The sequence below is a fragment of the Erythrolamprus reginae genome, chromosome 4 (genome assembly GCF_031021105.1).
Source record: "Erythrolamprus reginae isolate rEryReg1 chromosome 4, rEryReg1.hap1, whole genome shotgun sequence".
In the NCBI taxonomy this organism is placed as follows: Eukaryota; Metazoa; Chordata; class Lepidosauria; order Squamata; family Dipsadidae; genus Erythrolamprus; species Erythrolamprus reginae.
Genome location: NC_091953.1, coordinates 41937014 through 42009102, shown reverse-complemented (window position 1 = coordinate 42009102; position 72089 = coordinate 41937014). Strand labels below are relative to the sequence as shown.

General features: G+C 41.2%; 2 protein-coding genes across 4 annotated transcripts in view; one reads left to right on the top strand and one right to left on the bottom strand.

The window, feature by feature from the left end:
- BTLA (B and T lymphocyte associated) overlaps positions 1–22450 on the top strand; it is a 24299-nt gene extending 1849 nt beyond the window's left edge. Inside the window, exons 1-5 of one of the 2 annotated variants that reach the window (XM_070751734.1) lie at positions 5183–5475; positions 12956–13279; positions 17720–17887; positions 18247–18293; positions 21145–21818. In XM_070751734.1, coding sequence (XP_070607835.1) covers positions 13033–13279; positions 17720–17887; positions 18247–18293; positions 21145–21414 — 732 coding nt within the window. In that variant the 5' untranslated portion in view covers positions 5183–5475; positions 12956–13032 and the 3' untranslated portion in view covers positions 21415–21818. Of the gene's footprint in view, positions 1–5182; positions 5476–12955; positions 13280–17719; positions 17888–18246; positions 18294–21144 lie in introns of those variants that run through there. The other variant, XM_070751733.1, reaches the window with a different exon arrangement.
- Positions 22451–33648: 11198 nt separating this feature from the next.
- Positions 33649–58697, bottom strand: LOC139166509 (OX-2 membrane glycoprotein-like). 2 transcript variants are annotated; one of them, XM_070750156.1, is made up of 6 exons: positions 58616–58697; positions 57429–57510; positions 54367–54690; positions 52848–53111; positions 50392–50505; positions 33649–35883 (listed from the first exon to the last, which is right to left on the bottom strand). In XM_070750156.1, the coding sequence occupies exons 1-6, from the start codon at positions 58616–58618 to the stop codon at positions 35876–35878; spliced, it is 795 nt and encodes a 264-aa protein (XP_070606257.1). In that variant the 5' UTR covers positions 58619–58697; the 3' UTR covers positions 33649–35875. The 2 variants fall into 2 exon arrangements, with proteins under 2 accessions (XP_070606257.1, XP_070606256.1); XM_070750155.1 differs by lacking the exon at positions 58616–58697 and adding an exon at positions 58356–58597.
- Positions 58698–72089: the final 13392 nt, after the last annotated feature.

Genomic DNA, 72089 nt, shown 5'->3' with positions numbered 1-72089 from the left:
TCTCTCTCCTTCTATCTCTCTTGCTTTCTTTCTCTCTCTTGTTCTTTCTCTTGCTATCTCTCTCTCTCCCCTCCCTTTCTCTCTCTCTTTCTCACTTACTTTCTCTCTCCCTCTCTCTTTCCATCTTGCTCTGTCTATTGCTCTCTCTCTCTCAGCGAGGGGGCTGCAAGAGTGCTTTCTCTGAGCGCTTCGGGAACCCCTACCCAGCCTCTACTGCAGCCCCCTTGCTGAAAGCTCGGGATGAAAGCGCTCCCAGCGAAGGGGCTGTGAGAGGGGCAGGCATTCCCAAAGAGCACGGAGAAAACCCTCTCGCAGCCCCCTGGCTGGGAGCACAGATGAGGAGGAGGAGAAGCCACATCTGCCACCGCCATGGGAGAAGTTGAACCCCAATGCGGGAGGCGGAGAAAGCCGGAGAGGGGGTGGATCAGGTGGGCGGGGGCAGCGGCGAAAGGCCAGGGGCGGGAGGGGGCCGGAGGCACCGTGGGGAGGCGGGGGTGGCCGCGGCTCCCTTTCCTTCCACCCATGTCTACTGCCGGCACCTTCCCGCCCCCAACTCCAATGCCCGGCTCCTTGCACGCCCTTGGAAAAGGGTGCGTGGGGGGTTATTTTGGGGCACGCGCAAGTGCACGCAACTTACAGGAAACAGTGGTTGCTAGGCTAACACCTTAACCACTATACCAGTGGTTCCCAAAGTGGATGGTACCACCACCTGGGGGGCAGTGGGATACCTTAGGGGGCGCTAAGAGGCAAAGGAGTGGCAGGAGGCACTAAGAGTGGCCATGGTGTGACTTCTTACTTATTGAAGTTTAACAGCTCTATGTGTCTGTCGGCTTCTCTTTAGAGAAAAAAGGTTAGCAAAATACAGAAACTCTTCTTTCGAGGGTGAGCAATTAACAATTTCTCACAGCAATAAAAGTTTCTGTATTTTACAAGTTTTTTTCCCAGCCGACAAATACATGGAGCTGTCAGACGCCCATCTCACAGTGGGACACATTTTGGGAGTGACAGGTTGTAAGGAAGGAAGGAAGAGAGATGAAAAGAAGGAAGGTAGACAGACAAAAGAGAGAGGGAAGAAGAAAAAAGGAAAAAAGAAAAAAGAAAGAGGGAGAGAGGGAGGAAGACAGAAAGAAAGATGGTAGGGAGGTAGGAAGGAAGGAAGACAGAAGGAAGGAAGGGGAACAGAAAAAAAAGGAGGGAGGGAAGGGGAGGGAGGGAAGGAGAAAAAAAAGAAAGAAAAAGAAAGAAAGAAAGAGGGAGGGAGGGAGTAATAAGGTAGAAAGGAAGACGGAAAGAAAGAAAAAGATAGTAGGTAGGAAGAAAGTCAGACAGAAAGAAAAAAAAGAAAGAAGTGTTAAAGAAGAAAGGAAAAAAGAATAAAAGAAAGACTTATGAGCACAATTGAGCATTTTGGTTACTAAGTTAAGTGACTTTCATCACATTTTACAAGTTGGCCACGCCTCCTGGTCACCTGACCACCATGCTATGCCCACCTGAGGGGGTGGGGTCTGTGAGGGTAAGTTTGTAACACCAAGAAGAGGGTGGACTGAAATGGTTTGGGAACCACTGCACTATACCAAAGTGGGTCTTTTAAATGGTTGTTTTATTGGCATAGCAGCCTGCTTAGGTACTGGATATTTTAATATCAGCTTCTCTTGCTTTCCACATGGGTTTACACCCACCAGTCTGTCTTCATCTTTCCCATATGTACACACTGCTATCAGCCAGGCAATGTGGACCTCTAGATCTGGTTCTTGGGAAAAGATTAATTAATTTTAAAGGTTAATCTAGCATTGCTGGAGCTTGTGAGAACCTGGTCTCAAGCCAGCAGCAGAAATGAATTCTGATGGGGAAAGCAGACAAATATATTTACATTGTAGGAAATTGTGCTCAAAAATTTTTGAGAATCCCTGGCTTAGCCTACATATGAACAGAGGAATTGCTTCCCCTTAAAATATGGTTCTTCATGGGCTTCCACTTCTCCTTTAACTTCTGTTTTTCTTGTCCACATGAAAAGAACAAAGGTAAGTTGTTTCAAATGAGTTGACATGCTACATATGAGGAACTGAAATGGTAAAAGGGGAAGTTATAGTATAGATTTCTAAGTCCTGGAAAGGGAATATGATTTTACCCCTCGGTTCTTTCCAACTCATATTTGTCCCTTTCTAATATCCTTATTTGCAATACAAATTTAGACTCTTGTTCTTCCCCCTCCCCCAATTTACCCCCCCCCTTGGTGCAGGGTTTGTGCACCAATAAATTACATCTTCTTATTTTGATTATCTCTCATTCCACCACTGCCCTTACTCCAAAGTATTAAAATTAGAGTTATTGATATTATTATTATTATTATTATTATTATTAATAATAATAATAATAATAATATTAATATTATTATTATTTACTAGATTTGTATGCCGCCCCTCTTCAAAGACTCGGAGCAGCTCACAACAAGAAACAGTACAAATCTAATACATTAAAACAATTTATTTATTTTTATTTTATTTATTTATTAGATTTGTATTCCGCCCCTCTCCGCAGACCCTTAATACCTTTAAAAACCCTTAATATCAAAAACAATCATACATCTCATACAGATGATACATAAAATGGAAACGGCCCAAGGAATCAATTTCCCCATGCCTGATGACAGAGGTGGGTTTTGAGGAGTTTGTGAAAGGCAAGGAGGGTGGGGGCAGTCCTGATCTCCGGGGGGAGTTGATTCCAGAGGGTCGGGGCTGCCACAAAAAAGGCTCTTCCCCAGGTCCCACCAGATGACATTGTTTCGTCGACGGGACTCAGAGAGGGCCAACTCTGTGGGACCTAACCGGTCGCTGGGATTAGTGCGGCAGAAGGCAGTCCTGGAGATATTCTGGTCCAATGCCATGAAGAGCTTTATAGGTAATAACCAACACTTTGAATTGTGACCAGAAACTGATCAGCAACCAATGCAGACTGCGGAGTGTTGGTGTAACACGGGCATACCTGGCGAAGCCCATGATTGCTCTCGCAGCTGCATTCTGCACGATCTGAAGTTTCTGAACACTATTCAAAGGTAGCCCCATGTAGATAGCATTACAGTAGTCGAACCTCGAGGTGATGAGGGCATGAGTGACTGTGAACAGTGAGGCCTGGTCCAGGTACGGCCGCAACTGGTACACCAGGCGAACCTGGGCAAATGCCCCTCCTCGCCACAGCTGAAAGATGGTTCTCTAATGTAAGCTGTGGATCGAGGAGGATGCCCAAGTTGCGGACCCTCTCTTAGGGGGTCAGTAATTCCCCTCTCCCCGGGTAATGGACAGACAGATGGGATTGTCCTTGGAAGGCAAAACCCATAGCCACTCCGTCTTATCAGGGTTGAGTTTGAGTCTGTTGACACCCATCCAGACCCTAACAGCCTCAAGGCACCAGCACATCACTTCCACTGCTTCATTTACTGGACTTGGGGTGGAGATGTACAGCTGGGTATCATCAGTCTTCGGAGAGGGGCGGCATACAAATCCAAGTAATAAATAAATAAATAAATAAATCAGCATATTGATGATACCTCACCCCATGCCCCTGGATGATCTCACCCAGCGGTTTCATGTAGATATTGAATAGCAGGGGGGAGAGGACCAACCCCTGAGGCACCCCACAATGGAGAAACCTAGGGGTTGACCTCTGACCCCCCACTAACACCGACTGCGACTGTCTGGAGAGATAGGAGGAGAACCACTGAAGGACAGTGCCTCCCACTCCCAACCCCTCCAGCTGGCGCAGAAGGATACCATGGTCGATGGTATCAACGCCGCTGAGAGGTCAAGAAGTACCAGGACAGAGGATAAACCCCTGTCCCGGGCCCACCAGAGATCATCCATGGTTGACAGTTCTGTGAAAGTATGCACCCGTACTATAATCATACAAACCAGAGGTGGGTTCCAACTTACCTTGCTGCTGGTTTGTTCCCTCCCACACCGCATGAGCATGCGCTTCATGTGCGCACACATGTGCAGTAATGAAAAATATGGGAGGGAGAAAGCTGGGGGGGGGTGGTGACCGCAAGCACAGTGCCAGAACTCAGCTTCTGCACATGCTCAGAAGGAAAAAAAAATCAAACAAATTCAAAACTTTTTTTAAAAAAATGGCAGTGCTCACCGACTGGCACCAACCGATCTAGTTCTGTGACACCATCATAACATCACCAGTGGGTTGCTACTGGTTCAGGTGACCTAGGAGGAACCAGGAGGAGCACACCCCTCATACAAATGTAATACACCAGTAATTAGGTCCAAACAGAATTTGCCCTAGAATGGGCATAAAAAAGAACAAGAATCCAAATTGATAGTTTCCTAAACTATTTATATATTTATCAAAAAGTTTGTAAGCTTCTTTTGAAATGTCAAAAGAGAATTATTAGGCTTTTCCCTTGTAAATTTCAATTTACACATTTACACTTTTACACATCCAAAGAAATAACTCCCAAATCAAGAAATAACTCCCAAATCTGAATACATAAATTGCTTCTACTTTAAACCTACACTGTTTTTAGCCCAAATAAACCACCAAAAGTCCTATTTCACCAATTGTAACTTCTTTTTCTACATCTCCCAAAAGTTATATAAAAGTCAGGGGTCCCCAACTTCTGGACTGCGGCCTGTTACTGGTCCTTGAGCTGTTTGCAACCAGGCCATGAAAACAGCAAGCGAGTGCACATTCATCCTCACTTGTGTGAGCACTAGGCAAGCACTAGGCATGCTCCATTTGTGTCAGCACTGGCGGGTGTATGTACAGAGCCTTCTCTGTGGCAGCCCCAACCCTCTGAAACCAGCTCCCCCCAGAGATTAGAACTGCCCCCACCCTCCTCGCCTTTCGTAAACTCCTTAAAACCCACCTCTGCCGTCAGGCATGGGGGAATTGAAACATCTCCCCCAGGCCTATACAGTTTATGTATGGTATGTTTATGTGTATGTTTGCTTTTAATAATGGGGTTTTAGTGTTTCTCTTAAATTATTATATTTGTTATATATTGTTTATTATTGTTGTGAGCCACCCCGAGTCTACAGAGAGGGGCGGCATACAAATCTAATAAATAAAAATAAACATAAACATAAATAAATGTTGCTCATGCAAATAGAGCTGTATGTGCTTGCTGGCCACTCTCATGGAACCATCCTGTCCCCCTCTCCAATTCACAAAACTAGGAATGTTGGGGAACTCTGCTATAAGGCACTGATGTGTTTCACTTCTCAAACTTCAGACACCTGGTTTTAGTTCAGCCTTCAAGTGTTTGCAATGACTTTTTAATCATTTCTGCTCTTTTCAGTAACAGCTACACGATCAGCTTTTGGGCTTTATTTAGCAAAGCGGCTTTCAAAGTCAAACAGGAGGATAAAGAAAAGGAATTATTTTACTTGCCTCTCATGTTGAAAAATAGAACTTAAATTAGTTGTTCGGGTTTTTTAACAAGCAAACTTTTCCATTGTTATTTTAGAGGTGGTAAGTAATAATAACTGAGATTCTTAAGCTGGAATAGGCCTGGGCTTTTGCTGGAGAGACGGAGTAACGACACGGACACAAGAGCTGGATTTAAATTGGGTCATTTTTATTAACATAAAATTTGCATAATTTATTCAAATACTTTGCATAAATTAGCATAATCAACTATGACCCGGAACTGGACCTGCAGGGTCAAACAACTACTTCCGGGGCGGAAATGACGTTGTGCCATCAAAACATTCCTGGGCAACTCATGGGCGTATCTCGATGCAAGTCCAGGTGAGGGCCAGGCCGTCACCTGCGACCCTGCCATGCTGTGCATGAGGGGGGTCCCACCGGCTAACCGGAATCCGGGAATTAAAGGTGCAGGACCCAAAGACAGGTTCCCCCCAGCTGCTCAGGCAGAAACTCCCTCCATGAGCTTGCAGAGAACCTGTCAATCATCCCCAAAGATGCCCAAGGGAGAACGCGCGGTTGCTAAACCACCCCAGTTTTCCGCCCCTAACCTGCCTACCCAAATGACCAAAGGTAAGCCAATTAACCTAATAAAAGCAAGCACCCCCTAACCGCACATCCATCACCCCAGTGTGGAATGGGCGAAAAAACAGCTCTGCTAAGAGGCAGAACTGCAAAAAATTCCCATTCGGCCCCCTAAGGGCGACCCCTAAGCACCATAGTTCCCTCTAAGCTGAGCAGTGAGCAGTGGCTCACTTAAAAACCATCATCAACTCAGAGTTTTTCAAACCTGCCCAGAAGCCGAGAGGGAAAGAGTGAGAGGGAATGAGTGCCACCCAGTCCTGAAGGGACTGCCGCTCAGACACTATACTTTTCCGCCCACCCCCCAAAAAAATTAGAGGGAACACTGCTAAGCACACTGCGAAATAGTGGAGGGCGGGCGGGTGTCTGCAAGCTAACAGCAATCCGGGCGAAAAGGAAGAGCCCCGGGCCTGCTCGCCCTTATATAGGGCAAGCAGGCCCCGCCCGGACCAATCAGGGCCTGGCCAATCAGGCCCTGATCTCCCGAGCGAAGTCTCGCATCGCGAGACTTCGCCCGGGATCCAAAATGGCGGCCGCCATGAGGGACCGTGTCTCCCGGTCCCTCCAGCAAAGCCTGCCTGCCGGGTAAGTCCGGCGCTGCCCTTGCTGGAGAGACGGAGTAACGACACGGACACAAGAGCTGGATTTAAATTGGGTCATTTTTATTAACATAAAATTTGCATAATTTATTCAAATACTTTGCATAAATTAGCATAATCAACTATGACCCGGAACTGGACCTGCAGGGTCAAACAACTACTTCCGGGGCGGAAATGACGTTGTGCCATCAAAACATTCCTGGGCAACTCATGGGCGTATCTCGATGCAAGTCCAGGTGAGGGCCAGGCCGTCACCTGCGACCCTGCCATGCTGTGCATGAGGGGGGTCCCACCGGCTAACCGGAATCCGGGAATTAAAGGTGCAGGACCCAAAGACAGGTTCCCCCCAGCTGCTCAGGCAGAAACTCCCTCCATGAGCTTGCAGAGAACCTGTCAATCATCCCCAAAGATGCCCAAGGGAGAACGCGCGGTTGCTAAACCACCCCAGTTTTCCGCCCCTAACCTGCCACAGGAGTGGGGGTCAGATCTCTATCTTGGCCCCCCGACTCCCCCCTCTAGCTGCGCCAGCTCACGCAGAGACCGCTGCAGGTCCTGTAAGAAAATGGCGTTCCCCTGCTCAGACAGGTGAACGCCATCATCACGGTAAAGCCATGGCCGGTCTATTGATATAAGGGGATGGGGTACTACCACTCCACCCAATTCCCTAACCGTTTTACCCATAGCCCTATTCACCCGTCGCCTAGCCCGGTGAATGGCCCTAAGGGAAGAGGCGTCCCTCCACACAAGCCTAGGTAATATTTCTGACCACACCACTTGCGTGGTGGGCCATACCTCACGAAGCCTTCGCAGGTCTTCGCGTGCCTGGATGATCAGCGCCAGGCCTCCCAGTATGCACAGGTCATTGCCACCTAAGTGCAATACCAGCCACCTGGGTGCGGCCACAGGACGCTGCCCACCCAGACCCCTTTGGGGACGACTCCAGGAGCCGCCCCCCATATTGCCGGGCGCAGCCACAGAATGCTGACCGCCCAGCAACGCCGGTAGGAGACCCTCCCACCGCATACCTCTCCGGCCCATCCAGGCAACCTTGACCCACTGCCCCAGGGACAGCTGGGTCCCGATGGCGCTCCTGGCTGTCGCGCGGCCGGCCCAGAAAATCATGCTGTGGCCACACAGCAGCGCCATCGGTTTCGTGTTAGCCTGGGGACCTGCAAGAGGACACACACACACAGAGAGGTTACCTAGCCTAAGCCCTGCCTAGGATCCTCAGCGGGCCTAACATAACCCAAATATGCCGCTGACCGCCAGCGGCCGATCTCCCGAATCCGATGGGCCGGGAAACCAGAGAGTGCCGCGCTAGTGGCGGCTCCGATACGGAATGAATGCGTTCCGTAACCGGAGGGATCCATGCCCACCTGGGCCATCGCCCTGGATACTAACGCCCAAAATTGGAAACGGGTCAAAGGGGTGCCGTCCCAATGCCTAAACAGGTACCCCTGACCTGACCCCCGCAAACCACAATACAGCTGTAGGGCGGCCACCGGACACACTGACTGGTCGGTGGCCGCACTAAGTTGGATGGTAACCCCTCTGCGCAGCTGATCCGTCTTAGACCGCCTTACTACAAGGGACACCCCCCCTTGTCTAAAGGCCAGATCAGCATACTGGAAGGCTCGGAGCGAAGTGTCAGCCTGAGAAGAAGCCATGGCCTCGCTGACCCGTAGGGCCCCAAAAAACATGACACAAGCCGCTGCCCTAAAAAGACGGGCCTCGTACAATGAGGAACACAGACTGTCAAAAACCACGTTGATTAAAGACAGCTGCTCCACCGTCAGAGCCTGACGAGTGTCACCAGGGGCCCCCGCTTGCTCCCTAAGCCAGCCCTCCAGCATCTTCCGGATGCGAAAGTCACCCGAAAGATCTGCAAACCCCCCCGCCTTGGACAGAAAGGCGAGGCCGGCTAACCGGGACCGGATTGTCCTAACTGACAGGCCACGCTGCCTAAGTTGGACGCAAAACTCGGCCAAATGCTCTACAGGGACAGGCCAACTAAGCTGGTAACCCCTGCCCTGCCTAAACTCCCCAAACTCCTTACCTGCACGCTGGTATGCCCTGAGGGTGCCGGGCGCTACAGACAAGGAGATTGCCCGGGATGCCTCGCCTCTCCACCACTCTGGATCCCTCCCAGACTCCAGAGGTGGCTGGGGAACGCTTCTGGCAATTCTCGGGCCCACGGGGCCAGGGTCCGAAACCTGGACAACTGACCACGGGACAAGGCATCAGCAACCCCGTTATCTAACCCGGGGACATGCTTAGCCAAAAACAATGCGTTTAGAGACAAGGACCTGTGCACAAAATGGCGGACAAGCCGCATGACCCTGTCGCTCTTCGAGGACAGGGCATTCACCACATGGACAACCGCTAGGTTGTCACACCAAAAGTGCACGGTCTTGTCCCTAAACTGCTCCCCCCAAAGCTCTAAGGCCACTATTAAGGGGAAGAGCTCCAAGAACGTCAGGTCCTTAACCAACGAAGAGGCACTCCATTCCGGAGGCCATGCCGACCAGCACCACTGGTCACCTAACACTACCCCGAAACCACAAGTCCCCGCAGCATCAGAGCAGAGCTGCAACTCAGCTTCCAAAAGAAGCTCGTGCCGCCAGAAAGACAGACCATTGAACCTGACCAAGAAATCCCGCCACACACCGAGGTCAGCCCTGACCCCAGCGCAGAGGCGGGTACGCTGATGGGGCAAACGGAGCCCCTTCATCGCGTCATACAACCTCCTGGAAAAAGCCCTACCAGGAACCACTACCCGACAGGCAAAATTAAGAATGCCTGCCAATTCCTGAAGCTGCCGTAGGGTCACCTTCCGGCAGCCCAGCACCTCATCAAGCTTACGCTTGATCTTAACCAACTTCTCTAGGGGCAATCTGGAAGATTGCTCCTCTGAGTCCAATTCAATACCCAGAAAGGTAATCCTGGTGGCGGGGCCTTCGGTCTTCTCAGAGGCTAAAGGCACCCCTAATTGAGCACAAAGGGCTTCGAAGTCCCGCATCAGAGCGAAACATTGCTCCGAATGCGCAGGCCCCGCCAACAGGAAATCATCAAGGTAGTGAACGACAGTACCCAGACCACTTTGTCTCCTGAGCGCCCACTCCAAGAAGGTGCTAAAACTCTCAAAAAGAGAGCACGAGACAGAGCAACCCATGGGCAAAGCTCTGTCCACGTAATAACCCCCCTCGAAATGGAAGCCCAACAGCTCAAAGTCGTCTGGGTGTATGGGGAGGAGCCGGAATGCCGACTTAATGTCGCATTTACCCATAAGGGCTCCCACCCCACACTTCCTAACCATAGTCACGGCTGCGTCGAAGGACGCATACCGGACTGAACACAGCTCGTCAGGAATGAAATCATTCACTGACTCCCCTTTTGGAAAAGACAAATGGTGAATCAACCTAAATTCACCACTCGCCTTTTTGGGGACCACACCTAAGGGAGACACTCGAAGATTCGGGAAGGGCGGTTCCGGGAAAGGCCCGAGCACTCTGCCCTCAGCCACCTCCTTCCGAATCTTCTCCCTAACAATGTCTTCATGACCAACAACCGACCTAAGGTTGTCAGACATGAAGGCCCTCCTAACCCCCAGGTAAGGGATCCTGAATCCCTCCGAAAAACCTAGCAAGAGAGCGGCCGCTCTCGAGCGAGGGTGGTAGTCACCCAACCAACCCTCAAGCACCCTTAAATTAATTGGGCTGGGCCCCTTTTCCCCCAGCAGCTGGGGGAGGCTTTGGGGGACCCGAGCCTTTCTTTTCAATCCCCTTCTTGGGGCGGGGGCACACGGCTGTGGAATGGTTCCCCCCACAACTCCCGCAGGCGTGCCGAAACCTGCAAATGGGACGGAAACACGCCCCCTTTGCAGCGAATTCGTGACAAACCAAAGAGGCCCCTTTTCCAACGGCACCCGCCACGGCCTTGGCCGGCGCGGGCGTCGCGGGCTCCTCTTCCATAAAGTGACCACTATCGGTCCTATCACAGCCCTCCTTCCCTGACATATGCGTGGCCTGGAACCACAGGTCCGGAACCACCATATCCCAAGGCAAGTAGGGGTCATGGGCAATACGCATCCTGAACCCCTTGTCGTAATGCCGCCATATGGTGCCCCCATATTCAAAATGGGCCCTCGCTATAAGGTCGATGTACTTCAGCAAGGCAGCGGCCCTACCCGGCTGCCTCTGAATTACCACCGACGCAAAGGTCAGAAAGGCGTACAGCCACGAGCTGAAGCACTTTGTGACCTTTGTTTTCTTGACCTTCTCCCCAGGGACCACCTCCTTGTCCTGTTTAGGGACCTCCCTGTTTAAAATGGAGAACAGATCAACATACTCCCCCCGCCAGATTGCCTCCTTAACTGACGGGTGAAGATGGTACCCTAAAGGCGTCGCGGGCAACCCACAAGGGATGGCCCCAGGCTTGATGCTGGCGAACGGGTCCCACACCGTGGTGGCCCCCGATCCCAGCACCCCAAGCCCCGGTGGATACATAAAAGGAACCGGTGGCATAATAGCCGTTGGAGGGGGGATCCAACCCCCCACCCCCGCCCCGGTTGGGACCGGTACCCCAGGCGCCCCCACCGGCGGAGCCGGCGGGGCCCAGACCTGTCCACAAGTGCCTGCAGCAGTCCCCATGAAGCTGTTGCCACCCCCCAATGTGGGCGAGATGAACCCGGGACCCTGCACGGGAAGGAGCGGAGATGTGCCTACGTGTGGTGCAACCTCACCTGCCCCGTAAGGGGTAGAAGCCATCCACGGTGGGCCCATCCTTGTTGGGCCCTGGAATGATGACCACTGCCCCGACTGGGCCATCTGCCCGGTGTGGGCCGTCTGCCCGGTGTGGGCCATCTGCCCGGTGTGGGCCATCTGCGCGGTGGGGGCCACTTGCCCTTCCGGGGTTGACTCCTCTTCGGGGTCAGCACCCCACGCTGCAGTGGCGGTCGAGGGAAGCCCCTCAGGGCCTGCACCCGACCGCCACCTCTCCAATTCGTCGAGCCGCTCCAAGACCCTAGACCAGGAGAGAGAAGGAGACATCTCGGGTTGAGGGACCGTGGGTATAAACCCCCCCCCCCCCGCTGGGACCCCCCCCAGGGGGCCCTCTGCCGCAGCCCGAGCCCGGGCAGACGGCCTGGCAGCCCTCCTAGGCCGCACCACTGGATGGGTAGGGAGGGCCTGCGCTTGCCTCCTCTTAGGGGCCATCACCTGAACTGGAGTCTATTTTTAAACCAAGAAAAGGAAAGAGGGCGTGACCACACCCCCCAAAGCACCCTGCACCCCCTTAAGCAAGGCCTGCCTCAGGCAGCAGGCCTCAGCAGTGCAGGCCTCCCAGGAGGCAGATCCACCCCCCTCCCAATGGGCAGCAAGGCCCACCACCCAGGCCTTTATACCCAGGCCAAGGCCCCAGCGAACAACCGCGGGCCCACGAGGCCACCAGAGGCGGCACCCCCCACAACACTCAAATAAACAATGAGGCTCCAAACCGGAGCGGAGCCCAGCCGATGCTGGCTCCGCTGTGAGGCTAACAGGCTTTCCGCAGGACTGCAGGCCACAAAATGGCGCCTCGCACGAGGTCGCCAACAAAATGGCCGCCGCAAGCAGACGAACGAACGTCTGCAAGCTAACAGCAATCCGGGCGAAAAGGAAGAGCCCCGGGCCTGCTCGCCCTTATATAGGGCAAGCAGGCCCCGCCCGGACCAATCAGGGCCTGGCCAATCAGGCCCTGATCTCCCGAGCGAAGTCTCGCATCGCGAGACTTCGCCCGGGATCCAAAATGGCGGCCGCCATGAGGACCGTGTCTCCCGGTCCCTCCAGCAAAGCCTGCCTGCCGGGTAAGTCCGGCGCTGCCCTTCTTAATGTCTGTGAGAGCTGGGGACTTTATATTTATTTGTTGCTATTGGGTTCCTATATAATATAAGGGAACAGAAGCTTCATTAGATGTTCTAATGATGGAGAATTTGATTTATCTGTCAAGCACTGTTCTGTCAAGGACTGTTCCTACCTAGCTTTCTGTTTCTGACCACCCAGCAATGGTAGCACTTTCTATTGTGAATGAACAAGTGATCCCAAAAGCCAATACAAACCCTATTACAACTTTGCATAATTCTTAATATTTTCACTGGTCACTGAAGTCAGAAGTTTATTATCATCATGTTCAAAAGCCTATTTGTTCCTGACATTTAAAAAAGACTTACCCAAAAAAAATAACTTGTGGAAAAAAAAAAATCCCCCCACAAAAAGTGATAAAAGATGTCTGTTAGATATTGCATACATTGCTACTACTGAGATACATACGTTATTGAAAATATAATTTGCATCTTCTTTCTCTCTCAGATTCTGAGGATGATAACTGCACCATTATTACTATTGAAAGAGGTACAAAATACTATAGCAATCTTGGTGACTCAGCTATGCTAGAATGCCCGGTGACCTACTGCATCCAGAAACCTGAAATGAATTGGTATAAGTTGAACAAGAACAAAGATAAGTTCCATTTGTTGAAACCTGAAAAAGAACACTCCATTTCATGGATTGATGAAAAGACATTTGTTTTAAATTTTAAATCCGTTCATAAAAATAACAGCGGGCAATATCGTTGTGAAGCCAAAGTGAGAAAAAATAAACTTGCGAGTCATGTTGTAGAATTAATTGTTCAAGGTAAGTTTTCAGGCAATATTTATCCAGTTTATCATTTAAAACTCTCCCTCTCCAATCTTGATACAACATAGTTCAAAATAATGCCTTAGGACAAATTATGAAGCTGGGAAGAGCCGGGCACTAAAATATTAATAATTCATTCAATCTGCTGATATTACCAACTAATGACTCTTTTTTGTGGTCATTTTGCTCAAAAAATCAACCTCATCATCAACAATATGATTATCTATGCTATATTAAAAACAAACCTTATATTAAACATTTTTTTAAAAATCTACATTTTCATTTTGAATAAGTGATGAATGTAGTTAACAGACCAGATAAGGGTAATAAATTTAAGCTTAAAATAAAACCAATGACTGCCCCCACCCTCCTTGCCTTTTGTAAGCTCCTTAAAACCCACCTCTGTCCTCAGGCATGGGGGAATTGAGATATTCCCTTCCCACTAGGCTTACAAAATTTATGCATGGTATGTTTGTATGTATGATTGGTTTCTTAAATTGGGGTTTTTAAACTACTTTTAATATTAGATTTGTTTATATTGTTTTTTACTGTTGTTAGCCGCCTCGAGTCTACGTAGAGGGGCGGCATACAAATCTAATTAATAAATAAATAAAATAAACAAATCTACTCTTGGAACAAGATGTTCAGGGAATACAAATTTATTCTGTTGAGGGCGAGATCATGTTCTGATTCACTATTTAGGTATAGGCTTGAACGTGAATATCCAGCTTTTTAGATTGCCAAATCTGAATTCACACAATTGAAAAGTAGTAGAGTACTATGTCTGTTCCCTAATATGTTAGTTCTGACCAGTGAAGGGCTGCAAAAACTTTTATGACCACATTGTAGGTGTGGCTTATTTTGTGGGTGTGGCTTGCCAGACATATGACCAGGTGGGAGTGGCTTGACGATCATGAGGCCGGGGGATGGCTTAAAGCTCATGTGACTGGTTTAAAGGTGGCCAACATGACATCACTCACCTCAAAGGTTTGGGTTAGGGTGCCCCGCCTCTCCTTGCCTCAAAAAGATATAATTTCCATATCTATGTTTAAATAGTATATTTAATATATAATGTTCTACTGAACATTCAAAATATACTATTTAATTCCATGTGTACATACATATTACACACAGGCACACAAAAATATATATTATCTACTATATAAACTGTATGTGTATGTACACATACACACACACATGCACAGCTCTTGTAAAATTATACACATTCAACCTCATCACCTCTACTGGTTCTGCATACGTGACCCAAATTTTTACCGGTTCTGTGTACCTGACCGTACCCTTGGAGCCCATCACTGGTTCTGACTAATAAATCTTCCAATTACATAATTTTGAACCCTAATGTGAACTACCTTTGAAAGTTATCCAGAGACTTCAGTCTGCTTTCAAGCAGTTTGGAGGAATAACTATATCTTATAAAATGTTGCTCAGTTTAGGAGCAGATTACTTGAAAAAGTTCATTTTTTTCATAGCATCCTTCATGAGTTTTGTTAAATTATCTGGATGATTAAACTTTTCCAATGTCAGGCCTTAGCATTTGTCACTAACATGAGAAAGGATTTTTCTAGTAATTGCTCTCTTGTTTTGGAACTGCTTTGCAACGCAGAACAAATTTGTTGTTGTAATAGCAGTCAAAATTATATTTACTGAGTTTAATTTAAGGGCTAATTTGCTGTTTTCCATCTTTCAACAATGACACCCTCTCTCTCTCTCCCTCCCTTTCTCTCCCTGTCCCCCCCCACATGTGTGTGTGTGTGTAGCTATTGTTCCTTCGAGCCAGTATTGACTTCTCTTGGCTGCCTGGATAAGTCTCTGCTGTTTTCTTTGCAACAGTTTGGAAAGAGTTTGCCATTTCCTTCTTCAGGATTGACAGAGAGTGACCACCCCAAGGTCACCAAATAGTCTTTGTGTCTATAGGGCCAGATCACGGAACCACTCATGGAACCACAGTTTCCAGCTTAGTCTTTTAACCACTACATCAAACTAGTTCTCCTATCCCCAAATGTTTGTGTTATTTAGTAAGAAACAACAATGTTTCAGTTCCTTATGTTCAATTTTCAAATTGCTTCCCTGATTGAATTCAGTATTTTAGTTTTTCCCTTCAAGACTAAAGGCTTGGGCATTAAAGTATGGTATATGGCAGGGAACGTTTAACCTTTTTGGCACTGATGGCTAAAACTGGAGAGCACGCATGCACCCGCTGGAGCACCAGAACCCAGAAGAGAGCAGCTGGCCAGTGTTCATGTGTGCTGCAGCCAGCTACTCTTCACGTTCCCTTGCATGCATGTGCAGTAAGCAACCTTTAGGGGTCCTGCATGCGCATGCACGCCAGACAGCTGGCCTTTGTGTGAAAACCAACTGCCCAGCGTGTATGCTTGTGCTGGAACCAGAAAGAGAACAGCTGGCTAACACACATGTACATGATGGAATCTGGAAGAGCAGCTGGCGATAGCATGCATTCCCACAAAGGGGGATTTGCATGCCACCTCTGGCCATCACTGGTATATAGCATCATAAATCATGGCGGTGCAGTAATACTGCAGGCGGTACTTGCAGTACTGAAGTGTAGTATTGCAGGCTACTTCTGCTGTCTGCTGGCTGCTTGCAATTTGGAAGTTCTAATCTCACCAGGTTTAAGGTTGACACAGCCTTCCATCCTTCCAAAGTGGGTAGAATGAGGACCCAAGTTGTTGGGGCAATATGCAATATGCCGACTCTGTAAACTGCTTAGAGCAGACCTGGGCAAAGTGCAGCCCCAAGGGCCGGATGCGGCCCACCTACTGTCTGTGACTGGCCCATGTAGGTAGAAAGGAAGGAAGGAAGGAAGGAAGGAAGGAAGGAAGGAAGGAAGGAAGGAAGGAAGGAAGGAGAAATGGAGGGAATAATGAAGGAAGTGGTGGGCAATTAATTTATAATTATAATATATAATATAATATAATATAATATAATAAACATAATATAACATAATTAACATAATATAATACAATATAATACAATACAATATAATATAATATAATAAACATAATATAACAATTAACATAATATAATACAATACAATATAATATAATATAATTAATATAATATAATATAATTTATAATTATAATTTATAATTATAATATAATTAACTCAGTTCTACCCAATGATATACAGTATTGGGTAGAATTGAGTTAATTATATTAATCCGGCCCTCTAAAACCATCCCAATTTCTCATGCGGCCCCATGGCAAAATTAATTGCCCAACCCTGACTTAGAGAGAGCTGTAAAGCTCTGTAAAGTCGTATAGGTCTAAGTGTTATTGCTATATCAGTGATAATTCCCCATGTTCATAGACTATAATAAGTCTTAAAAAGTTACAGTAATAAGCATAATGGCTGTATTCACATAGTATTGAACATCAGAGCAATGAAGGGCCACTCGTCTTACCTCCTACCGGTATGCCCTCCAAAGCCATCATGTTTGCACGCACACCCATCGGGCACCCACCCACCTGTCGGTGTGAGATTTGGCTTCTGCGCATGCACAGCATGAGTGAGGACCTGCTTGTAAGCATGATTTCAGCAATTTTGCTGGTATTTTTGCTCCTGCACATGTGCAGAAGCAAAAAATAGGCAAAAATCACCGAAATCTCACTTGCACAAGCATCCTCAGGCGAGATTTCACTTGCTGCACATGCACAGAAGCCAAATCCCATGCAGGGGTGCAGGGGGTGCATCAGAAACGCGCAGTTGAGTACAATCCTGGAATTTTCTGCCAGGATGGAGCACCTGACTGCACCCGCTGCTACCCACCACTGCATCAGAGCCAAACAAACAGATTGCAAATTGGCCCAAGATGTAAATCTGGTGGTTTATAGTCTGGTGTTCCAAAGGTGCTTTTTCAAAAAGCAACTAGACTTTGTTTTTCCTTGAAAATGTTTTGCTTCTTATCCAGTTCTGAAGAATTGAAAAAGCTTATTGGGTGAGAAGGAAAACATCTTCAAAGAAAAACAAAGTCCCCAATTGTCTTTTGAAAAAGCACCTTTGGTACACTAGAATACAAACCAATCAGATTTACATCTTATGGCAATTTGCAGTGTGTTTGTTTGGTAACAGTAATTGTGAAAACTGAACTGGGTCAGGGAAATTGAGAGTTATTAACAACTTTGGAGACTTCTTCTCACACAGGAAATAATGCTGGTAAATAGGAATGCTTATAAAACCTCATCCCCAACACTAAGACCTTTGCTGACACATTTTCTTTCAACCTGCAATTTATTCCTTCACATAACTTTTCTTACTTTTTAGATTGATTGATACTATTATGTCTACAGTGCATCCTGGAACTCCTTTGAATTAAGCAGCAACAAAGCGCCTTTATTAAAAACCATGCTGCAATTGCTTTAAGTGTTAATGAAATTTTAAATGCACTGTCTGTATAGATCACAGTAACTCATCAATGTTTATAAGTGCTACAAATACTACAGAAGATCAGAAACCTCCTGAAAAGAACAAGATGTTGATTATGATTTATTCCATATCATCCCTTGGTACTCTGTTCCTCATTGCTGGCTGCTTTGGATGGATGTATTTTACAAGGAAGCATCAAGGTATGTTATATAAGTAATTTCATTGTTTCAATCTTCAATTGGTTCTATAATCAGAAATTTTCCAGTCTCTGCCTTTTGCTTTCAAGTAATCTTTTAAATTATTTTATATACTTTTGGAAGTGTTAATTAGGCTACCAAGTTTGATGCTTATGGAACGCTTAACTAAAGGTTGTTTATTTCAATTATTAATGAAGAGAATGAAGAGAGAAGGACATTTTTGAATATTTGAAATAAATAACCCTTATTTCGGGAATAGTTTTGATTTACTTTAAAAGACACTGAGATATTTTCTTTATGAGAACATTTATTTATGAACAATGTATGATTATTTTAACAACATCTTGTCTTTTTCTTCTCAGTAAAAAACTCCCAGAAAGTTAAAAAAACCCAAAGTGGAAATAACAGGGTATGTTTGTTATGAACATGTCTTTATTTTTTTTATTATTCTCATCTTTCTTTATATGTGCTATTGCAGATGTAGCTAAATAACATTTTTTAAATAACAGAGATATCAGCAGGAAAACCAGCCTTTTGTTCATTAGTCTTAGGATGCTGATGAATCGGAGGAAAAGAAAAATGAATCACCTACATTGAAATATTTCATGAAATATGACACTTTCCTGTCTCACCTCCAAATATTTAATACACAGGATCATGTTTTTCCTCTTCTCTTATCGTCCTTTCAATGTAGGCCAGGTTGGGAAATAGACTTCACAAGAAAATATGATTTTACTTTATTGTTATAGGCTACAACTAACAGAATCTTGGACATCAAAAAGTTATCTTAAGTTTCTTTTTTCACACACTCTTCATTTTTTGGTTTTAATTCATATTTTACTAACTTCCACATTCTTTCTCCTCTCCCTGTAGTTCTTGCTTTCTGGCTTGATCTCTTAACCATTAGAACAAACTGGTTATTCATAGAATAATAGAGTTGGAAGGGACCTTGAGGGTCCTGAAGGTCCCTTCCAACCCCCTGCTCAAGCAGGAGATCTTATACCATTGTCTAAAATTATTCAGATAAATTAATCTCTTTTTGAAAACTTCCAGTGGTAGAGCATCCGCAACATCTGATGGCAAGTTCATTTGGTTGATTGTTCTCATCATTACAAAATATCTCCTTAGTTTTAGATTAATTCTGTCTTAGTTTTCCTTAGTTCTAGCTTAGTTCTGTCTACTTCTCCATAAGATAGATAGATAGGTAGATAGGTAGATAGGTAGATAGGTAGATAGGTAGATAGGTAGATAGGTAGATAGGTAGATAGGTAGATAGGTAGATAGGTAGATAGGTAGATAGGTAGATAGGTAGAGTTGGGGCCCATCCGTGTCCTACACAGCTGATCATGGATTCTGAGGATTGAGAGATGGGTGTAGGTTGGTATCCTAGGCCAGTGTACTTGGCACCCAGGTCTGATAGCGAGAAGGTCAGAGAGGATGTGGGGTCAGAGGCTGAAAGCCAACCAGGTCATGTGGCACCCCCAGAGGTAAACATGAGTGATTCAGGAGAAGAGGAAGAGTATCTTCTTGATGCCAGAGTACGCAGAAGTATCAGAAGGCATGAGTGGCTGAGCAAGAGGAGGACTCTGCCTGAATAGATCTCTAGAACACTTCACCACGCCTTTTGGCTATTTAAGGGTGAGCCTCGTGATGAGCCAGTGCACAGGTCAACTTTCTAATGTATCAGATGGATGTTTGGATCTGGCTCTTGGACTATTTATGTTGAATTACAAAGTTAGAAAGTGGGATTTTTGTCTCTGGTTTTCCTGCCAACTCAAAGTGAGTCATGTTAATGGTTGATCAAAGAGAAGTATTTAGGGAGGTGATTTACTGATTGAGAGTCTAATAACAAGCTGAGACAGAATGGAATTATTTCTTGCTTTGCTGATGTATTTTAAACATTTTTAAACCTCCCTACTACTATTAGAATTACATGCTTAAATCTTAAATCTAAATACATGTGTATGGACCTATTTCTTGAGGAGCTCGTCAGTGAGACGGAAGAGAGAGAGAGAATGAAAATAAAGACTTTACTTCCAAAATGTTACCATTTGTACAATGATAGATTTTTCCATTCATGCATGGTTTAAGATGATTCAGCCTTTGAGTCAATAGTTTACTAAATATGATCTTTCTAATGATTTATAACATTCCATCAGTGCACATTACATCACAATGAACTGCATAAATGGATTTGCACAATAGAGTGTTTGCAATTTCACTATTAGCAGGGGTGGGCTGCTGCCTGGATCGGGAGGGGGGGGAACGCAGTGGGATAGTAAAAATGGAGCTCCACCCAAGATCACCCAATTTGCACTGAAAGATTAGATTAGATTAGATTAGATTTATTGGATTTATATGCCACCCCTCTCCGCAAACTCGGGGCGGCTCACAACAAAGTAAAAACAATACATAATAACAAATCCAATACCCACCAATCCAATTACAATGTTAAGCTAAAAAATTCATAAAACAACAACCCCAGAATATTAAAAAAACAAGCACACAATCAATCTAACACCAAAACAACATGGGCAAGGGGGAGATATTTCAGTTCCCCCATGCCTGACGGCAGAGGTGGGTTTTAAGGAGTTTGCGAAAGGCAGGGAGGGTGGGGGCAATCCTAATCTCAGGGGGGAGCTGGTTCCAGAGGGTCGGAGTGGCCACAGAGAAGGCTCTTCTCCTGGGTCCCGCCAGACGACATTGTTTAGTCGACGGGACCTGGAGAAGGCCAACTCTGTGCGGCAGAAGGCGGTCCCGGAGATATTCTGGTCCGGTGCCATGAAGGGCTTTATAGGTCATAACCAACACTTTGAATTGTGACCAGAAACTGATCGGCAACCAATGCAGACTGAGGAGTGTTGGAGTGATATGGGCATACTTAGAGAAGCCCATAATTGCTCTCGCAGCTGCATTCTGCACGATGTTGAAAGAAAATGCAGGGTATCCTTCACAAGCCACACCCACAGTGTGATAGTAAAAAATTTGGTAGCCCTTCACTGGCTATTAGGAAAATGGATAATGATGTCAGAATGAAAGAATAAGAGAATAGCAGTTTTCTATTTTCATACATTCCCTTAGTAGTATGTTCAATTCTATAGAAATGTTGTTCTTGATTTTATAAAGTGTTTAAAATTAACATCATATTTGACAATTGAATTGTTTGGTAATTGCTCTTTTGTTTGCTGACAACTAACTATACTTATCTATTATATTCTCTATTTTGTCTTATTGTGATGTTTGCTGATAAATGCTCTAAGAACACTCAACCCTGCAATGATAACACGACTCACGTCTCAGATGAAGATTCCATGCCTTGCTTGCTTCAAGTTCTCAATGGGAATCAAGACAATTACCAGAAGGCATCTAGGACCAGTCTACGTTCCATGAAGTTCAATGAAGGTTTACCAAGATATAAAGAGGACTCAGTTATTTATGCAACAGTAAGCCATAGGGAACTTTTACAGAGAACAAAGCCCCCTGAAGAAACTGAATTGACAGAATATGCCATTATTAGACTGAAGAACTAATGGAGGACATAATTTTTTGTTTTATGTTCTCTAGTATGGCTTAGCAAATTTATACAGACTGTTTCTATTTGGAACATTCTTCTGGGGGAAAAATATTGTTTATTTACCAAATAATGCATAGTTAAATTACATTTTCAATGCAAATGTTCTCTCTATTAACATGTGGCTATCTGATGTACATCTGTATAACCAGACATTTACTGACTCAGCAATTGGGATTCCTGTTGTCCTATTTCAAAGCACATACGACGGTCGCCCAGAAAGTAATGCACCACATTTTTTTTCTTCAACAATTATTTATTGAACACAATTAAACTTACAAACAAGAAAGATGTGTGTGCTTTCTTTTATGTTTGCGTGTTTTTATGTGTTTTGTTTTAAACAAAAAAAAAATAAAAAAGAAACTTACACATAAGAAAAAATTATGTTTCTTCTATGCTCCCTATTTTTCCATGTAATCTCTGTCCCGTTCTATGGCCTTCCTCCAGTGAGACACAAGGGCATTTATGCCCTGTCAGTACCACTCCTTGTTTTGGTCACGAAGCCATTTATGCACTGTAATGGCCTCACCCTCTGTGCCCAGCAACTAACCGTACTTCTATCGACTGCAGATTCTCCATAAACTGTGCACAAACATTTGTGAATATTCCCAACACTCTTTCTCCACAGTGAGAAATTCAATGACGACACACTGCTTGTAACATACATCACTTACAGATGCCATTTTGAGAACACTGCTGCAGCTACGCTATCTGTCTGAAGAAATGCAAAATTTACACACACACTTCTGACAATTCAAATAATATATATCTAAAGTTTTGCATTTGTACTGTAGTCTGAGAAAAGAAATTGTAGTGCATTACTTTCTGGGCAACCCTTGTATCTGTCATGCTTGAGACTTTTCCCATAGAATTTAATTGGGATGTTTTTTTGCAGAGTAAGTCTCTAGGTCTTTCTCCAACTCTGTAACTCACTTCTCCACATTTGCCCAGGGTCAAAAACTGCCACGGACCTTATAAACCTTGGTGATAACCAATCCGCTGTGAGATTCTTTTTCTGTCGTCTCCTCATGATTAATGGTTTTGTAGATACTCTTAGTCTGTCTTCTCAGTTGGGACCTATATAGCTTGAAAGAACCTTCTGGTATACTTTCTGGTGGTATACCTCCAGCATAGCTTTCAACCTTAGCAGAACACTTGGCGAGAGACTGCCCACATGAAATATTTTATATATACAGTGGTACCTCATCATACGAACTTAATTGGTTCCAGGAGGAGGTTCGTAAGGTGAAAAGTTCGTAAGATGAAACAATGTTTCCCATAGGAATCAATGTAAAAGCAAATAATGCGTGCAAATCCTTCAGGAAAATCCCAAACTTTAGAAGGGAGGCGAACAGAGGGCAGGGAGGAGCAGCTAAAGGGGGCGGGTGGAAGAAGCAAGACTAGGCTAAAGGGTGAGTGGGAAGGAAGAAAGGCAAGGGGGGCACCCCTCCCTTTTCTTTCTTCAAAATACACCATTTCAGTGCCTTTGCAAGCACGTTGTTCTCTGCAAAATCTTTCCTCCAAGCTGCCCCTCCCTTTTCTTTCTTCAAAAAAGGGGGGGAAAGAAACCCCTTCATCCCAGCAGCAGCTGCTTGGGTTCGTAAGGTGAAAATAGTTTGGAAGAAGAGGCAAAAAAATCTTAAACACCGGGTTCGTATCTTGAAAAGTTCGGGCCCTCATTTTACCAATCCCAGAAGGATGAAAGATTGAATCACCTTGAGCCAGTTAGAATTAAACTCCTGGCAGTGAGCAGTGATTTGTTGCATTCTAACCTCTATACCTATCTTTGCAAAGTGGCAGTATTCGCCTATTACAGAGTATATGGTAATTTTGAAGATCTTTATAAAAATATAAGTCACAAACTAATTGCTATTTCCATATATATCGCTATTAATTTGTGACTTAACATTTTTATTATAAACATAGAAGATTGATGACAGAAAAAGATCTCATGATCGATCCAGTCTGCCCTTATACTATTTCTTGTATTTTATCTTAGGATGGATATATGTTTAACCCAGGCATGTTTAAATTCAGTTACTGTGGATTTATCAACCATGTCTGCTGGAAGTTTGTTCCAAGCATCTACTACTCTGCTACTCTGAATATTAATATCTTTGAAGTAGAAACCTTGATATAATCTATAGTATAATCTATAGTACATCTGGTAAACATACTTTCTTCCCTACAGTGTACAAAGGATATTAAAAATATAGACGTTTGTGACTTCAGCCATTTTGGTTTTTAATTCATTCCTCACTTCATTAGACATAAGGTCCTTAATTTAAAAAAAAAAATTGATTCTTTCTTATCAGATCCATGATGTTATTGATTTCATGAGCAGTTTGTTACTGAGCTGTTCCCCCCCCCAGAAGATATAGATGGATGCTTTATCTGTATTCTATAAAAATTAGAAATAGATATGGATTGCTTAACAAAAATCAATGAGTTGTCTGAAGAATTAAAACTTTTTTCTATTAATTTTTACTGCATTTTAAATTCTTTGTGTGAAACTCAACAACTAACTGGTGTTGCAGAAACTATTCTAATGTGATCTTCCCAAAAATATAATTTATTAAATAACCAGGGATAGACAAACTATGGCTTAATGTAATATGCAATTTCTGATTATTCAGATATATTAAAGTCAGGTGAGATTCTCCATTATAACTATGCTTTTACTGTTGTTTTCCATGATGTCCTGATGTAGCTTTGATGGCTAAAAGGAACTAGTGATGGAGGCCACATGCTTTCTCTGATTACCATCTGCTAAGAACAACTGGAGGAAATGTCTAACTCCAGCTTTAGGTTTCCAGAGATAAAATTGGCCATACATAGCAAGCAGGAATGCTGGCCTAGATGGATATTTAATCTATTTAATGTGGCATTTTTATATCTCTGATGATTAATTAAATCAGCATTTTTATTTTCCAAGTCCATGTTCAAAGCAATTGGCCCCACAAATTCTAGGAAGTGACTGGGTGTGATACATTTCTTACTCATAAAACCTACTAATTTTGAAGCAGGAAGTAGATGTGACTATTTAAAAAGTGAGTCTGAAAATAAGTAGCACTTATGCCAAGTTCATTACTCCTAAAATATGATGTTGGTTAATATTCGTCTAATGATAGTAAGGTCATCAGATTTATTTGGACAGAAGGATTATAGTCTGTCTCTTGCTACTTTTAAAGGCAATCAGTATTTATTTATTTTTATTTATTACTTAGATTTGTATGCCGCCCCTCTCCGAAGACTCGGGGCGGCTCACAACATGTAGAAACAAATCATAAGCAATCAGACAAATTTAAAATATTTAAATATTTAAAAACCCCAAATGCTAACAGACACACACACAGACATACCATGCATAAATTAAACGTGCCCAGGGGGAGATGTTTCAGTTCCCCCATGCCTGACGGCAAAGGTGGGTTTTAAGGAGTTTACGGAAGGCAGGAAGAGTAGGGGCAGTTCTAATCTCCGGGGGGAGTTGGTTCCAGAGGGCCGGTGCCGCCACAGAGAAGGCTCTTCCCCTGGGGCCCGCCAACCGACATTGTTTAGTTGACGGGACCCGGAGAAGGCCCACTCTGCAGAAGTAAAATAAAATGTTAAATAGCACATATACGGAGAGGGGCGGCATACAAATCAAATAAATAAATAAACAAATAAATAAATAAATGGCTTTGCTAAAGAATACAGTCTAACCGAAAGAACAAGAACAATAATTGAATGAATTACTCTCTCTTAGAATTGAAAAAATGTAATTCAAAGAAAAACAGGAAACATCATCAAAAACAGACACACTACAGAGGAAAGCATGTTTTTCACAGATAAGAGGGGGCTGTGCAGTTCACAAAAGGAAGTGAAACTGCATATAAATGAGTTCAGTTAGAATTCTTGGTGGAAATAACAGCATAAGAATGTAATCTGCAGGGGGGAAAACCTAGTCCTTTCATGTCAAAATTACTTAATAATCAGTTATGTCACTATTTATCTTCAGCCAATAAATGTTTATGTCAGCATAATGCTAAGCTAGTCTTCCCCAATCTTGTTAGTTGTGAAGTTGTGTCCAACCCATTGAAATCTCATGGACAATGTTCCTCCAGGCCTTCTTGTCCTCTATCATTCCCCAGAATCCATTTAAGCTGACACTGATTGCTTCAGTGACTCCATCAGTCACCTAATTCTCTGTTGTCCCCTTCTTCTTTTGTCCTCAACCTTTCTCAGCATTAGGCTCTTCTTCAGTGAGTCCAAAGGTGGCCAAAGTATTTGAGTTTCAGGATTTTTTATTTTTTTTATTTATTCATTTGTCCAATACACAAATACATAGGAAGAAAAATAGACATGTAGTAATATATATAAGGGTAAAGTGAACTTAGAGGAGAGGATATATGAAAGAAAGAGAATATATATGATAAGTGAGAGAAAGGAAAGACAATTGGACAGGGGACAAAAGGCACACCAGTGCACTCATGTACGCCCCTTACTGGCCTCTTAGGAACCTGGAAAGGTCAATCATGGAGAGTCTAAGGGAGAAATGTTGGGGGTTAGGGGTTGACACAATTGAGTCTGGCAATGAGTTCCACGCTTCGATAACTCGATTGTTGAAATCATATTTTTTACAGTCAAGTTTGGAGTGGTTCGTATTAAGTTTGAATCTGTTGCGTGCTCTTGTGTTGTTTCAGTTGAAGCTGAAGTAGTCATTGACCGGTAGGACGTTGCAGCATATTATCTTGTGGGCAATACTCAAATCGTGTTTTAGGCGCCGTAGTTCTAGGCTTTCTAGGCCCAGGATTGTTAGTCTATTTTCATAGGATATTCTGTTTCGAGTGGAGGAGTGAAGGGCTCTTCTAGTGAAATATCTTTGGACATTTTCAAGGGTGTTGATGTCTGAGATGTGGTATGGGTTCCAGACAGATGAGAAGTAGTCTAGGATGGGTCTGGCAAAAGTTTTGTAGGCTCTTGTGAGTAGTGTGAGATTGCCTGAGAAGAAGTTGCGTAGGATCTGGCCTTCTACAGAACAGTCAGGATTTATCTCCTCTAGGGCTGACCAGTTTGATCACCTTGCAGTCCAAGGGACTCACAGGAGTCTTCTCCAGCACCATAATTCAAAGCCTTCCATTCTTCAGTGCTCAGCCTTTCTTATGATACAGCTTTCATAGGCATACTTTGCAACTGGCAAAACCATAACCTTCACTGAACACACTTTTGTGTGTAATGTCTCTGCTTTTTAGTACCCATCATATACAGTACATTGATTTCATGGAAACTATTTTTATTAGACTTTCTTTCATTCATTTCTAATAATTCATGTGAAGGTTGGCTACTGCTATTTATGGAACCTATCTTTAGCCTGTCTTGTCCTAAGCATAAAACTTATCCCCTGTAGTTATAGGAGTATTTGAGTTTCATGTTAATCTATCACAAACTTTTAGTATTTGGCTCTTATCCTTCAATAATTTGTCAGTCAATAAATAAACTGTTATATAATGCTGTTGTAAATATTTATATATAGATACATACTATTTTTTTCTAGAGAATTCTATGCTAAGGTATATAAATCAAAATTGTCATTGTTATATGCAATAAATAGAGACAATGAAACAAATCTAAATAGGGTAATAGGAAAGTTAAAGGGAAGAGGGATAATTAAGATAGAACAGTTATAAGAGAAGGATGGGAGGGTAAGTAGAAATCATATAGAATGGTGGTTGGGTAAGGGAAGATGGTTGCAAATAAATGCAATATGCAAATATTTGAATGAAAGGGAGAACAAAGAAGCGCTACTAAGGGAGGAGATAGAGTTAGAGAAAATAATAAGAGAAAAAAGTGATGGCACCAAGGCGCAAGCAAGTAATATATATAGGATGTTAGTGCAGGCAGACAGGTGTGTGATCCAAGGATTAACTAAATGGTGGCAAAGTGAATTACAAGTTGATTGATTGATTGATTGATTGATTGATTAGATTTGTATGCCACCCCTCTTCATAGACTTGGGGCGGCTCACAGCAACAATAAAACAATGCACAACAAATGTAACAATTTAAAAAACACTAAAAAGCCCATTATTAAAAGCAAACATATACACAAACATACCATGCATAAACTGTATAGGCCCGGGGGAGATGTCTCAATTCCCCCATGGCTGACAGCAGAGATGGGTTTTAAGGAGTTTGCGAAGGGCAAGGAGGGTGGGGGCAGTTCTAATCTCCGGGGGGAGCGGGTTCCAGAGGGTCGGGGCCACCACAGAGAAGGCTCTTCCCCTGGGTCCTGCCAAATGACATTGTCCAATGCCACGAAAGGCTTTATAGGTCATAACCAACACTTTGAATTGTGACCGGAAACTGATCGACAACCGCAGACTGCGGAGTGTTGGTGTGACATGGGCATACCTAGGGAAGCCCATGATTGCTCTTGCATACCTAGGAAAGCCAATGATTGCTCTCGCAGCTGCATTCTGCATGATCTGAAAACATGTTTATTTTTACGTGAAAGGACCTCCTTTTGCTTGCAGCGCCGCTTTGGTGTCCTTTTTCGTAAAAATAACAATGTTTATTTTTGCGTGAAGACCTCCCTTTGAAGGAGCTGGGGAATCCCTCCCACGAAGAGATTCCAGGGGCGGAGCTTTGACATCACCGGCAGGTTGCTAAGGATGCCAAGGTGATCACTTCCTGGAGTCCATGGAATCCAGGAAGTGATCACCTTGGCGTCCTTAGCAACCTGCCGGTGACGTCAAAGCTCCGCCCTCAGAATGGGAGGGATTCCCCGATCGGGTTCAGTTCGGGTTCGGCCGAATTTTGTGTAAAATTCGGTCAAACTTGCCGAACCCGAACACAGTTGGGTTCGCCCATCACTACTTGAGAGCAATTGTCTGTCATGTTTCAGGAAATGAGCAACTTGCCTCCAGAAGTTGTGAATGCTTCAACACTGGAAGTTTTTAAGAAGCGATTGAATAATCATTTGTCTGAAATGGTATAGGGATTCCTACTTGAGGGTAGATACAGTTTCAGGCTGCAAAATTCCATCTGCCTACTAGGTGACAGCAAAGAATTCAGAAATCTACATCTCCTTGCTAAAATTGTTTAAATGTATAATTCAACTTTTCTATTCTATTCTATTCTAGTCTAGTCTAGTCTAGTCTATTTCTATTTCTATTTCTATTTCTATTTCGATCCCTATCCCTATCCCTACCCTACCCCTATCCCTACCCCTATCCCTACCCTGCCCTACCCCTACCCTGCCCTACCCCTACCCCATCCCTACCCCTATCCCTATCCCTATTCCTATTCTATTCCAGTAGATACAGTTTCAGGCTGCAAAATTCCATCTGCCTACTAGGTGACAGCAAATAATTCAGAAATCGACATCTCCTTGCTAAAATTTGAAGATAGCTTTCCAAAGGAACGCTCAAATGTATAATCAGCTATACATTGCTATGAATGAAATGGAAAACATTTTTCTGAAACCTGATAGAGTTGTTCTACTGTTACAAGTGGGAGGATATTTCCCATGACTAGCTAGTCTTCTAAAAATGGAAATTATTCAGGGCAATGCTCAGGAGGAAAACTACAGACTAGAAACATGCCATTCCTCTATTTTAAGCTTTTTTAATTTCAATATTCTGCTGCAAATTTATAGTATAGCCCAAAAACAACATAAAATGCCCCCAAATTTTATGTGTGCCCAAAAAAGAATCATGCTCTAGGCATGTTTTCTTAATCGACGTGATTCGTGTTCAGATCTATTTGCTATTTGCTTTGAAACATACATAGAAATGAAGCCAAAATGAGTGCAAATTTCTCATGAACTTTGGCACCCGGAGTTCAACAAAAATGCTGAGAAAATCTTCTGCTTTACCCGTCTGAAAAGAAGCACAAATTCCAAAGTGCATGAAATGTACAGAGTTGATTACTAGCTGAGGTTTGCTTTTGGTTTTTTGAATTCTTGCACATTATGTGAGAATGACTAACCTCTCCAAGAGGTGAAAAAAAAGTTGTTTTGTAAAAATAGCAGTTTTAGTGGTTTGCAAACAGCTGCATTAAGAAGCAATCCCGCAAAAATATTTGGACTAGTTGATTGGATTAAAAGATTTCCATGGTCCTTTCCTGTCCTATGATTCTATTCTGACTTGTCCTGTCTTGTCCTGTCCTGTCCTGTCCTGTCCTGCCTATCCCATCCCATCCCATTCAATCCAATCCCATCCCATCCCATCCAATCCAATCCAATCCATTCCATTCCATTCCATTCCAATCCTAATAACTGTGCCATAGGTGGATTCCTCCCAGTTGGGACCTGGAACCAGTATTAACTTTACAGCCTTGGTTGCTGGAACCAAACCATGGCCTACCATGCCCCAAATTGGCTCTCTCAGCAGTGCCTATGATGGCGCCATCTTGGTTTTTTCTTCTGCACAAGCAGAGAAGCTGGCTTTTTAGCACTGTGCATACATGCATGGGCATATCAAGGAGCAAACTGACAGCAAGGTAAACCAGAACCCACCCCTGATTTGTGCCTAAAATATGTTGTCCTGAAATATCACTGGTTCTGCCCTGAGAGGAAAATATAACCTAAGGTTTCTGCATTCCTAAATTTTTAAATGTCATGATCAGAATATGGAAAGAGTGACTACTTCTCCTATTTTAAAGAGCAGGAGAGAATCTCAAAGATTTGTAGCAGTTGTGGAATGGAAGAAAAGTTTGCTTGTGAAAAATCTATTTTTTCCAAAACAAGCTTACATAACTTTCTTGAGAGAGAGAGAGAGAGAGAGAGAGAGAGAGAGAGAGAGAGAGAGAGATATTTCTCTGCCTTACCATTCGCAGAAAAGAAGAACAGCAAGCAATTGCATCTGAAGACTTGGACTTTTGAAAATTTAATTTATTTTAGCATTTAATTCCAAAACTCTTGCTTATTGTGGCGTTAATTGAATAGCAATTTTTCAATTTTTCCTTTTGCTTTTTAAAAAATATTTGCTTTGAATTTGGTTATTTGAAATCATTTTTGTATACATGTTTTCTGAACCAGTTCTTTGGAAAATAGATGCCAGGAATAGCTTCATCTTTTCTGGAATAATGATGATGATGATGATGATGATGATGATGATGATGATGATGAAGCAAACTAAGGACCAGTACAGAAAAAATGTAACTCAATGTCTTATGGACAGTTGGCGGAACAAAGCATTGCATGACCAGTTCTTGGAGAAGATTGAAGGCAAAGTGGATAAAGAAAAGACCTGGTCATGGCTTACAAGTGGAACACTCAAAAAGGAGACAGAAGGACTAATACTGGCGGCACAAGAACAGGCCATTAGAACAAATGCTGTCAAAGCCAGAATTGAAAAATCAACAGATGATCCAAAGTACAGACTCTGTAAAGAAACAGATGAAACAATCGATCACATACTCAGCTGCTGCAAAAAGATCGCACAGACTGACTACAAGCATAGACATGATGCTGTGGCATAGATGATCCACTGGAACTTGTGCCGGAACTACCATTTACCAGTGGCAAAAAACTGGTGGGATCATAAGCCCGAAAAAGTGGTCGAAAATGAGCAAGCAAAACTACTGTGGGACTTCAGACTGACCTAATTCTGAAGCATAACACACCAGACATCCTGATTGTGGAGAAAAAGAAAGTATGGATTATCGACATCACAATCCCAGGGGACAGCAGAATTGAGGAGAATACGAAGATCTAAAAATCGAGCTGCAGTGAAAGTGGTCCCAGTGGTACTTGGCACGCTGGGTGCAGTGCCAAAGGATCTCAGCGGACATTTGAAAACCATTGGAATTGACAAAATCTCCATCTGTCAATTGCAAAAGGCTGCTTTACTGGGATCGACAAACATAATTTGCCGCTACATCACGCAGTCCTAGGTGCTTGGGAAGCGCCAGACTGGTGATGAAATACGAAATCCAGTATAGTTATCTCATTTGCTGTGTTGTATTGATATAATAATAATAATAATAATAATAATAATAATAATAATAATAATAATAATAATAATTATTATTATTATTATTATTATTATTATTATATAATTTTTCATGTATGTTCTTTCATGTATGTATATTTTTCATTTATTTTGTATTTCACCTTTTTATTTAAAAATTATATAAAAGAGATTTTTTAATGTGAGCTAAGCTAATGAAATGTTGCAGAAATTTCATTTGCACGTTTGATGTATACTACTGCATACATGGAGTTCAAATCCTGGAGCTAGCAAGCTGATACAAAATGTTCTAGAAACTTTGGCATGTAGTAAACCCATGTAGCAGAGAAGTAAAGTGAAAAACATCTTGTGACAGAGATTTTAATTACAGTTGATATACGATACAAATTCTGAACAGTTTTTCTGATGTAATTCTAAAATACATCAATGAAAAATATTGTGTTTGTATTCCACTTTTGCAAATAAAATGGTGGTAAACTCAGAATGACATTGACAGTAACTTGTCTCCAGATCAAGGTCAGGAAATGGAAATAATGTTTACAAAATTCACAACTTCCTGCCTTTATCACTTCAACCTATTTATACAAACTGAGGTGATTTAAAAGAACAACGATTGATTTATTCCATTAACTTAACCACAATACATTTACTTAGTAGGACATGCAAGATAGTAGCATGGTAGGATAGTTGGTTTCTAATTCTAAATGAATACTCTATAACAGTATTGAAGTATTGAATCAACTAGGTTTACTGTTATAAATGTTTAATTGTTTTCTCCATGGATTATCAATGTTTTAACTATTTGCATTCTCAGTGTTCAAAGTCTCTCTACATTTTTAAGATCTTTTGCAATATGTAAACACTCATGGAAATAGTAAAAATATTAAATCTATAATCATCTGCAGTAATTCTTTCCCTTTCTCCCTATATCGTCTGTTGTAATTTAAGGAAAGCTAAGAGGAAGTATAATTTGAATTTAATATTCTTCAGTAAATGCACCAAGTTTTTCCATATAAGTGTATGTGTATGTGTCTACTCTAAGTCATAATACATCCATGTAGCACTGCAGGAGGAGAATACTCTAGTTAGTGTAAAATGGATATTAAAACAATCTTGATAGTCTTAAAATTGCAGGGGAAATACTACTCTTTTGAATATGGAATGACGTGTCACACAGTGTTTCAATTGGCTGCTACTATAATTAATAGCTTGCTCATCTCCTGTATTTTTAGGAAGATAGTTGCTTCTTTTTAAAGCATCATTATTTACCTTAAATAAGAGGCCAGTTAGGTCCCACAGGGTTGGCCTTCTCCAGGTCCCGTCAATTAGACAATATCGTTTGGCAGGACCTAGGGAAAGAGACCTCTCTGTGGTGGCCCTGGCCCTCTGGAGCCAACTCCCCCCGGAGATTCATACTGCCTCCCAGTCTTTCATAAGGCCTTAAAAACACATCACTGCCGGCAGGCATGGGGCCATTGAAATTTTGACATCTCCCCCGGCCTCTGATTGAATAACAGAGTGAAAGTGGATGAATGGTTTTAAGTATATTGGGGTTTTAGAATTTGAATTACATGTTTTTAGCATTGTAGTCTTCTAGTATTTTAATATTAGATTAGATTTCTCAGATGTTTTGTATTTATTTGTTGTAAGCCGCCCTGAGTCTTAGGAGAAGGGGGGCATAGAAATCTAATTAATTAATTAACACATACATACATACATACATACATACATACATACATACATACATATAAACATACATACATACTTTTCAGTTAGTTTCCCTGAACCATCCTTCTTGTTTCTTACCATGTGCAGCACATTAGGAAAACGAGCTTAGTGTGAAAGTTGTACAAAATCATGTCATAAATATCTTGCATTTTGGGAAGAGGTGGGCGGCTGCCAGTTCGGACTGTTTGCCTGTACCGACCACCAGCTGGGCCAGCCCACTTGCCCCAGGGCTATCCCATCATATATATTTCATTCTCTGGCTTGCTTGCCTCGCCCACGCAACCAACTGATTTCCCCCCTGCCAACTCTACTCACTGTGGCTGCCCGAGAAGCTGTGCCGGAACCTGTGTGCATGAAATTTCAGTGTTTGAAATCCTGTGCAAGCATGGAATGTGTGCGCGCATTCCCATTTTTGGTTCTGCACTAGGCAAACCGGTTGTTAAATTATGTGAAGCCCACCTGTGATTTGGGGGATCAATGAATGTACGATGGAACAATAGCAATTAAAGACACTTCCATTGAACTGAAATTTTATAGAGCATGACATTTTTGGAAAGAAAGTGAGAGTGTGCAACTGCTTCTATTACATGCAATAGGAACTGATACTTCAGATAATAAACTCAATACTATTAATAGCAGTAATGTACAGAGGTACGTATAATAAAATACAACAAAGTAAGAGCAATATATGAAGCTAAGAATGATTTCACAAGCTAAAAACACATTCAAAGCAAGCAGATGAACATAGATGCATTAAATTTACAACATCAACTTCTAGTAAAGAGATATATAAGCCAAATATCATTGTCTGCAAGTTTTCAGAAACAGGACTGTTAAATTTTGGTTTCTGTGGGTTTGGGTTTTTTGTGTTTTTGGGGGGAAGGCATAAACTTCTATAATAAGGAAAAATCAGTAAGTTGAGGTCCAGAGCTAATGAGAAGCCATAAGGGAGTTTTTCTGGCTTAGTGCACTAGATCAGCCTATCAATTATAGTTTATTAAACAAACCAATATTTAATAAGCCAGGACATAGCCCAATATTGTAAACATAATAACAAAGAAAGCACTTTCTCAAGTTCATCCAGGAATTTTTGGAATTACATACAAATGATATTTTATTAAATAAGCAAAAGTCTGCACTTTGAATTATGTAAGGAAATGTTCAGGTAATCTTCATTTAGTAAATGCCTCATTCACAACTATTTACTTATTTATTTTGCTAGGTTTTTATCCCACCTGTGTAAATAACTCAAGGCAGTGAACATATCTAATAGTCCTTCCTCCTCCTATTTTTCCCATAACAACACTGTGAGATGAGTGAAGCTGAAAGCATGTGATTGGCCCAAAATCAGCCAGTCAGCTTCCATGCCCAAGGTGGGACTAGAACTCACAGGCTGCTGGTACCTAGGTCAGCACCTTACTCGCTATACCAAATAGTGATACTGATTTTTAAAAAATCGCAAAAACTATTTCTATTTTATTAACCCCTGCAGGTCTGTAAAGTAAACAAAAGTGAAGTAAATTTGTTATCACAGTGCAGTTTCATTTAATAAACAGTTCAAATAACAATTGAGTTTCTGGCCTAAACGAAAGCTACCTGTTCTTTAGCTAAAGAGTGAAGTATGTTTCTTTCCCTGTTTCAGAAATGCAGCTCTATAGGTTGCATTACACAGAACACTGAAAATCAACCCCAGAAAATATCTGGAATTTTCTACTTAAAAGGAGGAATATGTCTGATGGATGAGAACTTCTCTAGTAAGTTGTCTCCTACTTACTATAGAAGCGGCCTGACTGACTATTGCGTATTTAGCACAAAGCCATTCACATCCATGTTACTAATAGACACATATGCCGCATGGTATTTTATTCAAATATTATATGGTTATTGGTATAAAGAAGTGCTGTACAAAGGGTTTAGGAAAATAATTTGAGAAATACCTATAGGGCATTTGTTTATAAATAATGCACATATGCAGAACCTTTCACCAAAAAAATCCAAATAAAATTAAGTGCAGAGGTTCTATAGTACAGATATTATTAGACTATGTGTTGGGTTAAATGCATTTTTTTCCTTGCTCAATAAAGTGAGAACTTTTCCTTGCTCAATTAAAGTGAGAACTAACTGAAGAACACTGCAAGTGGACAGAGGAACCTTTGTTCTTCTGAACTTAATCTTTTGTATTTCAAAGGATTCTTTTTTGCCAATTGATGGGTTCCCAATATGGGTTGGGAATATTGTAGCAAAGACTTAAAAGCTTTACCACTCATGATAGAATTGCCATAATAGAAATATAGAATACGTTTTCTATTAAAAATTGTTCAGTTCTAAACTGTAGGAAATATATATTTATGACACTGTAGTGGGCAGGAAGAAGAAGACAGAAAAGAAGAGACTTTCCTTTAGCTACCAAGCATGGTTCTGATGATTGGTCCAGAGTTGATCATCTAGTCATTCTTCCACATCTCTAGGAACAGGAATGATCACAATCAGCCATTGAACATGATTACTGAAAACTATTGAAATATTTTTTTTAGCTGGATGATTTGGTAGCTGACAGCCAATCCATTTCACTGTACTGTGAAAAGCTCAACTATATCAACAAAGAAATGTAAGCATCTTTTTAAGGCAAGTAGAGAAGTAGAATTGGACCACATATTCATTTAAACTATAGCTGTCTTCATAATATGCATGGTTGATTGTTTTTCAATTTCATAGAGTAAACTGGTGCTGGTTGAATCCGTTAGAATCCTAGAAGAGAACAGACATAGTTTATATATTTCGATTTTGTTTGTTTGTTTACTCTTGTTTAAGATAAGTGGAGCTTATTCACTTTTCTAAATCTATTTTCCATCCATTTTTGTAAGCTATTGACCTTTCAGTTAAATTCCTTCTCAGTGTCTTTACTTTTAATAGTATTTCTATACTACCCTAATTAGCAGTGTAAATAAACTCATCAGTAAAACAAGAGCAAATATATATATATTTCTCCAGAGTATGATTAAAATCTAGAACATTAATCATATTGTTTATTTTTACTACAAGGAATCAAAAGCTAGCTGAAAAAGTTGTTTTCAGCATCTTCCAGAATGCTGGAAAAGAAACAGCCAAGTGTTCCTCTAGGGAAAAGCATGTTCCATGGCATGTAACCATGACGATGGCATAAGAGACAAAGAATAATAATACAGTGATTCATGGTAAAAACTATGACAAACATTGCAGACTATTATGAATAGCATCTAGGATCCTCAGTCACCTACTTCACAAAAATGGGAAACCACTAGAAGTTTGTTTGTTTGTTTGTTTGTTTTGTTTGTTTGTTTGTTTCTTTGTTTGTTTGTTTGTATGCCGCCTCTCTCCGCACCCAGAAGCACCTTGGCACCAAGCAATAGCCAATAAATGGGCAGTTACATTTTGGATCTACTAGTTTCTGAATAGTCTTCTAAGGCAGTGTTGCCCAACCTTTTTGGAGCCGCGGCACATTTTTCATATTTTCAAAATCCTGGGGAACATTGAGGGGGGGGGGCTAAAAAAGTTTGGACAAAAAAATCTCTCTTCCTCCCTTTCGCTCTATTTCTCTCTCCCTCCCTCTTTCTCTCTCTTCCTTCCTCTCTTTCTGTCTCCTCCTTCCTCTCTCATCTCTCTTTCCTTCCTCTCCCTCCCTTTCTCTCTTTCCTTTCTCTCCCTTTCTGTCTATCCTTTCTATCTCTCACGCCTTCTCCCTCTTTCATTCGTTTTCTCTCCCTCCCTTTCTCTCTGATTCCTTTCTCTCCCTCTTTCCTTTCTATCTCTTTTTCTCCCTCCTTCATATCTTCTTTCTCTCCCCCCTTCCTCCCTCTTTCCTTTCTCCCCCTCCCTTTCTCTTCCTTTTTCTCTATCCTTTCTACCTCTTACTCTTTCTTTCTCTCCCTCCTTCATTCAATTTTCTCTCCCTCCCTTTCTCTCTCTTTCCTTTCTCTCCCTCCCTTGTTCTCCCCTGGGGCTGCCTGTGCCTTCCCTGCACCACCCAACATGGACGGACAGCCCCCGGTCGTCGGTTCGTGGCCCCCCCACACGGAGGGAGATCAGGCTGGCGAGGGCGGTAGATCTGCGTCCCCAGCCACTGGAGGGAAATCGGGCTGGCGGGGGCGGCGAATCCACCTCCCCAGCTGGGCGGAGGGAAATCGGGCTGGCGGAGGCGGCGAATCCACCTCCCCAGCCGGGTGGAGGGAGATCGGGCTGGCGAGAGCGGTGGATCCGCGTCCCCAGCCGCGCGGAGGGAAATCGGGCAGGCGGGAGGGTGGCCGCGGCTCCATGCGCACCCCTGGAAAAGGGTGTGTGGGGGGTCATTTTGGGGTGCGCTGGCGCAGGCGTGCCCAGCCTACAGGGAACGGTGCCCGGGGCCGCTGCAGCCGACAGCCTCCCGTTCCTGCTGCCATTGCCCTCCCGCCGGGCCCGAAAGGACACTTGTTGCTGTCTCCACTGGGAAGCTCCATCTGGGCGCGAAGAATAAAGCTCAGCTTCCGGTCTCAGAAGCTGAGCTTCGCGGCACACCTGATGATGTCTCGCGGCACACCAGTGTGCCGCGGCACACCGGTTGAAAAACACTGTTCTAAGGTAATACCACATCAGTGTAACATAACTCAAAGGCACCAAATGTTTCAAGTATCATAGCCCATGGTTGAAATAACTGGTTAAAAAGAACAGATCTTCCCCGATGTGTGGGTCTTCCTTCTCCTATAATCACCTATCCAGTGTTTCCTGAAATAAATTTATTTATTTATTTTATTTTTATTTATTTATTTTGTCCAATACATAATACACATTGAAAAGAATAGATATGTAATAATATAAGTAAAGAAAAGAATAGAAGAAAAGATATAAAAGTATAGGTGAACATATTTGAAAGGAAGAAAAGATAAATGAGATAAGGAGAGACAATTGGACAGGGGACAGAAGGCACACTGGTGCACTTATGCACGCCCCTTACTGACCTCTAAGGAACCTGGAGAGGTCAAACGTGGATAGTCTAAGGGAAAAATGTTGGGGGTTAGGGGTTGACACTACTGAGTCAGGTAATGAGTTCCACACTTCGACAACTCAGTTGCTAAAGTCATATTTTTTACAGTCAAGTTTGGAGCGGTTAAAATTAAGTTTGAATCTGTTGCGTGCTCTTGCGTTGCTGCGATCATAATTTCAGTACTTAGGTTTAGGTTTAGGTTTATTGGATTTATATGCCGCCCCTCTCCGCAAACTCGGGGCGGCTCACAACAATAATAAAAAAAAACAGTACAGTACACAATACCAAATCCAATGCCCACCCATCCAGATTCCAATTGAAATTAATAATCTCATAAAAAAAACAAAAACAAAACAGTATATATAAAAAACAGGCACACAGTCAATCAATCAACAAAACAACATGGGCAAGGGGGAGGTGTTTTAGTTCCCCCATGCCTGACGGCAAAGGTGGGTCTTAAGGAGTTTACGAAAGGCAGGGAGGGTGGGGGCAATCCTAATCTCAGGGGGGAGCTGGTTCCAGAGGGTCGGGGCCCCCACAGAGAAGGCTCTTCCCCTGGGTCCCGCCAGACGACATTGTTTAGTCGACGGGACCCGGAGAAGGCCAACTCTGTGGGACCTAACCGGTCGCTGGGATTCTCTCCCTCATCAATGATTCTAGCATTTTGTACTAGGTGATTTTCCTGATTCTGACCATAATATGCAGGTCACTTTTGTAGGACCACTAGGTCCAATTTATAGTCAACCATCCATTCCCCTGAATGATAATCATTACACAACTATCCATCTATTAATCCTCATCACAATCATATCCACAATATTCATTTTCTAGCCCATTTATACAATTTCCTAATAGCCTTTCCCTCAAATTTTCAGAGAAATTCTAACCTTCCTCATGTATCTCTGCTAGTGTTTTATAATATGACAGGTATCTTACTCTCATTTATCCACTCAATGAATATGGAATGCCATTCATTACTCATTACTACTTGTTTCTGTTTAGGGAGCAAATTTTCAATCTACCAGGCTGACTATCTTCCTTATTAGATAGATCAAACACAGAATCAACGCCAAGGAAAATTAAAACTATTTTTATTGAGATGGGCTATAACAACACTGTTTTACATATATAGTGATACCTTGTCTTACAAACTTAATTGGTTCTGGGACGAGGTTCTTAAGGTGAAAAGTTTGTAAGACGAAACAATGTTTCCCATAGGAATCAATGGAAAAGCGATTAATGCATGCAAGCCCAAAATTCACCCCTTTTGCCAGCCGAAGTGCCTGTTTTTGCGCTGCTGGGATTCCCCTGAGGCTCCCCTCCATGGGAAACCCCACCTCTGGACTTCTATGTTTTTGCGATGCTGCAGGGGAACCCCAGCATCGCAAAAACGAGCGCTTCGCTGGCAATGGAAGTTCGGAGGTAGGGTAGGAAGGTGAAGGGAGCATCAGTGAAATCGCAGCATCACAAAAACACCGAAGTCCTTGAAACCCCACCTCCGGACCTCTCTGTTTTTGCGATGCTGCGATTTCACTGAGGCTCCTCTCGCAAAAACGGGTGCTTTGCTGGCAATGGAAGTCCAGAGGCGGGGCATCCCAGCAGCGGAAGTGGGTTTGTAAGGTAAAAATAGTTTGTAAGAAGAGGCAAAAAAATCTTAAACCCCAGGTTTGTATCTCGAAAAGTTTGTATGACGAGGCGTTTGTAAGACGAATTATCACAGTACTTCCATTCAAGTCCATGTTTGCTCAGACCACATTCTTCTTCCCTGCTATCTTCAAATCCTGTCTACCATCTCTTGCCTTTAGTCTAACTCTTTATTTGCAGCATTCGACAAACTGAATGCCCTTCACTCTTGAAACAATAAATTCCATTGCTCACTCTTTTATCCTCAATCTTGCCTATGCTACAACATTCTCCCTTCAAATTTTCTTGTCCTCCAATACCCTCCTATTAGCAATTAACCATACCAATATATTAGCAAATCAGGGCTTTTTTTAAAGTTGATGGCAGAAAAATGTTTCCATGTACTTCAGTTTTGTTTTGTTCCCTGGTCTAGCCTCTACATAACTTTATCAGTCAGTATTTTGTGAGAGGGCAAAATACCGTGTTAAATGTTCTCAAGTTGGAATTCTAAACAGCACTATGCTTTCATAGAATTGTGATAATATGATCAAAGAGGTGTGTTCGTTGTGCCACCTATATTAGGGTCCAGAAGAGATCATATACATATCCAAGAAAACTATCCTTAAATGCTTATTTTGGGGAGCACTTCTTTCTTCAAATTTATTTGTTCCTTCTGCAAAGCTCTAATCCACTCTAAGGAGCAGATAATCTATATTTTACTAATAACTTAAGTCCCTTCTAGCCCAAATATAATGGTAATGGTATTTAATGGTATTAATGGTGCACTATCTGGATGTTAAGCTCATCAAGTAAACTCAAGCACATAAGTTAATTCTACTGTATTGTAAAACTACAATACAACTGCAGCATCTTGCAAGTCTGAAAGTGAAATTCTCCTGCCATCACTTTATCATCCAATTACCAGGGGAGCCTAAGCCTCTTGCTTCACTTTCTCTCCTCCCACTATGCAGCTGTTCTCTCTTAACTGACTGTTCTGTAAGCCAGTGATTTTCAACCTTTTTTGAGCCGCGGCACATTTTTTACATTTACAAAATCCTGGGGCACACCACCAACCAAAATGACACAAATCTAATAAATAAATAAATAAATAAATAAATAAATAAATAAATAAATAAATAAATAAATAAATAAATAAATAAATAAATACATACATACATACATACATACATACATACATACATACATACATACATACATAAATAACCCCCTCATATATACAATCCCATGTAACATCCTCTTATAAATACAGTCAATCATCAATCATCCCTCCTCAAATTTATACCACTCTCTCATTTCTGGGTACTTCTCCTGTCTTTCCCCCTTTTCTCTCTCATGTTTCTCATTTCTCTCTCTTCCTCCCTTTTTCCCTCATTCCTTCTCCTTCTCACTTCTCCTCTTTTTCCATCCCTGTCTCTCTCCCCTCTTTATGCCTGTGTGTGTATACACACTCGAACCATTTCCAAAACCAGTTGAGGGCTGGGTTTTTCCCCTCTTTTATTCTTTTCAAAAACAGGTGTGCTTGGGCTGGGGGTTTTTTCTTATTATTTGGGTGCTTTTTACCATATGCTTCAAGAAGCACCTCTCTCTCTCTCTTTTGCTCTCTCTCGTTCTCTCTCTTATTTTCTTTCTCTCTCATGCTTTCTCTCTCTTGTTCTCTGGTGGGATTAGTCATCTGTTGTCCTCCTGATGCTGCCAGGGACAAAACGCCCACGCACTCCTGAGGGAAAAGACGGACTGTTTGGGATGGGAATTAGCATCTCTCCCACCGCGTTAAGTAGGCAAGGCAAGGCAGAAACTCGCCGGACGCGGAGCCCAAAAAAAGCACCTCAGGAAGGCAGAAGCGAAGCGCCCCCACCGCCCGCTCGCTTTCCAACGCTGCGCCCGTTGCGCCAGGCTCTTTGCCTGAATCCACCTCCTTTCTGAGGCTCGAGCGAACCTCCTTCGCCAGCAGCCAGGGGGTCGGCTTCGCCCCCTGCCCAGCCGAAAGTGTGCATGTGAGGGGGGAGAGCGGGATAGCAAGGCAGCGGCATTCTTCTGCCTGGCCTGGGGCTCTGCTTGGTTTTCCCAGGCTTCCCGCAGCATGTAGGTGGCCGAGAAGACCAAGCGGGACTGTGAGAGGGGTGGGCGTTCCCACAGCGCTCGGAGCAGCTAGCGGACGGATCGCCAGCGCCGCTGCAGCCACAGCTGTGGGAGGAGCCGCGCCCCAAGAAAGCCGGAGAGAAGGATGGATCGGGCAGGGACAGCCACAAGTGGAAGCCTCAGCCCTGGAGCTCCCACTTGCAGAAGCCGCCCCTCCCCCGGCTATTGCCCGCCGCTATTAGCGAGGAGAAGCCATGCGCGCGAGGGGGCCGACTTTCAAAACAACCTGAGCTGGCCTCCGCCTCGCGGCACACCTGACCATGTCTCGCGGCACACCAGTGTGTCGCGGCACACCAGTTGGGAAACACTGCTCTAAGCACCATCTCTTTACCCCATCTCTCAAGTTCATTCCCCACAGGCTATTACACTGGATGACTTTGGACTGGGGGAAAAAGAAGATTTGAGTCAGGTTTGGGCCTTACTAATAAGCAGGTTTGGACCCAATTAATATTTGAATGGAAGACCTACAGGAAATTTCAGAGCTGTAGGCTAAACTGGAAAGAAAATTATATGAATGTATCCAGGAAATCACCACAAGATAAATTTGACCGGGGAGAGGTTTTACTTTCAACAGTTGCTTATGTAAACATCAGTAAAATAAAAGAAAGGGGCAAGGTCAAGGGTTGTTTTTTTTACTGGAGAAATACATCCTGCTTTTTACATAGTGCTACTGTTTTGGAAAAGAGCCCTTTCCATTGTCCATCAAAGCAAAATGTGCCAGAGTAAAAAGAGCAATTTTTCAACTGAGTTGTAAAACTTAGTGGGCATATTGAATATTCTTACAAGGAGTGTAAGAAAAAGTTAACGCAGATTGAGCAGAAAATGAAGGGACAAAGAGTCGCTGGTTCTTCAAAACAGTATCACTTCCCCTGAGCTTTTTTCTCTTCCCTTTTGTATGAACAGCTCTAGCTGCTTATTTAATCCTCAACATCTCCTGGTCTTTATACACATTCAGGAAATGGATTTTGTTGGCCTTACTTTCCATTTTTCTACATTGGTCTTTTGTCAGGTACAAGCCAAAAACTATTGCAAAAACAATCAAACCTCCTTGTTGATGTGAGAACAAAAAAGGATCATATTAAATTACAGGTGTCTTGTTTGTTTCTTTATTTTTTATTTTATTTATTTCTATTTGTCATACAAGTATAGAATTATTTTAATGAGCCGGGGTGGCGCAGCAGGTAGAGTGCTGTACTGCAGGCCACTGAAGCTGACTTGTAGATCTGAAGGTCAGCTGTTCAAATCTCATCACCTGCTCAAGGTTGACTCAGCCTTTCATCCTTCCGAGGTGGGTAAAATGAGGACCCGGATTGTGGGGGCAATAGCCTAGCTCTGTTAAAGATGTGCTATTGCTAACATGTTGTAAGCCACCCTGAGTCTAAGGAGAAGGGCACATAAGAATCAAATAAATAGATAGATAGATAGATAGATAGATAGATAGATAGATAGATAGATAGATAGATAGATAAAAAGTTTGTATTATTATTATTATTATTATTATTATTATTATTATTATCATTATTATTTATTGGATTTGTATGCCGCCCCTCTCCACAGACTCGGAGCGGCTAACAACAGTAACAAAACATCCAATACTAAAAACAGTTAAAACCCATTATATAAAAACCAATCATACATACAGACATACCATGCATAAAATTTTAAAGGCCTAGGGGGAAAGTGTATCTCAATTCCCCCATGCCTGGCGGCAGAGGTGGGTTTTAAGCAGCTTACGAAAGGCAAGGAGGATGGGGGCAATTCTAATCTCTGGAGGGAGTTGGTTCCAGAGGGGCGGGGCCACCACAGAGAAGGCTCTTCCCCTGGGTCTCATCAAACGACATTGTTTGGTTGACGGGACCCGGAGAAGACCCACTCTAACTGGTTGCTGGGATTTGTGCAGCATAAGGTAATCTGGTCCGGTGCCATGAAGGGCTTTATAGGTCATAACCAACACTTTGAAATGACCGGAAACTGATTGGCAACCAATGCAGACTGCGAAGTGTTGGTGAGACATGGGCATATTTGGGAAAGCCCATGATTGCTCTCGCAGCTGCATTCTGCGCGATCTGAAGTTTCAGAACACTTTTCAAAGGTAGCCCCATGTAGAGAACGTTACAGTAGTCGAGCCTCGAGGTGATGAGGGCATGAGTGACTGTGAGCAGTGACTCTTGGTCCAAATAGGGTCACAACTGGTGCACCAGGCGAACCTGGGCGAACGCCCCCCTCGCCACAGCTGAAAGTGTTTCTCTAATGTGAGCTGTGGATCGAGGAGGACGCCCAAGTTGCGAACCCTTTCTGAGGGGGTCAATGATTCTCCCCCCAGGGTAATGGACAGACAGATGGAATTGTCCTTGGGAGGCAAGACCCACAGCCACTCCGTCTTGTCTGTGTTGAGTTTGTATTAACATAACAAAGTATAAAGAGGTGATAAAAAGGATAATAGGACAGAAGGACGGGGATGGTAGGCATAATAGTGTTTTTATGCATGCCCCTTACAGACCTCTTAGAAAAGGGGAGAGGTTAATAGTTGATAATTTAAAGTTGAAAATCTTGGGGTTTGGGGAAGAAACAACAGAGTCAGGTAGTGAGTTCCAGGCATTGATCACTCTGTTGCTGAAGTCATGTTTTCTGCAGTCAAGTTTGGAGCGATTTACATTTAGTTTATATCTATTCAGGGCAGTTGGAGTTACCATACAATAAAATCCTTTTTCTAATGCTTCTTAGAGAAGGTCAAAGGAACATTTGAAAATATATCTAAGTATCATACATTCAAAATTCATAACAGACTACTTTGTTTATGAAAGGAAGTGGGCATTATCTTTCCTAATGACACTTGGCTTCAAGATAAAAATGTGCAGGAAAACACACCCCAGTGCTTCCCGTCAAAGCATTCACTTGTGTAAATACGACCTTTTGAATTTCAAGATCTCTCTCCAAGAAAACCCAGACATTCCCAAACTACCTCTGTCCCCCTCCTCCCAAACATGCGATCAAAAGCTGGTGTTCCAAACATATTTTAGCAGTTTTCTATACTGTGAATACTCATATTCAGAACCTCTTATTACTCATGATTTTTTTCATAAATTCTCTAACTCTTTCATGTTATTGTCATCATCTATTTATGGTCAAAGAACCTAAAAATGAACAATGATATACTAAACTGAAAGTTAACTATTCTGCCAAAATGAGAACTTTTCCATATGAAAACACATATACTTTATATGGTAAAAAAAAAGGGTTTTTTAAATGTGTTCAATGCTCTGCAATCAAAGAAACTCTTGTACCTTTCAATGTCGTAGTAAGGAACGGTTCTTTATTCAACAGAAGTAACGGTTTACAGAACTAGACAAGACAAAACATGGCTGTGCCTGGCAGCTATATATATACCGGGCTGCCAGGCTGAGCCAACCAATCACCTTGCAGTATTCTCCCGCCCAAGGAATATGGGGCGGGTGCAAGGCCCAGCTGTCCTCTGGACACAACAAAAAGTACGAGTTGAAATAATACAAAAGTTAAACTATACAAGGTAAGATAAAAATAATAAATAGGATATTCAATTGGGGGAAAGTACTCCTAAACTGTTTAGACTTTAAGCTGAGAGTAGTGAAGTGTGGATGTGAGTTTGTTGTAGCAGAATTATAGCAATGTTAAGCCCAGGGGTAAAATTCAGAATTTTTCCCTACCCGTTCTGTGGCCATGGCTTGGTGGGAGTGGCAGAGGAAGGATACTGCAAAATCTCCCTTCCCACCCCACTCTAGGGTCAGCCAGAGGTGGTACTTGCCGGTTCTCCAAACTACTCAAAATTTCCACTAGCAGTTCTCCAGAACCTGTCAGAACCTGCTGAATTTCACTCCTGGTTAAACCTATCATTTGTACATCCAGATCTAGGAGTTTCTTCTTCATTTCAGTTCAAGCTTTATCTAAGCCCAGCTTAAATATGGACTGCAGACCAGTGAAACTTGTTGTAAATCAAGTTGCTTTGTAGTGTTTTGTTTATCTCAGCTGCCAATTATGTATGCATTATTTCTATTGTTATATATTGTTTTTAACTGCTGTTAGCCATCCAGTGTTATGAATTTGAGATGGGTAACTAAATAAATTAAAATAATGAATACATTGAATATTATTTGTTTTTTCCTTAGGGAATTATATCTTTCAGTAAAAGTTGGGCTAAGGATTACCCCCTAGACCAGTGATGGCAAACCTTTTTTCCTTGTGTGCTGAAAGAGTGTGGATGCACACTATCGCGCATGCATGAGTGCCCACACTCATAATTCAATGCTGGGGGAGAATAAAAACAATTTCCCCACACCCCCGGAAGCCCCCTGGAGGCTGGAAACAGCCTTTTCCCCAACTTCTGGTGGGCCCAGTAGGCTCGTGTTTTGCCCTCTCCGGGCTCCAAAGACTTCCCTGGAGCCTGGGGAGGGTAAACACGCCCTTCCCGACCCCCAGAGGCTCTCTGGAAGCCAAAAATGCTCTCCAAGAGCCTCTGTGAGAAGCAAAAATCAGCTGGCTGGCACACACATACACAGTGAAGCTGACCTAGGGCAACAGCTTATGTGCTAGTAGATATGGCTCCGTGTGCCACTTGTGGCACCCATGCCATAGGTTCGCCATCACTGCTCCAGACTATGGGCCATACAGCAAAAGACTTTGTACTTTAGCTTTGAAAGGTTTTATTGTTGTAGATAGATAGTTATTTATTTCCCTTCCTGTTTATGTATTAAGTTATTATTCATGCAGCATATAGAATAGAATAGAATAGAATTTTATTGGCCAAGTGTGATTGGACACACAAGGAATTTGTCTTGGTGCATATGCTCTCAACGTACATAAAATAAAATATACATTTGTCAAGAATCATGTGGTACAACACTTAATGATTGTCATAGGGGTCAAATAAGCAATGAAGAAGCAATATTAATAAAAATCTTAGGATATACGCAACAAGTTACAGTCATACAGTCAACATGGGAGGAAATGGGTGATAGGAATGATGAGAAAAACTAGTAGAATAAAAGTGCAGATTTAGTAGAAAGTCTGACAGTGTTGAGGGAATTATTTGTTTAGTAGAGTGATGGCGTTTGGGAAAAAACTGTTCTTGTGTCTAGTTGTCTTGGTGTGCAGTGCTCTGTAGCGACATTTTGAGGGTAGGAGTTGAAACAATTTGTGTCCAGGATGTGAGGGGTCAGTAAATATTTTACCCGCCCTCTTTTTGACTCGTGCAGTATACAGGTCCTCAATGGAAGGCAGATTGGCAGCAATTGTTTTTTCTGCAATTCTGCAAATATGTTTGTAAAATTGGTCTTCCCAGGGAGTAATTGACTAAAAATAAATGCCTAGATAATGAAAGACTTGCAGCTGCAAATCAATAAAATCTTATGCAATTATCACTTTCCTATGGATTTTTACTCTCTTATACATTCAAAACCATTGAGATAAAACCTGTTAATATTTTAGCCAAATGTTTTAACAATTTCATTCATAAATAAACATGTATATGCACTTCCTAACATGCGTTCAGTTTTATAAATCAAAGTTATTTAAGTTCTGCTACAACTTTCGATTTCTTCTTCTTTCACCTACATTGTATTCATTTTTCTTTATTTCACTGATTTCATCGGTTTAAAACCTTTTACCACTTCCTCCTCATACTTTCTAAGTTATAATTCTGTGGTCATCACCAGATTCAGACCATATACAGTAATACCTCATGATACGAACTTAATTGGTGCAAGGAGGAGGTTCGTAAGACGAAAGGTTCGTAAGACGAAACATTGTTTCCCATAGGAACAATGTAAAGTCAATTAATCCGTGCAACCAAAAACCCCCCGCAAAAAAACGGCTTTCGACGACTGCTGGGAAGCCGCGCGGCTGTTTTAAAAGGTGACAGCCGGCCTGGGGGGCTTCCCAGTACCCCCCCCCGAACCCGGGTTTGGGATTCGGGGGGGTGCTGGGAAGCCCCCCAGGCCGGCTGCGACCTTTTAAAAGAGCCGCGCCGCTTCCCATCTGTCTCCTGAAGCCGAACGGCAAAGCCGAACTTCTGCGTTCAGCTTCAGGAGACAGCTGCGAAACGGCGCGGGTGTTTTAAAAGGTCGCAGCCGGCCTGGGGGGCTTGCCAGTACCCCCCCGAACCCGGGTTTGGGGTTCGGGGGGTGCTGGGAAGCCCCCCAGGCCGGCTGCGACCTTTTAAAACACCCGCGCCGCTTAGCAGCTGTTTCCTGAAGCCGAACGCGGAAGTTCGGCTTTAGCGTTCGGCTTCAGGAGACAGATGGGAAGTGGCGCAGCTCTTTTAAAAGGTCGCAGCCGGCCTGGGGGGCTTGCCAGCATCCCCCTGAACCCCGAACTTTTGCCAGGTTCGGGGTTCGGGGGGTTCGGGGGGGTGCCAGCAACCTCCCGAACCGAACCCGGGGTTCAGCAAAATTTTGCCTCTTCTTACGAACTTTGTTCGAGTTACGAACCGGCATTCGGGAGGCTTCTGGGAAGCCCCGCCGCCCGGCTGTTACCTTTTAAAACAGCCGCGCGGCTTCCCAGCAGTCTCCGAACGCCGGTTCGTAACTCGAAAAAAGTTCGTAAGAAGAGGCAAAATTTTTCTGAACCCCGGGTTCGTATCACGAGTTGTTCGTAAGACGAGGGGTTCGTATCTTTAGGTACCACTGTATTCAGTATTTGCCTCTGCCATCCATCATGGCTTTGTTAATCAAGATTTTCAGGTAACTCTTTTTAACAAGATAACAGATAAAAGATAACCAACCTTAGCTATCTCTGGATTATCTGTACCATTCCTGCTAATGGTCTGTTTTGCTGAAGTGGGCCAATATGTCACAAGCACAGTAAAAACCCAGTTTTACTTGAAACATGCTAATGTTATCCTATGTAATGCAGTACATTGCAAGCCAACATACTGTTGCCTACAAGCCACAACTAGAATGTAAGTAAGAAAATAAGTTTATTTTAGTAACCACAAGTCATAAAATGGAAATGCCATGAACTAATAATGACAGAGTGAAAGTTTAAGATAGGATAATAAAAATATTAGATTACAATAAAATAAAGCCAAAGTTACAGCTAAGAAGTATTTCTCTCTAAATTTAAATGACAGCAAAGCAAAAATAAGAATTTGGTTGCTGACACTTGAAAACCTATGTTCAGTATTTCAAAGTCAGAGTCCTTGAATCCATCTGTCACTAATAATTTGGCCCTGATCTCATTGTAAATGGGACAGTGGAGAACATAATGGATAATGTCCTTCACTTGGCCACCACACAAGGACAGAGGCATTGTTTGAAAGGGAGTTTACAAAATCTTTGGGATGAGCAGGGGCATGGTGTGTAGGAATGTTAAAATCCTTCTGAATCAAGCATTAATTAAGTTAGGTCAGGGGTCTTCAAACTTGGCATCTTTAAGACTTGTGGACTTCAACTTCTAGAATTCCTCAGCTAGCTGAGTTGAAGTCCACAAGTCTTAAAGCTGCCAAGTTTGAAGACCTCTGTGTTAGGTACTGGGGAAAGCTTTCATACTTTTATAATGCTGATACAAAGATCAAAAATTGGATTATTATTCAACAGTGGCATCTATGTTAAAATCTCTTTCAAAAAGCCAATTTCTAACATTTTCTCTCTTCCAGGAAAGAACTAGAACGTACAAGTAACATGTTTGCATAAATGTATCCTAAGGATTTATCTGTTCTATCCACCTGAAATGATCTCAGTCAGTGAAGTTGAAATGTCTTTTAGAGATCTTTAAAAACTTTTACCAGTGAGAACAAACAATTCAATTGAGTAGAACTTTTATTATTTATTAGATTTGTATTATTATTTATTGGATTTCTATGTTACCCCTCTCCGCAGACTCAGGGCGGCTAACAACAGCAGTAAAAAAGTACAACAAAATCCAATACTATAAAAACAGTTAAAAACCCATTATATAAAAACCAATCATACATACAAGCATACCATACATAAAAATTGTGAAGGCCTAGGGGGAAAGTGTATCTTAGTTCCCCCATGCCTGGTGGCAGAGGTGGGTTTTAAGCAGCTTACGAAAGGCAAGGAGGGTGGGGGCAATTCTAATCTCTGGGGGGAGTTGGTTCCAGAGGGTCGGGGCCGCCACAGAGAAGGCTCTTCCTCTGAGTCCCGCCAAGCAACATTGTTTGGTTGACGGGACCCGGAGAAAACCCACTCTGTGGGACCTAACTGGTTGCTGGGATTTGTGCGGCAGAAGGCGGTCCCTGAGATATTTGTATTTGTTCTAATATAGTATTATGGATTGTGCTCTTTTTGCATACAGTATATTAGTACTTATGTAGGGAGTAGGACGGGGCAAATTATCCCATACCAATATCTTTGCTTGATATAATCCAGTCATTTTCATATTATGTAATCATATGAAGAGAATTTACTACATTAAATCAAGCAGTAAAGTAGTAAAAATAAAAATGTTTGACAAATTCTGTTTTATAAAACTGAATAATTTACCTCTATGTTTTTTCCTTTGTCGTCTCCAGCAGCATACACCCACAACAATAACCAGGATCACTAGAATCAAAGCCAATACAACTGGCATCACAGGAAAAGATTTTTTGGTTTGATCTGCATGGGGGAAAAAAGAGAATACTATTGCAGTTGATAGTGTAAAATAGGGTCTATATTATTGAAACCCCTGTTCATCAACCCACCCCATTAGAACCTACAAAGAAGGTGTGTTGTAGTTGCCATTGGTGAGGAACCTCCAGGAGATGTTAAATATGTTTATATGTTGTGCAATTAAAGAATTTCATCATGAAAATTCTTCAATTTCACAACATATAGACATATTTAACCATTGTTTAAATTGGGAAAATTGACCAGTGATGGAGAACCTTTTTCCCCCTCGTATGCCGAAAGAGCATGTGCGTATGATGTCAAGCATACACGAGTGCCCACACTCATAATTCAATGCCTGGAGAGCATGAAAACAGCTTTTCCTGCCCCCCCCCCCACAGGAGGGCCCTCTGGAGCCCAGAAACAGCCTTTTCCCAACTTCTAGTGGGCCCAGTAGACTCATGTTTTTCCCTCCCCAAGCTCCAAAGGCTGCTCCAAAGGCTTCCCCGGAGCTGGGAGAGGATAAAATGCCCTCCCCCATTCCCCCCGGAGGCTCTCTGGAAGCCAAAAATGCCCTCCTAAGCCTCTGTGTGAACCAAAAATCAGCTGGCTAGCACACACATACACGTTGGAGCTGCTAGGACAATGGCTCCATGTGCCACCTATGGCACCCGTAGGTGTGCCTATAGCACCCGCCATCACTGTCCTACACCAAGCCAAGTTCAACAATGCTAGGAAATTTCTAGAAGCCTAGCATCTGACAAATCAGCCACCAATAGACACATAGACATTAATTCAATTCAATTTATTAGATTTGTATGCTGCTCCTCTCTGAAGACTCGGGGCGGCTCACAACAACAATAAAAACAGTATAACAATGGAACAAATCTAATAATAAAATTACATTAAAAAAAATCCAACAATTTAAAAACCATACAGCACATACATACCAAACATAAAATATAAGAAAGCCTGGGGGAGATGTTTTAATTCCCCCATGCCTGGCGATATAGGTGGGTCTTGAGTAACTGGCGAAAGACAAGGAGGGTGGGGGCCGTTCTAATCTCCGGTGGGAGTTGATTCCAGAAGGCCGGGGCCACCACAGAGAAGGCTCTTCCCCTCACAACAGCTATAGACTATGCAAAAGGGACTATCACCCAGCTTAAAAACCAACAGTGTGGAACCAACCACCTCTCCACCAGCAAACAGCATCCAGGTCATTATATTGTAGACTAACTCCCAAGTTAACATTAAACCAACAATCAGGTAAATGATACCCCAATCAAAAACTGCCAAACAGCCAAACAGTAAACAGCACAAACAAATAATTTCTAAGACCACCTCCACTAACACTGACTGGGCAAGCCACCATTGATAGAAAACTGTACTCCTTACTAGCACTGATAAAATTAACCACTGTAGTTTGGGCAATGAAAGATCTGCAAGAAAACAAGAAAGGTCAGAGAGCATCAAGGACTCCTCATGTCAACCATGAGCTACAAATATTTTCTCTTACCAGGAAAAAAATATTAGTAGGTGTTGTGGTTAGCTCTGGCCCAGCTCCTGCCCCAAGGACTGTGGATGTGGGGGAGACATCCACATGCTGCAGGCCTGGTTTGCCCTGGGTGGAATCTGAAGATGAAGGCTCCTCTGACCAAGAAGACATGAGTGACAGGGAGGAGGAGAGTGTGGCAGACAGCTCAGAAGAAGATCAATTATCTAGCTCCTCCTTGGATTCAGAACAAGAATTAATGATACAGCCACGCATGCGGAGAGCCATGCATAGGCAACAGCAACTGAGAGATTATTATCAAAGAAAATGAGGCCACCTGTGGTTGGGTGGGGCTGTGGTAATTAGTGAGGCTGCTATAAATAGCAGCCTGTGGGTTTGGCCATTGTGGAGGATTATCTGATCCTTGTGTTTCATGACTGCTTTACTGACTGATTTGTTGTGTGCTGATTTTTCCCTGCTTTGAAACTAAACCAGAGCAAAGTGTGTTTCACTTTGTGAAAGAAGAAGTACTGTGAATTGCCTCACAGCTGCAAGCTAAGTATCACAGGACTGATAAGGGACTTGTATAAATTACCAGTTTGTTTGGAGACGAGTGCTCTTTGCTATACCAAAAGAGGGCTTAGTTTAAGTGAATTTTCATTATAAAGAACATTGTTTTGAATTTTCAAACGTGTGTGTGTCTGAAATTTGTACCTGTGAATTTTTGGGAGGATTCTACCAGAGAGCCCGACAGAACAGTAGGAATAAGATTTTCAAACACTCTCCCACATACAGACATAGAGTTTTATCAGCTTTCAGAACAGTGCTGTTATTGGACCTATCTGTTCTATTAACTTACCTATTTCTTTTACAGGCACTTTAATGCTTTTCATTTTTCCTCTGTGAGAAATGTGGCAAGTCAGCCCTTGTTCAACATTTGATACGCTTACAAAAATGTTGCTTATGACCGATAAGGTGCCATTTGGGTTTGTGATATTTTTTTCTTTCTTTTCACCTCCTGATGGAAACCATGAAATGTTCGGTCTTGGAAAACCAGTTGCTAAACAGTTGGCGTGCAAATGATTATCAGAGATGTTGTAGTCTATAGATGTTTTGAGATCATCTGTGACACAAATCACAAGAGAAAAACTTGATAATATAGCAACAGCAATAGCACTTAGACTTATGTATCACTCAGTGGTGGACAGCAGCCGGTGCTCCTAGGTGTGCGGCTCTGGTAGAAGAATCCAGGATGCGTGTCAAGCTGGCTGCCCCCAACACTCCCCCATATGGGATTTGGCTTCTGCGCATGCACAGCACACCAAATCTCATGCAAAGATGTGCATGAGAGCAAGATTTCAGTTATTTTCTGGTTTTTTGCTTCTGCGCATGCGTGGAAGCAAAAAAATCAGTGAAAACAGCCAAAATCTCGCTCTCGCGCATGCCCTCACATGAGATTTGGCTCGCTGTGCATGTGCAGAAGCCAGATCTCATACCAACAGGCATGCGCATGACTGAGGCGCATGCCCCTGGGACAGCTTCTGAGGGAGCACTGGTAGCAGGTAAGAAGAGCGGCCCTTCACTGGTATCACTTAATAGGACTGTTGGAATATAGTATAGGAACTCAAGTGAACAATAAAATATGAATGAAGATACAACTAGATCAAACAAATGCTTTCAAATGGAAAGTGACCTCCTTGCTAGAAAATTCACATAATCCCTTCTAGGTAACATCCTCAAATATCATACAAAGTCTCTTTATATTTTATGCAATAGGTCTCTTTATATTTTATGCAATAGGTCTCTTTATATTTTATGCAATAAAATATAAATCGGTCCTGTGCCATAACTTAATATTCTCTTAATCTCTTCACTCTCCCAATGTTTTGTATTTCAATTGATATCAGATTAGGCAATATCCAAGAGATTGTGGGAGTTATTATAAATATTTGGTTGATGGCAAATATCATGCTAAAGACGGTATCATCTAACTTAAGATAACTGCAAGGTATTGTGATTTAAACTTTTTGGGGTAACTAAAAAGTGCCTCTGTATTATATGAATGGTAATAATTAGATGCACTGCAAGTGATATCAACTGCATTATAGCAGTGGCCAAAAAAGAAAAAAAGAGAAAAAAACCTCACAAAACAAAACCTTTCAAATGTTGGTAAAATAAAATGAACTGAGTTGTGATGTAATTCCGGTAAAATTCTATCAAATTCGTCTTGAGTGAGGACTATTGATTATTATATTTCCTTGCATAATTTAGTGCTTTACACACTCAAATAAAGTATATGATTTATTATAATAGTGGCCCATTTAAAGACAGGCTTCATTAATCCCCCATTGAAGCTAGTTTTATTTGGGCAGACTTACCATAGACAGAAAGACATGATTGTCCTATGTCAGGCCCTACAGGATACAAAAAAAATGAACACTCGTAGCAACCATTATCTTCAATGCTCACATTCCACAAATTAATAGCAATATCTTGAGGGCTCCAAACTGTAAAATTGATTCGATCTTTGTATTTTAAAACAGTTGGACCTGTATTTGTTTTGTACGTTGCAATGTTTTCATCATTTCCATTCTTTTTTTTGGTCCATGTAACTTGGTAAATATTAGACTGTTGTAATAAAGTACATCTCAAAGTGACATTGCCACCTAATTCCACATCTTGGTTGTCTGTCTTTACCGCACCTGGCAGAACACAAAACAGTTCATAATTGCTAATTGTACATGAACTTCATATAACAAATATTTCTCTTTATAAAATCATTTCTCCCTAAAAACCATTTGAGTAAGTTGCCTTTATAAATCCAAAATTGCTCTGCTCATTTTATCCACTCCTTCACTGCTTATTTCATCTTCATTATTTTTTCTTTATCTGTTCTCAGATAGTGAACATCTTCATTATCTTTTCTCAAGAACAAAGTAATAGTAATAGTATATACATGGGTCTTTTCAAAATAACAGATAACAAATATGTGTTGGAAAATTCCTAGTGGTCTATGCATATGTAAGAACGTTAGCTGGGCAACACTTAAAATACATGATTTCCTCAATTCAATATAATTAAAGCTGTTCTATAAATACCTTTTACTAGATTTTGACTTAAATTCCATAGGTTATAAATAGAGAAGCTATTGTCTCTATTTATAGGCTACAATTTATATTTATAGGCTATTTCTACAATCATGTAGAGTTAAGTCAAAGACATAGAAATAGCTTTTCTATTTATAGGCCATGGAATATATTCAAAACTAATAGAAGTATTCTGTCCTAATTTTTAGGGCTGAATACAAATTCCTGCTACGTTTATATTGCCTCTTGATCATGTTTATTAGGCTCTTGGATTATCTACAACTCTAGTATTTTATTCATCAATTACTGTATTCTATCAAATGCTTATAAATCCAGGCTACAGAAGAAATGTAGAATCATATTGGGCTGAAAAAGGAAATGGAGGTCATCAAGCACAACTCTCTGTTAGTTCAGGGATTCAATTTAAAGCAGTCCAGAAATATAGCTGTCACAAGCATATAAATGAAAGGGACTCTACCACTTCTCTGTTATTAGTTCTACTTATCAAATTGTTCTTATTGTTACAAAGGTATTTCTATGTTTCAATCAAATATGTCTCCCTATAGTTTAAAATCCATATCTCTAGTCTTATTTTAACTTGTAATTCTAAAACCTGGAATGTCCCCTTTCATGGTTTTTTAGTTCACTGTTTATAACAAAATCATTCTGAAGGTTTTCAATTTATAAATGTATTGGGAATGCAGATAAAGACCATGTCACTTGTAATGGAGATAAAATAATGGAACAATTAACACAGTAGGGTGCAAAATAATAGCTAGAATGAAGAGATGTAAGTTAACTGGTAAAGACAATTGTTGATTCTTTGAACACATCTTAAAATGGAGAATCTCCCTAATGTTTATTATAAGCAGAATAATCTAGAATCTTTTTTGGACCAGACTACTTTTAGGCTTCTCTTATAGCACCAGAGAAGATTAGGGTTTAAATAGCTGAAGTGTAAATCAATCACAGCTGTACTTTGCAGATGTCAATGTATGTTAAGTAGACTAAGTTAAAGAGTCTTGAATGAAATGAGTTAAGAAGCAATGATGCACTATTCCATCCCAGACCAACCGACTTGCATAAATGAATATATTGCCCAAAGCTTATTATATCTGTGATGAATTCACATTGCAGATGCTTACATTCAAAAATACTCTGGCACTTCAACAAGTCTAGACACAACTTTAGCCAAATAAATCCCAAAGTAGTCTGGCTAGATGAAATATCATAAAAACCTTCTATTTTTATGGTGCAATCACAAGATAAATACCTGAGCCAAAACACTTTTGTAACCGCTTCATTGTGTACATTCTTTTGTAAATAAGCAATAATTTTAATTCATTATTATATGTCACAGTACCTTCATCTACACACCTTTCATCTCCAGGTTGAAAGTTTCAGACTACTTATGCTAGAAACAATAAACTATAATAAAATATTGTGGAAATGATGCAAGTTCATGGTGTGTTAATAGTGACATATCAAATTTCATATCTATTTTTAACACTACTCACAGTGTTAGTATTAGGCTGCTGTCTACTTTTAATACCCATGACTTTCTTTGAACATCTCTTAGCATCTCAAGATAATTCTACTTTTATAACGTGCAGAAAGGTTAAATTTAAAATTCTGCCAACTAGGCATTTCAAATATGAGAAGCACTATTAAGAAATGGCATTGCTTGTATAGCAATCATGGTGTGAAATAATTATAAACAGGAAATATTTTCTCTGCATCATCATAACATATGCAAAAGAAAACTTTGATAACTCTGAAAGGTTTTGGGACAAGATGCTTTGGACTGATGAAACTAAACATTGACGTATTTAGCCATAACTAGATAAGGTACATTTGAAGAGAAAGGGAATAAACCATTTGAAGAAAATAACATCTTGACAACCATTAAGCATGAGAGTAGTTCTAAATATTTTGAGGATTGTGTAGCAGTCAGTAACAGGATATACTGTGCAGGTTGGAAAAAATTTAGAATCTAATTTCAAAGTTAATGAAGAAGTTAAGTTAATGAAGAAAATGAACAATTACTGGAAATTTCAGCAAGACAACAATTTGAAATGACTTCCGAAATCAAAAATAAATAGGAGAGAAAGATAAGAAAGAAAGGAAGGAAGGAAGGAACGAAGGAACGAATGAAGGAACGAAGGAACGAAGGAACAAACAAAGGAACAAACAAAGGAAAGAAAGAAAGAAGGAAAGAATGAGGTGAGGTAGGGAGGAAGGGAAAAGAAAAAGAAACTGTAGGAAATAATATAATATGACTTTGGTAGTAACTTCTATTCATTAACAATTTTTTAATCTTAAAAAATGAATTATACTTCTCAAACTGGACGTACCCTGTGTGGAACAGAACACTATAGCTATTATGCACAAAGCAAGATCCTGCAAAGTCCATGTAGTATAAATACCCTTCATTATCTAAGAATAGCAAAGGAAAAACAAATTAGTAAAATATTTTTCTACATCAAAAAATCATTTTGAATATAATGAAAGAAGATGATATATCAATTATAGTATCAGAAGAGAACTATTTATGTCTTCCCAAATCTAAGAAAGTAGCAAAAAGAAGGTAACATCTAATCCATACATATAAATGTCATTAAAACAGGTGAAGAAATGGAAATCTTTGTGTGTTTTCACAAATCTAGCAATTCAAATCTGCTAAATCACCTTGTTTATTTTATAGTATTAGAAACAACAGAATGCACAACACACTTTCATATTTGTGCAATAATATGCAGTACAAATCTATGTAACAGCAAGTGTGATTTTTTTATGGATTGTTGGATTTTTCTAAATAAAGTAGTCTGTATGCCTGTATGTATGAATAAAAAAAGGAAAATGCAAAATGGAGTTGACCCAAATATCATAATTCAAGTTAATTCGGTATTCAAACACAAGACAATTCCCATCATCATCATCGTAATCTTCATCATCAGACTTCAATCATATCATTTTCTTTCTTAAACTCTAATACAATTAAAAGCCTCCCTCAAATCTTTATTTTTCAATTTTCTCAACTGTGATTTAACTCTACAGATCCTTCAGTAAGGTACTTTGCAACAATAAATACCTCAGTGGAAAGCAAACACAATTTAAAAACTTCAAGGGATCCTTGAAGCAGCTCCCTCAAACTTTGAAGTACCTGTAGTTGCTTTGTGACACAGACTCAGAGGGGCACATCATTTGTGAACCAAGTGCCTACTGAAGGATTTGCGCAATCCTGTTAATTCATATTTTCTTATTTATTTACTGTTACCTACCTTGAACATCTCCTTGCAGAATCACAACAATGACATAATTAACCATCATTCCAGCAATGTCTAAGTCTAAGTCAATTTGTATAATTCAATTAACTCCAAAAGAAATATGACGTGAAAGTTCCACATTACTTTTGTTCGCTTCAGATTGGGAATATCAGCAGTGAAAGAAATCAAAACCAAAATAGTAGTAGAAGCATGCAGTACCGTTTCCATCAAAGCAGTAAGCTAAACAAAAACAAAGCAAAAACACATATACGCACCATCAAGTTCAATTGGAAATTTCTCAGGCACAAGGAGAATCACGGAAGGCTCTCTTTGCAAGTTGTAAGGCTCCTCAAATGCGTTGAGAAAATCTTCTCAAACGTTCTGAGGAACAAACGGAAGCCTGGACTAAAGTTTTGGAGGAAGTATAAGGCATACTTTGGCACAGTGCTAAACTTTTCTTCATTCCTAAAGATTTCCTGACTTCCCTAGCTTCACACACACACACACACACACACACACACACACACACACACTTGGACACAGACATAAAAATAAATCAGTTTCTGGTGGATTGGAATGTTAATTTATCATCTCCCGTTAATGCTCCCTTTAATTATAGCAGCGCAAAGTATTAAACAGTATCAACAAGATATATGCACATACACACATACTTACTGCACATCATATCTCTCTGTGTGCGTGCATGAAATATACATATATATTTGATCATTTGATACTTTGAATTGATGACATTTAAGGGGAAGTTTCAGATTAACATTCCAATTCCCCAGAAGCTGGATAGCTATCAAGACTAAAGTGGATTCTGAATGAACTGTATTTTATATGAAGTATTGCTGTTGAAATATACAAAAAAGCCCAGTCATAAATGCAATAGCCTATATTCATTTGCTTAAGAATAACAAACAGTGAAGGCTGGAGAGAATGTATGCCCAAAATATAGTCATATACACAAGAGTCAATTTTCTATCTTTGCATAAATACTGGAAATAAATTCTACTTATTTGGGACATGCTCACAAATGACAATATGCAAAAAGCATATTTTGTTTCAGTGTAAAAAACATAGAGTTGGAAGACAATTCTGTAGATTAATATCTCAGGCCAATTGGACAATATATTTTGGATATTCATTGTTAGATTAGGAACATAGAAAAAATATATCAAAGAAGGGAAAAGGGAAAGGGATTCATGATTACATATGATAGCACAAATAGTCCATAAATATCTGGATAATTCATTATGTTACTGGAAAGACATTGAAAGTTCATCTGGAATTTCCAACATTGATCTAGAAGTATTCAAGGATAAACCTAAGCACTTCAGATCTGATCTATTAGTATTTCATCATTTTTTAAATTTCCTGAAAAAACATTTCTCCTGAAAAATGGAAGAAATTTGGGTTTTAAAATAGAAGAGAAATGTTCAACATAGTGCTGAAATCAAATAACTTTTGATTTCTTACAACTGATACTTTCTGCTTATAACTCAATCCCACTAAAATAGCATATGCCTGTGATTCAGCTTGTGAAAATTCTTGAAGAATGAGCTTAGAGAAATAAGGATTGTTATAACAACTTGACATGGGGAAGAAAAGTGTCATATGGAAAAAATGTCAGGATACAGATGGGAAGGGAATAATAAATAGTGGAAGAAAATTACTTATCAGAAGGAAAACAGAAATGGTTTTTTCATGCTTTTAAGGTCAATGGAAATACGTCAGTGCAACAATGAAGTGAATTACTTTAAAGTGGCCCAGTGCCCTCAAGAGGTAGGGAAAAGTAGTAAGAAAAAAAGAGAAGAAACAATAAAAGTAAATTTATTATTAATTTACTGGTGTTACTCCTTTATTAAAAATAATTTATAGTGCTTCATTCTAGACAGTTCCAAGGTGGTTTAAAAACTGAAGTGCACGTATAAAAATGCAATAAGAAGAGGTTGAAAATGGTGAACACAATAAAAGCAGGATGCAGTCTATTTATTCCAAGAGTACAATCGTATCAGGAGAATTAATGGCTGGAGAAAGCCAATAAAATAGATTTTTTTTAAAAATAAAGAACAAAATTGAGGGTTGGTACCAGGAACGTCACCTCAAAGCATAAGTGATGAAGAAGGCCCATCTTGGGGTCTCTGCCAAATGAGAAATCTTCCCCCAGGATAGTAAATGTCTCTGTGGCCAATGTCATTGAACACACAGTTTGAGGTGACCCTGAATGCTTTGTAACTATAAACATAAACATAGAAACATAGAAGACTGATGGCAGAAAAAGACCTCATGGTCCATCTAGTCTGCCCTTATACTATTTCCTGTATTTTATCTTACAATGGATATAGGTTTATCCCAGGCATGTTTAAATTCAGTTACTGTGGATTTACCAACCACGTCTTCTGGAAGTTTGTTCCAAGGATCTACTACTACTCTTTCAGTGAAATAATATTTCCTCACGTTGCTTTTGATCTTTCCCCCAACTAACTTCAGATTGTGTCCCCTTGTTCTTGTGTTCACTTTCCTATTAAAAACACTTCCCTCCTGAACCTTATTGAACCCTTTAACATATTTAAATGTTTCGATCATGTCCCCCCTTTTCCTTCTGTCCTCCAGACTAAAAAAGTCAATGCTGTAACTATGGTTTAATAGGAGACTACTACTCACTCTCAATTCACAGGGTTATACAATAAGAGACTATGATGAATAGAATCAAAACCTGATGAAAGGTTGAATAACAGAAACAAAATTATCCATATATTTTTAAAACCAGTAGGTTAATGAAGACAATATTTTGTATAAGCAGAACACAATCCAATCTGCAGCTAATCTAAATAATCAATGTCTTCTCAGAATACATATTAGAGTGCTATGATTCTTTCCATCATTTTGATCAGAAAGTAGCATTTGTCATTTGGCAATAGTTATTATAATCTTCTAGATCCAGAGGTTTGGTTTTGTTTGTTTTGTATTTATACTCACTGATTCTTTAAAAACAGCAGGAAGCATGTCCCCCTATATAATGATGCTTTCACCCTTTACTTCACCCACCACTTCAAGTCAATATTCCTTGGCCTATTTGAATTAGGCCACAATTGGAAAGGATTAAGAAGTCAAGCTGATAGGGTAAAAGCTTAAAGTTTCTTCTTTATATCTCTCTGAAAGGCTGAAATTGATTTTGCACTTTGTTATGGTGGTGGTGGTGGGACAGTTTTATCCTTAAATTGTCTTGATATCTATAACAGCAAATATCGAAGAGCTTTCACAGAAGTGTGTGTGTGTGTGGGGGGGGGTGTATGTGTGTAGATAGTTAGATAGAACTTGGTGTATTCAGGTCTTTTCTCATGTAAGATTGATAGAATCTTGGTGATGTTTCTACGAGGACCCATTTATCATCTTCAGGCTGGTATTTTCGGCTTCATGCTAGGGTAAACAAAGCGTGGTCAGAGCTGCCATCTTTCTATAAATATTGGTTGCGGGATGTGAAGCGCTGGCTTAATTCTTGTAAGGGGGTTGGTTGGCTGTGTTGTAACATCTTGATTAGTTGATGGGATAATACATTGAGTAGTTGATGGAGTTGATGTTTGCAGATTGGTTGATGTTTGCAGATTAGGGGTTACAGCCTGAGTAATTGTTGGAGTTGATATTTGCAGATTAGTCAGCTGTTTTGTAATGTATGTCTGTGGTGAAACATCATGGATTTTGGGTTGGCTCTGAGTTTGTGGTCTGGCTATTTGTTTATGGTATGTGTCAGTTTGCGTTGTGTGGGTGTTGGAGGGGGGTGCAGCAGTTGGAAGTGCCATTGTGGTTTGGTTTCTGGGTGGTGGTTGTATTTTGTCTATGGGGTGGGTATGGGTTTGGATCTGGTGAGGCTGATTGGTGGTGGTGTCTTGTGTTGTTCTGGGTCTGGTGTTGGTTTTTTTGGCTGGGATTCATTTGTTGATTAGGGCTAGTTTCAGATGTCAGGTAGGTGGAAGGTAACAAGAGCTGAGGTGCTGCAGTGGGTACTGCAGGCCACTAAAGCTGACTGCTAGATCTGCAGATCAGCAGTTCAATTCCATCCTTCCAAGGTGGGTAAAATGAGGACCCGGATTGTGGGGGCAATATGCTGGCTCTGTGAAAAAGTGCTATTGTTAACATGCTGTTATGCCCTTTGTTAAAAGGGCGTTATAAATAAACATTGTTATTATTGTTGTTATTGTTGTTGTCGTTTTGTTGTTATTGTCATGTTTGTTCATATTGTGGGGATGTTTCTCTATTTTGATGATTTCTATAATCTCTTACTGAAGTATTTAGTTTTGGAGATTAATTTGGCTCTTTCAAAATCTATTTCATGTTGCATTGTTTTGAGGTGTTGGAAAAGTGAGGAAGTGTTTTTCCCCCCCTTTTCTGACTGTGCTCTTATTTTTCTAGCTGGATATTATCCTTGGGATTTCTTAAGATGTTGGCTATTTTTTGGTCAGTGCCGAAGGCTGTTTTGATATTGTGTTCTTGCTGATTTTATCTGTTGTGCCCTTGATGTAAGGGAGGAGGGTGATGCTTTTATCTCATTTTGTGTCTCGGATCTTAAAGGGTGTCTCCTTTCTGTTTGGGTTGGTAATTGCGTTTATTTGGAAATAAATATGTTTGTGAGAGTGTGTAATTCAGTTCCCAGGTGGTCTTTGTTGGCTAGGCATTTGGTTCTAGAGATGAGGATCATGGCTACGCAGTGGGAGTTAAAGTAGCAATTGTGTTTTTTATAATAATAATAATAATAATAATAATAATAATAATAATAATAATAATAATTTAGATTTGTATGCCACCCCTCTCCGAAGACTTGGGCAGGCTCACAACAATAATAAACAATGTAGTACAAATCCAATAATTAAAACCTAAAGCTAAAAACCCACTATCATTTAAAAACAGTCAATACTACCTAATCATACCACACATAAATCTTACTAGTCAACAAGGAATACATCAATTATCCCATGCCTGGTGTCATAGGTAGGTCTTCAGAGTCTTGCGGAAGGCGAGGAGGGTGGAGGCTGTTCGAATCTCCAAAGGGAGTTGATTCCAGAGGGCTGGGGCCGCCACAGAGAAGGCTCTTTCTCTGGGTCCTGCCAGATGACATTGTTTAGTCGACAGGAGCTGGAGAAGGCCAACTCTGTGGGACCTAATCGGCCGCTGGGATTCATGCGGCAGAAGGTGATCCCATAGGTATTCTGGTCCGATGCCATGTACAGGTCATTATCAACACTTTGAATTGTGTCCAGAAACAAATCGGCAACCAATGCAGGCCGCGAAGTGATGACAAGACTTGGGTGTATCTTGGAAGGCCTATGATTGCTCTCGCGGCCGCATTCTGCATGATTTGAAGTTTGCGAACACTCTTTGTAGGTAGCCCCATGTAGCGAGAAGTTGCAGTAGTCTAACCTCAAGGTGATGAGGGCATCAGTGACTGTGAGCAGAGACTTCGTGTCCAAATAGGGCCGCAACTGGTGCATCAGGCAAACCTGGGCAAATGCTCTCCTGGCCACAGCTGAAATATGGTGTTCTCAAGTTAGCTGTGGATTGAGGAGGATGCCCAAGTTGTGGACCCTCTCCGAGGGGATCAATAATTCCCTACCCCCAAGGTAATGGACGGACAGATGGAATTGTCCTTGGGAGGCAAAAACCACAGCTGCTCCATCTTGTCAGAGTTGAGTTTGAGCCTGTTAACACCCATCCAGACCCCAACAGCCTCCAGGCACTAGCACATCACTTCCCTGCTTCGCCGACTGGACATGGGGTGGAGATGTACAACTGATGATACCTCACTCCATGCCCTTGAATGATCTCACCCAGCGGCTTCATGTAGATATTGAATAGCAGGGGGGAGAGGACCAACCCCTGAGGAACCCCACAAGGGAGAAACCTAGAGGTCGACCTCTGACCCCTCACTAATACCAACTGCAACCGGCCGGAGAAGTAGGAGGAGTACCACTGTAGAAAAGTGCCTCCCACTCCCAACCCCTCCAGCTGGCGCAGAAGGATACCATGGTCGATGGTACTGAAAGCTGTTGAGAAGTCAAGAAGCACCAGGATAGAGGATAAACCCCTATCCCAGGCCCGCTAAAGATCATCCATCAGCGAGACCAAAGAAGTTTCCATGCTGTAGCTGGGCCTGAATCCTGACTGCCGAGGGCCTAGATAATTGGCTTGTTCCAAGGACCGCTGGAGCTGGAGCGAGACCACCTTCTCAACAACCTTCCCCATAAAGGGAAGGTTGGAGACTGGATGGTAGCTATTAAGTATGGCTGGGTCCAGGGAAGTCTACTTGAGGAGTGGGCGCATGAGTGCCTTGTTGTAGGGAGCCGGGAAGGACCCCACCCCCCAGGGAAGCATTGACAATCTCCTGGACCCAGCTCCGTTTCACCTCCCTGCTGGCCAAGACCAACCAGAAGGTACAGTAAACAGGTGGCGGAACTCACAGCTCCAATGGCCTTGTCCACTTCATCAGGTGTCACCAGGTCAAACTCCTCCCAGACAGATGGACAAGGGTGGGCCTCAGTCACCTCGACTGACTCACTGCAGTCCAATTGGAGTCAAGGTCCATCTGAATCTGAACGATTTTTATCAATGGAGAATGCATTAAAGTCCTCGGCACTGCCCTGCAAAGGCTCCCCAACTCTTCCCTGACTTAGAAGGGAGGGGGTCACCCTAAACAGGGTGACCAGGCAGGATTCCACTGATATAATCAAGGCAGCATAATACACGCATCTTGCCACCTTGAGCACCACTTTGTAAGTCTTAATATGAGTTTTTACAAGTGTTCGATCAGGTAAATTGTGTGTCCTAGGGAGCCTTTTTTTTTTTTTTTTTTGTAAATTAGGACATTCAGAAAGGGATATTGGTTGTTAGCTTCTATTTCCAGGGTACAGGCTGTTGAGATGTGTGAGGAAGTTGTCCAGTTTTTCTTTCCCATGTGGCCAAATTACGAAGGTGTCATCTACATGTATAAGCCAGAGTTTGATTTTGTGTTCAGATTTATCTAAGGTGTTGGTTTCAAAATGCTGCATGTATAGGATTGCGATGATGGGTGAAAAGGGTGATCCCATGGGGGCTCCTTCTATTTTTTTGTATCTTTGTTCCTTGTGGATAAAGTATGTGTTTGTTAGGCAGCGGTTGGTCAGATCTAAGATGTGCTTCTGGAGGTTGTATTTGTTTTGGATAGCTGTCAATGTGAAGTAGTATGAGTTTTGTATGTGAGAGGTAATGAATTCTGTGTAGGGTTGAAGTTGTTTGGCAAGAAATTTGGGTGGATTGTGTTAATAGTCACAGGCCAAGGTAGATGCCATAATATCAGATTTTATCAGACATGATTTATTTAAATTCTAAGTTGTAGTCAACCATCCAAAACAAGTGATGTGAAAGATCACCACTACAGCATCATCTTAAATCAGAATATGGAGGGTAAATTGGTCCATTTGCTGTGTTTTATCATGACTGATATTCAAAATCTGTATTACATAGAAACATATACATAGGGTTTTTTTAATGTTTGGTGATACTTCATTAAAAAATCTTCCAGAAGTAAACAGTTGTATAGCTTAGAGTAGAAAAATCTATTTCTAGTATGCCTTCCCCCACCCAACACTCCCATCTGTATATTTATCAAATTTGGGTCATAGAAAAGAGATTCATTAAATCTTAGGACAGTTGGTAAAAGAGATTATCTTATGGCATTCCAGATCCATTTAAAATTTCATATTTAATTCATCCATCCTTCCCCCCCCCCCCCTTAAATACTATATTTTAAATTAGAAGTTTCTTGGAGCAGTATTCTTCAAGGGCTCTAGGATTCAATATTGTCATAATCAATAAATAAATATAAAATCAATTGTTCATCAACTTCAAAATAAATAAATGGTTTTAATCTACTTGTTTAAAACACAGTAATAAAATATATCAATCATGCTTACTCTTGAGAGATAATTCCTAATGCACACATTCACTCCAATCCACAAACCAATCTTTAACCAGCTCTTATCCCTAGTTTTTTCTGCACAACCAATTGACCAATATGACTTCTCTGATACTACACACACTTACCTTCAGTTGCAGATTCCTGTAGTATGGAAAAGGAGAATGCAGTCAAGGCTGCTATATCCAACTAACCAGTGAACTGTGGGGTTTTTTTTAAGTTGAAATGCTCCTCCTACCCTTCAAGGGATCTCAAATCATTATTATTTTACTCAGAACATCTGAACAATAACTGATTACTAAAACTGGTTGTAAAGATGTTCTCATCTGATAATCTCAAAAAGAATATCATTAATTAAGTAAACTAAATAAATATTGGCCTAAAATAATCCTTGTTGACCTATGTTGTAAACTGCAAATCATTCAGAATACAAAAAAATCTGATATGATTTCTGCTTTACTGGAAATGTTAAATGATTGCTACATTTAAACTGGTAATTTATTTGGGTAAACTAATGCAGAAATGTCAATCAACACAGTAGGATAGAGAGGATGTGCTTAGTACATAGATTCATGACTATTTGAAGATTCTTGATGAAGTATACATAGCCCTTTTTAAGAAGCTGATGAAGTGGAGCAAACAGGATTTGGAAAGAACAGTTACGTATAATTCATTGTTTTTAACTCTGCCATCTAATAATGAGAAACCCAGAAGCAAACTACTTTTAAGTGGTTTGCAAAGATTTAAAGGTCATCAATTTCTCAATTTCTGATATGATTTTAAAAGAAACTGGCAGACATTGTAACAGATACACGAATTAAGCCAGAATAATTCTCATTGTATAGATAATTATGATGTAAAATATTTAGAAAATTGCTTTCTTGAATGAAATCACACAATAAAATTGCTTCCAGGAATCCAGATTTCATAATCCAGTATGTGAAATCTTCATTAAATCTTGAGAAGTTTAGTGGGACTTAATGTAATTATTTAGGATTTATTTATTACAAGTTTACCTGTTTTGTTTTCAGACAACATTGCAGCAATCTGTCAAGAAAGTCTGAAAAATGAGCTTTTGAAAACAAAAAAAAACCCACATTGAAAATGTGTGATTTTAAACTAATCTGACATCATCATTTAATAGTACAATTTCGCTGGATTCTGGATCCAACATGACTCAAGGCTTTTAGCACAACCTAAAACCATCTCTATCTATCGGACCTGACAGACTATGTGCATACTTCTTTAAAAACTCTCCTCAACTCTGGCTGAACCCCTAAACATAATTTTCAAAATATCTTCTACAACTAGCTTCCTACCTAAACTCTGGTCTCTAGCCACAGTCATCCCTATTTTCAAAAAGGGTGATCCTAGCAATGTTGAAAATTATAGACCAATCTCCTTGACCTGTGTCATTTGCAAAGTCATGGAATCCATCATTAACCAATCCATTACACTCCACCTTGAAATAAATAACCTACTTTCCAACAAACAATTCGGTTTCGGGGGAAATTATCCTGTAACCTGCAACTTTTACACTGCAAAAACTTATGGACTACCCAAATTGACCAGGGTAAATCAATTGATGCAATCTACATAGACTTTTGCAAAGCCTTTGATTCAGTAGTTCATGACAAACTTCTTATGAAACTAAAATCTTATGGCATCTCAGGACCACTGCACAATTGGATATCAGTGTTCCTATCAAACAGACAACAGGTGGTCAAAATAGGTAATGCCATATCTAATCCTGCTCTAGTTAACAGTGGCATTCCCCAAGGCAGTGTCCTAGGACCTACTCTCTTTATACTCTAGATAAACAATCTCTGTGACAATATTACAAGCAATTGTGTTCTCTTTGTTGATGGTGTTAAGCTATTTAATACCTCCGATAATACCTCTACCCTTCAAAAGGACCTTGACCATGTAGCTGAATGGTATAACAACTGGCAATTGCAAATCTCATCCAACAAATGCTCTGTCCTACACATTGGTAAAAAGAATCTGAATACTAAATACACACATGGACCAACTGAACTCACAGAAGACCCTCCCGCAGTCAAAGACCTTGGAGTACTCATTTCCAATTACCTAAGTGCCAGAGCCCACTGCAACAGCATTGCAAAAGCACTAAGAGTCACAAACTTAATTCTACGCAGCTTCTTCTCTAGAAGCATCGATCTACTAACCAGAGCATACAAAACATTTGTCAGACCAATTCTTGAATACAGCTGACCTGTATGGAACCCACACTGCATAACAGACATTAATACAGTTGAAGAAGTCCAGAAATACTTCACAAGAAGTGTCCTCCACTCCTCCTCACACAACTAATTACCTTACTCCTCCAGACTTCAATTGCTATGTTTAGAAAATTTACAGCTACCCTGCCTCCGAACTGATTTAAGTGTTGTTCATAAAATCATACATCACAATGTACTCCCTGTTAGCGACTACTTCACCTTTAACAAGAACAATACAAGAACATGCAATAGATACAAACTAAAGGTAAATCGCTCCAAACTAGACTGCAGAAAATACGATTTCAGCAATAGAGTGGTCAATACCTGGAATTCACTACTAGACTTTGTTGTTTCTTCCCCCAATCCCAAAATCTTCAACCTTACATTATCTACAATAGACCTCTCCCCTTTTCTAAGAGGTCTGTAAGGGGCATGTCCTAATGTCTTTTTTTATCTTTTCTATCTCTACTTTATACTTATATTATGTTAAACATACTACAATACAATACTATATCTGTATGACAAATAAATTAAATAAATAAATAGTTGTCAACCCCTGCTTTAATGGGTTGTCTAAACTTTGAAAAAATGTATTTTCCCAAAGAGCTCAAATCTCCCAATATTTTTGTCATTAAAACTTGAAAAAATTGCTTTAAAATTTTTTACAACCATTTTAGAATATTAGTTTGTTTTAGCCAGCAAACACATTCAGGATATTATATCTTTTTAAAGTTTTATTGCATTTTTAAAGGAAAGAAGTGAGACTGTTTCTCTTGTGTTCTCTTTGTTTTTACACATATACACATCAGTATCTCTAACACACATCTGTCTATATATTATCTCTCTTGAACTGTTAACATGCTGGTATGTAATGGGGGAGAGAGGAAATTGGATAAGAATATCCCTTCCCATTTCTATCAAACGTCAAGTATGGTATGTTATGAATAATGATGCAAGCAGAGGGATTTCAACACCAGATGGCAGCATACAATCTTACCCTTAAGAAAGAGTTACAGCACTCGTTAATAAAGTGCAAGTTCAAAATCATGCAGATATTCTAATTACTTGAGAAAATATTAGCAAAAATACATAATTAAGATTTGACAGCAACTTCAAACATTAAGAACAGCTAGCCAGCTTAACCGAGATTTTCATAAATACCTTTCCCTGACTGGGAAAAAAAGTATGTAACAAAAAAACCTTCAGAACTGAACAAGTTTCTTGAATGAGAAGTAAAACATCTTCAAGGAAAAATAAAGTCCAGTTGCTTTTTAAAATACTTTGGGTAAAACAAAGAGGCATAATTATGTCCTTAAAAGATAATTTACTTCAGATTGCGTATTTGTGTTTGGGATTGCATTGTATGGTAGCAAATTAAGTGCATCAATCTGTTATTGTCCTCAAAACAAGGCAGTTTGATCTAGTGATTACTGTATCTCCCCGTGGAAACTGGGAGACTGTGAGTTCTAGTTCCATTTTGCATGAAAAAAAGCTGGGTGACTTTGGGCCAATCACTCTCTTCCTCCCAGTCTCGTTATGGGGGAAATACAGTAGGAAGCAGAACAAGTGTTAGGGATTTTTGCTACTTAGTTTATTTATAAATAATAATAAAGGTAGGAAATAAATAAACTGCCATAGCAAATTACATATAAAGTTACCTCCCTTCAAGGTAAGATATTAGGGCTGTCTATTGTTTAGTTAGCTTACCTTAGGGAGGCATCAAGAATAGAATAGAATAGAATAGAATAGAATAGAATAGAATAATTCTTTATTGGCCAAGTGTGATTGTACACACAAGATATTTGTCATTGGCGCATATGCTTTCAGTGTACATAAAAGAAAAGATACATTTGTCAAGAATCATGAGATACAACACTTAATAATTGTCATAGAGTACAAGTAAGCAATCAGGAAATAATCAATATTAATATCACTTGTGACCCTCAAGAGGAGATTCGACTATCATCTATCTCGAATGATGTAGCTTGAGCGGGGAGTTGCACTACATGACATACAAGGTTCCTTCCAAATCTAATAATAAATCTAAATCTAATATAAATTGTCACAATTCAAGCAACAAGTTACATATAGTCATGAATGGTAGGAAATGGGTGATAGGAATGACGAGAAGACTAATAGTAATAGTAATGCAGCCTTAGTGAATAGTTTGACTGTTGTGAGGGAATTATTTGTTTAGCAGAGTAATGGCATTTGGGGAAAAACTGTTCTTGTTGTATCTTGGTGTGCAAGCTGTCTTGGTGTGCAGTGCTCTATAGCAATGATTTTCAACCTTTTTTGAGCTGCGGCACATTTTTTACATATACAAAATAATGGGGCACCTTGAGCGGGGGGGGAAGTGGGGGGGGCTAAAAAAGTTTGGACAAAAAAAATTATCTCTATCTCTCTCTCTCTTCCTCCCTTTCGCTCTATTTCTCTCCCTCTTTCTCTCTCTTCCTTTCTCTCTCTCTCCATCCCTCTTTCTCTCTTCCTTCCTCTCTTTTTTGCTCTTGTTCTATCTCTCCCTCCTTCCCTGCCTCTCTTTCTCTCTCTTTCTCTTTCTTTCTTTCTTTTTCTTTCTTTCTCTCTCTTTCTTTCTCTTTCTTTCTCTCTCTCTCTCGCTTTCTTTTTCTTTCTCTCTCTCTCTTGCTTTCTTTCTCTTTCTTTCTCTATCTTTCTCTCTTTCTCTTTCTTTCTCTGTCTCTCTTTCTCTCTCTTGCTGAGCTTTGCAGCACACCTGACCATGTCTCGCGGCACGCTAGTGTGCCGTGGCACACTGGTTGAAAAACACTGCTCTATAGCATCGTTTTGAGGGTAGGAGTTGAAACAATTCATGTCCATGATGTGAGGGATCCGTAAATATTCTCACAGTTCTCTTTTTCACTCATGCAGTTGGCATATTTTTTCCCCTGAAGTTCTGATTGTAATTTATTCACGATTTCTAAGATTACAAGTGATTCTCAATTCACAACAGTTTGTTTTGTGACCTTTCAAAGTTACAAGAGCACTGTAAAAGCAACTTACAACTATTTTTCACACTTCTGACAAATGCAGCATCACAATGACCATGTGATCAAGATTCAGACATTTGGCCACTGACTCATATTTATGGTGGCTGAAGTGTCTTGGGGTCAACCTTCTTGCAAGTAAAAATCAATGGGGAAGCCAGATTACACTTAACAACCCTGTTACTAACCTAATAACTGCAATGATTACTTAAAACGGTGGCAAGAAATTTCGTAAAATAGGGCAAAACTTACTCATTTAGCAACAAAGCTTTTGGGCTCAACTGTGGTCAGAAGTTGAAGCTACCAGTATTAATTCTTCTCTGTACTGGGTTGAAATTCCCTAGCAATTCCCTGGGTGGAATGCTCAATCCTAAAAAAAGGTATGCTAAGGCCCTTATTTAAGAGGTCATGACTGTCTGATTTTAAGAACTATGGGCTGATTTCAAATGTAGCTGCAGCATTAAAGTAGAATTTGTCCTGCAATTCCTGGAATTGTTGGTGAACTTGCTGTAGTGCACAGAGAGTGGAAAGTCTTAAGCATAAAACGTAT

Bases quoted from the DNA above. Each gene is read 5' to 3' on its own strand.
- LOC139166509 (XM_070750155.1), bottom strand. The intron at 54,691-57,428 runs GTACGTCCAGTT...GTGTTCTGCCAG, and splicing joins AGTGTTCTGTTCCACACAGG to GTGCGGTAAAGACAGACAAC. The intron at 50,506-52,847 runs GTAAGTTAATAG...TCCCCCATGCAG, and splicing joins AGTGCCTGTAAAAGAAATAG to ATCAAACCAAAAAATCTTTT.